Below are 57,861 nucleotides of genomic sequence, written 5' to 3'. Positions count from 1 at the left end.
GGGTTGGCTCTAAACAGGTCATCCACATAATGCAAAAGGAATCCTTTATCCAGATGTAACCCTCACAGCAGACACTTATGTTAGACACTTATTATAATATATAAGAATATAGAAGAGATTTTAGATACCTGACATGACGCAGTCTGGAAGTACTGGATGTATTATTTTCATATTGAAGTCTTGTCACTCAAAAGCAAACCATAATTAGAATTTTTTAATGGAATGCAAACAATTCATCTCTTCAATGTAGTGCTTTGAACCACCATAGTTACCTGGCCCTGCAATTAGCAGAGTGTATGAATTAGAACCTGTGGGCTGAATATTATAAACAATGTTAGTTTTATCAACAAGACCCTTATTGCACAAATTAGTATTCATCAGTGTGAGGTTTTGTTTTTGTTTTGAACTAGCAGGGCTTGAGTGTTGCAGCAAAGCCAATTCCATCCTGTTAAAGAATTTGTCTACAAGAGGCTGGATCCCTATCAGCACTTCTGTTAAGGGGGTACTGTTTCTTCCAGGGCAGGTGACCTCCTCCTTAAACAGCATTGTATTGGTGATGACATTGATCCTCCTCCTCATTGTCCCTTTGGCCCACACAGCCTTACTCACTTTTTATCTGAACTCCAGAAGAGCTGGCTGTTTCCTTTCCTGGATGGCAAGAGCAGAGACTGAATCAGTGCATATTCTGGTGGCACTTGCAAGTGGAGTTATGACTTATTTGGGTGATGAGTTCACCTGAGAACTTAATTTACACAGCAGATCTCAACCAGGAGCTGCAATGGACAACCTGACATGTACAAAAGCTCTGCCTTACTCTTCATTTCCCTGGTAGCATTCTAGGAGTTGGAGCATAGGGTCTGGTTGAGACTGATTGGTCCTGTTATGCTCGAATTCGGGACCCCCAAAGACCACCAGAGACCGACCCAAGATCGATGTAAGCAGCAAAGAGGTGTTTATTGCGAGCTAGTTCGGTCCTCCACTCACACACAGCAACTGGTGACACTGAGAGGCCCTGAGCCCAGGGTTTGCAGCAGTTTTATACATTCTTTGGAGAGGGCAGGGACTTCACATACATCATAGCAAATCATCACACACCACGGGAAAATCAAATAACAACTCTAAAACATGATTAGCACATTCACTGGCGGGAACAAGTTGGGTAGGGGTGATTGGTCAGTAAAAAAGGGGTATTCATTTGAACTGATTGGTTTAAGCCAAGAGGGGTGTACGTGCTGAACTACATGGTTTCCCAACATGTTATCAACCACCATAAACTACTGGGAGGGTCATCTGGCATCCCAGGTATTTCCCTGTCTCATGCTGATTGGTGGCTGCTAGGGGGCTGCTATGGATCCCCACCTAGCCTGACTGAGTGGGGACACCTGGCGCAGCAGATCTCTCCTGTTATTTGTAGATGAACAACTTAGCAGGGTGGGAATGTGCTTAGGAGTGCTCTGTGGGTTTTTCTAAGGACAAAGGTGATGTCCCTTCCTTGGACAGGCTTTGCTCTGAGATAGAGGCTGGTTTTTCATTCCCTGTTATTATCATAATGTCATCAACTTCAGAAGAGTCCCCACTGTCAATTGTACCCTGCTGGGCCTATTCTTACTGTGGGCATGTTTTAAATGGAGGGAGGCCCTGCCTATGCTGTCTTTAGGTTCCCTTGATGACCTCTTTGTGGGGGCGGCCAACACAACACAAGCTGGGTTTAGTGTCTGTTCTTCCAGGCATTATCTTAAAGACACTATCAATTGGCTTTGAGGGGTTTATGTCAGTTTGCCCCCTCCACCCTTCAAAGCTTTTTCTCTATGTCCAATGAAGATCACACTGACCATACAGAATTGTTTATGTTTTTGGTCAATGGACCTTTATTTAATTTATTTACATACATTGCTGAGAATAAAGCCCAGCCCAGTGCCTCACACATGCTAGGCTAGCTCTCCACCACTGAGGCACGACCACAGCCTCAAGATTTTTTTTTTTTAATACCAGGGATCGAGCCCATGGTCCCTTAACCACTTAACCATTTTTAAGTTTTATTTTTGACACAGAGTCTCCCTATGTTTAAAGCCTCAATAAACTGCTTAGGGTCTTTCTTGTTAATCTGGCTGAGACTGCCCTCAAACTTTCAATCCTCTTGCTTCGCCCTCCTAAGTCCCTGGGATTACAAGTGTGCACAACCAAACCTAGTCCATACAGAGATGTTTAGAAGCCTCTTTTTGCAGAAAACAGGAGGGCCTGGGATGTAGGATATCTGGACCCCAATCCTGTAACATGATTCAATGAGGTCCACGATGAGAATCACAAGTTTATTACATATTTTTTGGTAATGTTTTTTGTTAATTTCTGTTTGAAATCCCACTTAAAAGTAATCTAGACCATATTATTTATCCTTTCATTATTGATACATATTCGAATGGTTTCCAGATTGTACATAATGTTGCTTGAACATTCTTTCACATGGTGAACACAGGTCAGCATTTCCACTGGGTGTATGTCTTAGAGCAGGATCTCTGAGCATCAGCTACAGTCTACTTCCATCTCAAGAGAGGCCACCTCGGAAGTTTTGGAAGTGGTTGTACCCATTTGCATGCACAGCAGCGTGCAAGATTCCAGTTGCTCTATATTCTTACAACTCTCATCAGTGGTTTTAAGCCATTGCATATTTGTATCATAATGTGGTCTTTCTTTTAAATGAGCTAAACCTCCAGCCCTGTATTGCAGTTTTAATTTAATATAATTATTAATGGTGTGGAGCAGCTTCTCATATACATGGGGGTAATTTTGTGTTGTTCTGTGAAATGGCTGATCAGATACTTGTCAGATACTTGATCAGATACTTGTCCATTCCCCCAACCCTCAATCATCTCTTCTTATTCACAGCAGGAGGAGTCTGGATGTGGGGTAAATGCATAGGGATTGCCCTAAGGCCAAGACCTTTGTGCTTGTGCAAAAGTGTATGGTGCTGTAAGAAACCTGGGTATTCCAAAACTCACGTCCATCAAGCAAAAGCCATGTGAGAAGGCTGGTAAACCTGCACGTGCCTGCCTGGCCCAAGTTGGCACATCAAGCAGTATTTATGGAGCCCAAAACTATGTCCTCATTCAGTATGTAGATATGCTGGTTCACTTCAAACCCCTCATTGTATTAACAGAAACTGAGGCCCAGACATGAAAAGGGACTGGTCTAGAAACAGGGCAACAGCTTTCGGTAGGGTGCTGTTCCCTCCCATAATGTTTATTTTGGAATGATATCACCTGTCATCCTGGAAATATATTCCTCATGTTGTGTTGACCTTGTTTTTTCATTGAGAATACACTGTACTTCTTCACATGAGCAATTTTCCACTCTTTACTCACCTATGAGTAAGGAGTGTGTACACACATACACACATGTGCATGTACACATATGTGTGTGTACATAACACATGTACAACTTCTAAGGTTGGCACCCTGATGTTGGGGACAGAGAGGGAGAAGACAATAAGGGATTAACTAGTGGGAAAATTCAGCTTGTAGGTATGCCATCCATGGGGCAGTGACATCTAAAAGATTTTTAGGGATCTAAGGAAGACAGGGTAGGATTTTATATTCTTTCTATCTAAAACTAAGATAAGTCCATCTACCCTGTGTAAAAAAGAACAAGAGAAGATAGAGCTTCGGTTTCTTCCCATATGAGCTGGGTGTTTTAACTGGATGATTTTTTCTTAGAATGTGTTGACCTTGTTTTTTCATTGAGAATACACTGCACTCTGATTTTTTAAAAATATTTATTTTTTAGCCCCTGCACTCTGATTTTATGGGGAAATCAAGACTAAGTTCCCTGTAAGTCCTTCAGAGTAATGTGAGTTTCTTGAAAGAGAAATATTTATTACTGGACCCCCTCCATGTTGAGAGTAAATTGATGTTGTTCTTAAGCTACGCAGCCTAGGGGACTGTGTTGCAGTGAACTGTATTTTCTGGTAGAGAAGCAGCATCCCTTCGATTCTATTGCACATTATTGTTAAGAATCGAGTCACTAACTGCCTAGTGCTGGGACCCACTGTGTGTGCTGGGCCACACATCCATCTAATTCTAAACATAGCAAGATAACAGGGCAGGGTTTATTGTCAGAAGATAATTGAATGTGAGCTTCATTTGATTTCAACAAGTATCTTGCTGATGCAGAATGCAGTGAGTCCCAGAGGAGGAGGACCTGCACAAGATCAGCTAGAACTCAGACCTCTAGAGGTTAGTCTCTGGTGTTTCTCACTTGTCATGAGCCATCCATGAGCTGCATGTGGACTTTGTTGGCATTGCAGCTGAGTGGATAGGAACATCTGGTGTCTGGGAACGTCCAGTGGACATTTCCTCTGTGTAGGACTGCCTAGAGACATTGTGCAGTTCCTATTCCACTCTGCCATATCCCACACAGCACCGGAGATGGGTGTGACCTGACAAGATGCCAATCAACCTGCTGATTGCAAGACATCATGAAGCAAGACTTTACCTTGGCAACTTTATCCCTGCCTCTGATTCACCCCCTTAAATAAACCTCTGGGAGCCATTTTCTTTGTCTAGCTCCAGCACCTGTGTGAACTAAAGCTATCAGCAGTTCCACTTTTGAAAATAGTCTTTTGTTCTTTACTAATTGTTCTAGACTTTAATTTCTCAGGTGGATTACAACCTCCTCAGCTGGAAGAAGAACCCCCAACAAGATACTGGCCATCACCTCATATTCACCCATTGTGATTCTCACCTCTCCAAGTTTCAGGATTTTCTATGGTTGACACCAAATTGTGAATTGAAAGGGTTTATTTTATTTATGCTTTGTGATCTCCCCAGGAAGTAGATGCCAATGTGATCCCCATTGTGTGTTGGGGGAAAGCCTGAAAAATCATGATCACTTCTCTAGGATCACAGGAATGATTGTAAATAAAATGTAAATTCTGAAGCCAAATCTGTCCACTAAGGCCCTTGGCTGCATTTATGACTGCCCAAAGGGGTTGAAAGGCCATCTGTGTTTGCATACTTTTATACAGTTGAGAAGATTAAAAAGTCAGTACCCCAAAGAGTACTTGGGGAGTCCTAATTATTGGAAGAGGTTGACTGAACTAAATTGTGAAGAAGTGACCTCAAGCTTTTGGCATTAGAACCCAACAGAACTTAGAACTCTTTTAACTAGACACACATTCTAGACACAGTCCCTTATCCAGCTCCCATGAAGGAAGATGCTCAAGAGAGCAAGCTGTTTTCTTCATGTGTCCAAAACTTCCAAGGTTGTAGCCACAAAAATGTCCAGAATGGGAGCATTTGTAGATGTTGACAAGGCCAAACATCAGACCCTATGGCCATCGATCAGGAAGCACCCACAGATAAAAGAGGGTGGGCCAGAGAGACCAATCCAGAAAAACCCCTTCTGTGGTTACACCTGAGAAGTCCTTGTCCTTCCCCTTGTGTGTGTGTGTGTGTGTGTGTGTGTGTGTGTGTGTGTGTGTGTGTGTGTATGTGTGGGGGAGAGGGGAATTGCAGGGGACCTGCAATGACAGGAGGAGATTACCAGATGCTGGAACTCTAGTGGTCTTTCATATTACTACCACTGGGCATGGCTGGCCAGGGTGGATATTTAGGCATTGGATAGTAATTTTTCTACTCAGGTATTTATACAGGGTTCTTATTCTGGTGTTACCCCTAGATGGAGGTCTATATGTATATTTGTAAATTCCTGATCTGGGAATAGAATTTTTCAATGGAAGTGTTTCCTCTGGGGCCAGCCAGAGTCATCAGTGTTATATGTTGTACTGAATGTCAGGTGATCTGTTTGCACAGTGCCACGCAGATCATCAGGGAGCCATTTTTAACTGTGTCTACTTGAGAAAAGATCAAGTGCACCACATAACCAACAATAATAACTTTGGACTGAGGTTAGATGACCCCTCTGGAGAAGGGTTTCCACAGGGAGGTACTTGGAGATGGCCAGGATAGGGCAAGTTACAATACTCAGGTATGAGGACTTCTCTATATTCTGTTTGAGCACTTTACCACTTAAATGACCTGCATTTTCATTCCAAAACGAATCTGGACTGTATTTACTACCCCTGGCAGTAGAGTAGGTAAAAATTTCCAGATCATACACTTGTAGAAATAACAAAGAAAGCATTTGGCATCATTTTCAATTTGTACTGGGCATTGGGTATTTTTTAAATTTTATTTTACTGTTACTAGTTTTTGCTTCAGTTTCTGGCCCCAGGTAGCTCATGTAGCGGATGACTCCACTATGCTTCTAGTCCTTCTATAAGACCTAAAAGCTAGTAACCTTACCAGGAAAGTGTTTCCACGAGGAGGACTGAGGGTTACACCAACAAAGGGGGTCAAACTCTGCTGCATGGTTTTTGGAACTGTGATGTATCACAAATCACATTACTATGTTCCCACCAGGTAAGGAGCTGATTCTTCACCTGCCTTCAGAATACTCCAGTAAGAAAAGCCATTTCTTGCAGCAGTTCAGCCTTTCATTGCTTGAGGAAGGTGATGTGATCCATTTGCATCTTCAGTCAGCCGTGCTGCAGGGACAGTATGTGTGTCCTAGTGGGCTGCCTCCATTTCATAAGGCTGCCATAAGACACTGCCACAATGGTGGGTTTAAGGACAGTAATTACTTTGGTCTTAATTCCAGAGGCTACTCATCAATGTGCTTGCTGGAATGATTTTCTTTTTTTTAATATTAATTTTTTTTAGTTGTAGTTGGACACAATACTTTTATTACTTATTTATTTATTTGAAAAAATTATTTTGTTTATTTATTTTTATGTGGTGCTGAGGGTCGAACCCAGGACCTCGCACAGCTAGGCGAGCACTCTACCGCTGAGCCACAACCCCAGCCCCTACTTTTATTTTTTATCTGCTGCTTAAAGTCGAACCAAGGCCTTGAATATGCTAGGCGAGCACTCTACTACTGAGCTACAACCCCAGACCTGGAATAATTTCTTTTGAGACCCACTCTGACATATATCACCATCTTCTGTCTCTACATTTGCACAACATTATTTCTATGCTCCTTTGTGTCCTTATTGTCACTTCTTATAAGTGGGACAAATGGATTTAATTAGATTAGGCCCCACACCAAATAACTAGATAAACATTGATTATGTCTTTAAGAATCATATGTGCAAACAGTCACAGTCTGAGGCACTGGGTGGTTAGAACATCAACATGAGATTTAGGGAGGGGACACAATTCACCTGAAAACGTAAACTGGTTTCCTAATGAGGGTAGAATCTGAAGAAAGGGAATACTGAGTGAAAGAATATGCACATGTAACATTGCAGTTACAGGCAGAGCTATAGGCAGAGCATGGTCCCATTGAAGCTGCAGCTCTTACATTGCCACCAGAAATCTCTGACTGTACCTGCTTCTCTGCAGGCAGAAATCCCTGGGCTTTGGCCTCCTTTTTACTTTTGGCCAATCTCTTGTCCATGTGGCAAATAAAATCACACTGTTCCATTCATTTCCAATTTCCCAGCTGATCAGCTTGAGTCATCTTTCAGTTAATTCTCAGTCATTTAGGTTTGTTCTTCCCCGAGTCAGATTCTGGACCCTGTAATGTACTCTGTTGCACCTGTAGTCTCCAAGCATCTGCTGCTAGGAGGAACCTGGGGTGACAGCTCTGTCTCTGAAGACCTCCCATAACATAAAAGGACAAGCAACTGTGCCTCTTAAGACAAAGGTTCTCCTGGAATGTTTTCTCTAGGTGCTCCTAAATATGGAGGAGAGAGGTTTTCTCCCTACAGGAGCAGGTTTGAAGGAATTTCATACAGTCCTGTCTGGGCAGTTCCCAATTGGGATGCATACTGCCAAGAAGCCATTTGACATGTAGAAGCCTACGTTTTTCCCTGTATTGGGGATGTTTTTGGAGGACTCAGTCGGATGAAGATCCTCATGGAGGCTATAAAACACATATGTGCTGTGGCTCCACGGACAAAACCCTGGAAGACACCTTGCAGATAATAATTGTTTCACCACTATCTGCCACTCATACTAGTTTTCTTTTGCAAGTTTACTATAACCTTTTCTTCATAGGGACTAATGCCATCCACACACCCAAATACAACATGTTGAATCTTCCTGGTCTGAACTCCAGATTCCTATATCAGATGATTCATGGCACTGCCAATAATCACAGGTCCCCTTGCCCTCCTCTGATTCTATGCCTACAATAAAGAAGTTTTTTTTTCTCCTGCATTTCTGTATAGCCCATGTCCATCTGTGTTTGAAATCATAGGACTTGGTAGTCTTTTACATCCCTCTAGAGCAGCCTGTTCCATAATTCATAAACCTACCACATTTTCAAAATCAGCCTATATTTTTATTTGCAAAGGGGAGTTGAGATTAATTCTAGCTGGTATTTGCCCTTGATGTAAACTGAACCAAGGTTCCCTGGATCCTGGAATTGGAGTCTCATGATGACTCAGTATATAAGAAGGTTCCATTTGTGCTATAATGTGTAACACATAGTACTGTGTTCCATATACATATAATCACAAGTGCTGTTTTTTTTTTTTTAAATATTTGTTACTTTCCAAGTTTTTTGAGAATAAGCAATGTTGCATGTGTCCTTTGGTCTGGTGGAGGGGTTTTGGCTTTGGAATAAGGTACAGCTCATGCTAAGTCCCAGTCCAGCTGCTAATTAGCCATGGCGCTTTGGCCACAGCATGAAACAGACATCATAGCCTGGCCATTAGGTCTAGGGCCAAATTGTCAAATAAGAAGTATTCATTTCATGTTTGAAACAATAGAGTCAAGTCTGTGAACAGATCTGAAGACATGTGTCCCCCACCTCCTAGGACCCCATTTTCCTTTGTTTGCTTTCTGATAGCTGCAATAGGAATGGACCTGTGGCCACCTTCCAGTGGGAGAGAGTGACCTACTATGGACACTTCCCTGTCCTCACTCAGGGCACTGTCTCCTGGTAGGTTGGGTCAGAGGAGAATTATTAATAAGAAACTGTGTCCCTCATCTCTGTCATAAAAAACAGGTAACCAGGCTCTTCACATTTCAGAGGACAGGGCACCTATAGCTGTCAAATCTTGAATGTGTTTGCTACAAAATGAGATATGCTGGAGGCTTTAAGTCCAATGAGTTTGGGGATATACTTCCTAAACTACATATGCTTCATTGATGATTTCATATGGGTCACACTGATGCAGGACAGATGAGGTCTGAGTCTCAAGGAATTTGCACAACGCAGATTGATTAGCTTTAGTGGTCCAGAGGAACTAAGGCTGGATAATCTCTGATCCAGGGTTGATAAATCCTTTGAGATTCATCTTCAGTGAGTGTTTACATAACAGTGGGTGGTTACATAGCAGAGTCTTTGTCCCAAATTTTTGGGACAGACAGGTTTTTCCAAGGAAAACAAATAATAACGTTTTTACAGCAAGCTCTCTTGAGACAGAGCCTGTTACAACAGTCTGCAAACCTGGCATTTACAAGAAAGATGAAGCTTCAAACCATAGTGAGCTCTCTGAAAGAAAAAAAAAGAAGACGAAATCCTGCTACCATTCTTTTGGGGTTACATTAGCACAACGATAATAATCTGGATAATATTCAGGATATATTGGTTTATGTCATTACAATCAATTTCACCTGTTTTAATTTTTTAATGTGAATATTAGGAAAATTTAAATGACCCTTGTGATTCACATAGGATTTTCATTGGCCATTGCTGCCTTAGGGGATTGCTTCCCAGGCTAATCTGCAGACTCACAGGGTGAGAGAGCAGGAAAGTTAAGTGAAATTGCAAAGTGATTGTCATCATATTATTATATTATTTCCAGTGAATACAATGCAGACATATAATTCATAAGGTGAAGTCACCTTGTATGCGAGGTTCATCGCACACGTCCTCTGGCGCTGCTAGATCACTCTTTTTTTTTTGTTTGTTTATTTGAGGAAATGTTTGAGAGGTGGGAGGGAAAGGGAGAGAGAAGGGAAATAGATCACTCTTTTAAGAGGAAACTTTGCCTTCGATTAGCTGTAGTCTGAGGCCCTCTTGTTCAATTCACAGACCTCAGGAGGAAAGTAAAAGCTGCCGCCGGGAACCTGTCATTCTGGCCTCACTGATTCCTAGGTTGGATGTCATCTACTGTCACTCAGAAAGAAGGCTCTCTGGGCTCAGCCTGCGGGGCGGGTCTGCAGCCCTGTGCAGTGGAGAGAGCACTCGGGGAGAACCGTCCAATCCCGGCACAGCCAGGGCTGCTTCCGCGTCTGGCCGTGCCCTTTCCTTCTGAGCCGCCCTTCTCGCGATTTCGGCTTCCGTCGTCAGCCCTGGGGTCCCGCTGGCTTTGCCCTGCAGGTGCTGAAGATCCCTGTTGGCCGCCTGGCTCCCGAGCGCCTGGAAATGGTGAGTGGGGCGGGGCCTCTTGAGGCCGGGGAGGGAGGTCGTTGGAACCGCGGGACTGGCTGTGGTTGGGCCAGGAGCTGCTGGGGACTCCGGGGTCCGCGGCCTGAGCCCTCCTCCTGGCAGCGCCCCCTCAGTCCCCCTGGTCAGCTAGGTCGGGAGCTTATCGGCAGCGGAGCTCCTTCCCAGCCTGCTGCACCCCTCAGCTAGCCCTAGAGCGCCAGCAGCCCAGTCTTCCCAGGTGGGTGGTAATTGACAGGTGGATGGCGGTCGGAGAAGTCTCTCCAAGTGGGATTTTCCTGCAGGAGAGGAGCAGTGGCTCTGGGCCTCGCTGCCGCCGTCCTCCTGAGCTAGCTGGCTTTCTTGCCTTTTCTCCCTCCTCCCCAACCTTCCTTCCGCAGGGTGCTTTACCAGGAGCTCCATCCCTGGTTCTGATGTAGGGCGGAGGGCGCGGCACCTGAGGAATTCGCGGGCAGCAGGTTTACTGAAGTCGCAGCCGTCCAGAGGGAGCAATGCGGGGACCCTGGTAGGGAACTTCTCTGAGATTTATAGTCAGTGCGTGGTTACAGGGCAGCTACACCTCGTCCCATATTTGTAGGTGACACAGGTTGTTACCAAGGGAAACAAAAGCGAAGCTTCTGTTGAGCAAGCTCCCTGAGACAGTCTGTGACATCTGTCTGCAAACTTGGCTTTTACAAGAAAGAGCAAGCTCAACCCACAGTGAGCGCTCTGGAGGAAAAATACTGCTGACATTCTTTGTAACAATCTTGCTGACAAGAAGAGAAGCTTAATTTTGCTAGTGGTTGTTTTGGGGCTACATGAGTACTTTTTATTTTTTATTTTGAGACAGGGTGTAGCTAAGTTGCTGAGAATGGCCTAGATATGGTCGGATTTATACAGACCTTTCTATTGGATTTAAGAGTAAAAGTTTCAGCTGTGAAAGGACACTTGCAATATCCAGGCAAAGTCCAAACACCAGGCCACACCCCGGAATCCCAAGCCAGAGCTTTATTGTCAGTAGCTGGAGGCAAAGCCTCAGCCCTCCCAGGGCAGGATTTAGCTGGAGGAGGAGTTCTCTAAGCCGTTTAGGGGTTGGGTCATAGCCAGGGTGGGGTTGGATCCTTCAGAGCTCACATGTTCTTGTGGGAAGCTAAGCAGAGTTGCCTCAAAATGGAAATTTAAAACCCTCTAGATAAAATGGTTCCTGACCTAAAATGGTGAATATGATCCCAATATTGATCTGATGCCAATAAACTGGACTCGGTGACGCACACCTGTGATCCCAGAGGCCGTGAAGGCTGAGGCAGGAGGATTGGGAGTTCAAAGCCAGCATCAAAAACTTATCAAGACTCTGAGCAACTCAGTGAGACCACATCTCTACATAAAATTTCAGAAAAAATGGGATGAAGCTTGGTGGTTAAGCACCCCTGGGTTTAATCCCTGGTATCAAATAAACAAACAACAAGACAAAAACAATTATATGGATTCATCTGTGGATTTTTTTTTATACTGTGAATCCTTGATTATTATGGTAGTGTTATAGTTTCATGATATACACTATCTAGTAATGATAGCTATAAGAAAACTACAAAATAAAATTATCAAGAGTAAAAACATATTTAGTTCATGTAATAGCTACCTTGAATTTTGGCAGAGTTATACATTATATCCCCTGTTTGAGATCCAAGCAATCTTGACAAAAACCAACTTTTGGACACAACTTTAAACGTACTGAAATCTGGCCTACTTCCTTCGTAGTCATTTTTACAGTTGTGAGATGGGACACAGAGCCTTATCTCAGGTAAGGCAGGGCTCTTCATAAATCTTAAGTACTGTAGTTCTGCAGCTAAAATTTGCTTTTAGACAACATTTTACAAAGTCTACATAAATTGTTGCTCAAGTTCACATGAATATTACCTAACACAATATAATATCACATCTAAAACATGAATTAAAGAAAGGCTTAAAGTTTTTAACTTTTTGTAGAAAAGTAGCAAGTACTTTTGTGTTTTACAATATCAACCTTCACACAGATTAGGTTCTCATTAACTTAAAAATACATTTAAATTGTATCTCAGTGTACAAAGTAACATAGAACTTTACATATCTTATTGATAACAAGTCCAGTTATAGAACACAAATGATATAAATAAATCTCCAACATGTTTTTCTTTTAAGCCTAAAATTACCATACAACTTTAGAACACCAGCTTGATATAATGTTCTTTTAAAGCTTCTACCTTACAGACTTGTATACCTGCAAGATATGAACACATTAATAGCACCACAATTACATTGATGATTTTATATTAACCAAGTTTAGCTTTTAAGGAAATAACATATTACAATATTGAGAAATAACAGTTGTTGTTTAACCAAAGTTGTATAATTTTTAATTTCTTTAAGATTACTTGCTCAAAAAAAACTTACACATTTAACCAATTTACAGAGACCTTCTTTATCGCTTACTTAAACCATCTTATTTACTTAATCACATAGACTCTCTTATCCAGAAACACATTTTCCCCCTATTAAATCCATACCTAAAACCTTTTAATTTCTCTTTTCCATCTGTTAACCTCTTTTTCTGTTCACATTTTTAAATAATCCTTGTAAATTTCTGAATTTTGGCAGATTATTTTATAGGCATCAACATTTATTAGTTTTTTGAACATCTAGAAAAACTTATAGTCATACATGCTGTTGGGGTTCATTTGCTGTAATTATTCAAGCATGAGTTTAATTTGCTCCATTTTAGTGGTACTTCCCCCTTTCTCTCTCCTCCTTGCTCACCATTCCCCCTCCTCTCCTGGTCTTCCTTCTATTTATTTATAGTTTTAAACTACTGCTTTATAGATAAACTTAGCGGTGAAATTCACTGTGATATTTTCATATATGTGCAGAGCAGTTTTGATGGGATAATGTAGATAAGTATGGGGGAAATGGTCATTGCTGTAATGTCGCGACCCCTTGCCCGTAAGGAAGACGCAACTCGGGAATCTTCTTTCAGCAGTTTATTCAGGCCTTTAATTATGTGTCTCTGGAAGCTTCTTTTTACTACTAGTACTACTCCTACTCCTACTCCTACTCCTACTACTACCTCTACCACTTCACCCGAGTGCCCCAGCCTTGATAAAGCACATCAAGCCCCAATGCACAACTGCCACGTGGACCTTTCTCATAGGGTGTTTTATAGCTACGTGCCAACTCTCCCAAAACAAGGAGTTGTTTATCACAGGCCACGGCGCTTATCAGCGCCATCTTGTAATGGCGACCACGGTCCACTGACACGGCTCACCACACTGTAATGATGATTTTTTTTACTGGTGCATGGGATGTGTAATGGAGTCTTTTATGGACTTCTATATATTTTAGTTTCTCATAAATCCTACACATTTCTCTTAACAAATATGTTCCCATGTAAGATATAACACTTATGTGAATCTGTATGAAACTCATGTGTTGGTCTTGGTGGCCCCGAGTCTGTTACAACAGTCTGTAATCCCAGTGGCTCAGGAGGCTGAGGCAGGAGCATCCTGAGATCCATCAACCTCAGCAACTTAGCAAGGCCATAAACAACTCAGTGAGACCGTGTCTAAATAAAATATAAAAAAGGGCTGGGATATGGCTCAGGGGTTGAGTGCCCCTCGGTTTAATCCCCAGCACCAAAACAAAACAAAACCAAAAAAACCTCAGGTGGTGTAAACTTGCATGTGTCCCTCCTCACCTTGTCAACATGACTTTCCCCCATGTAGACTTTATGTCACTGAGTTCTTATTATGCCCTGGACCCATGTTTCAGAACTGCCTGATGCGAGGGTCCCACAGGTGTCTAAGTTCTCTTGGAGTGTCTCATCATCAGTACCTGGGTACATTTCTTTTTTTTCTTTTCTTTTCTTTCTTTCTTTCTTTCTTTCTTTCTTTCTTTCTTTCTTTCTTTCTTTCTTTCTTTCTTGTTGTAGATAGACACAATATTTTTATTTTATTTGTATGTTTATGTGATGTTGAAGATCAAACCCAGTGTGCCCACTGCATACGAGGCAAGCGCTCAACCACTGAGCCATAAACCCAGCCCTAAATACATTTCTTGATGTGGTTGGATGTGTAGGCCCTTCTGTTGCACTTAACAATACAAATGGTTTTGATATACATATTGATGTATCTATGGAATGTTCTGTGTTGTAATTCTTGGGTCCTTATTATTGTAATAATATAGTTCACTCATATACATTAGAGTCAGGAAATGATAGCTGCTGCTTTTGCTATTGTAGTTCAGAAATTTCTTGGCTGATTGGACACATAGTTATCCTTCCAGAAGAATGACAGAACTTTTTGCTGTGATCCCTTCTTTTATTAAAATAAAGCATGATGAAATTTTGATGGAATATTCTAGATTAATTTGGGGGAAATGGTCATCTTGATACTGAAGAGTTTGGTCATCTATGCATGGAGTGTGTAATTGAGTCTTTTATGTTCTTCTGTGTATTTTATTTTCTCATAAATTCTACACATTTCTTTAAAAATATGCTTATGTGTTAAAAACAACATTTGTGTGACATTTATTGAAAACTGACATGTTGTATACTATTTTAATAATTGTATGTACTATGACATAAATGTGTCTGGCTCCCAGAAACCATTATTCCCCACAGTTTGTTGTTCCTCTTTCTGAGTGTGCAGTCTCCTTAGGCACACCCCTGGGCCTCAGGCCTTTGAGCAATACAGCTGTGTCCTTCTATGTCATTAGGGTTCACGTGTTTCTGGTGGGGGAGTATCATGTATCTTTAGTGGCAAAATAGTTTCCACAGATAGATAATGACAACTTAAACTCTACCTTCACTTCATGAGCATTCATTTACTTCATATGTTCTTCAATACTATTTACTTTTGTGTGTATGATGTGATTTTATTTTACGTTTCTCTAATTTCCTAAGAGGTTGAGTCTGTTATGATTATTGAACACTTAGATGTCTCCTATAAAAAGTGATTTTTCAAGTCTCTTGCCTGCTTTTCTTTTGGGGTGTCTCTCTAAACCTTTCTTCCTGTGTTTGATTATATGCGAGGAAATGAGTTTCTTTGACTCTGTCACTTCTCTTTGCATCCTTTAATGACATCATTTTATTAATAGGATTTTCATTTTAATATTGTGTAATATGAAATTTTAAAAAATATTGTTTTGTGTAACTTTGCAGAGAAATAGGTCTCTTTTTATTTGTTGTTATTCTTTTCCCCTTCTACTGTGATACTGGGGATTAGAGCCAGGGTGTTCTATCACTGAATTGCATTCTTAGCCCTTTGAAAAGTTTTACTTTGCCTTCAGGGTGTTGCTGAATTGCTGAGCTGGCCTCACAATTGTGATCCTCTGGCCTTAGCCTCTAGAGCAACTGATATTGCAGGCATGCACCATGATATACACCCTAGCCCACCCTTTCTTACATTGACTTTCCAATGCTTTATATTTTATTTTTATTTCAGAACTTATTGCATCTGAAATGAGTTCTTATGTGGTAGGGGTGAAAGGTACAATAGCATTTTTATTTCACACAGGTGTCCCATTATTCATGTATTACTTTCTTTGGAAAGAATGCCATTTTTTTCCTTCCTTGCACTGCAGTCTCTATCATTTATTATTGTCTAATAGCAAGAGATGTATAAAGGGTTTTATTTTTAATTCCACAGCCTAATAATCCCTTTCATTACAAGGTCTACCACTGAACACTGTAGCTCTGTAACATACATGGGTAACCTACATGGTGTTTGGGTTAGGGATAGACTTCAGGTGTACTGGCTGTAGCATATAGCCTATGCACACAGTGGTTCATACCATCTAGGGCTCGTCATTACTCTCTATGATGACAGAATCATCCCACAATGAATGTTCTAGAATGTGTCTTCATCATTAAGTGAAACATCATTGCATATGTACATATATGTGCATATATATATATATAATTATATATATTATATAATTATATATATTATATAATTATATATATTATATAATTATATAATATATATTTAGCACAAATTTTCTTGTCAAATTTACCAGAGCTCTGTCAATTTCAATTGTTTTTTAAAAACACCAACATTTGACATTAGTGATCCTCTGTGTAGGTTCATTTTTCAATACCTTCAAATTTTGCTCTTTTGCTTAGGATTTTCTTTACTCTTATTTTCATAAAGTTTGTTTTTTCTAAACTATTGAGCCTCATTACTTGCTAATAAATTCTTAGTCCTTTTATAGTTAACTGGTTAAAGACTGTATATTTTCCTTTTTAACCTCAGCTTTAGATGCATTCCACTTTTTTACAGCCTTATGGAGGTTTGATGGACATATGTTAACCTACATACATCAAAGGTTTATGTTTTTATGTTTAGGCATGTATACACACATGCTCAAAAGAGTTCAATCCTGACAATAACCCCACCAGGGAAACTTTATTACCCCCATATTTACAGAGGAGGAAGCAGATCCTAAGCGAATAAATAACTACCCAAGTTCACACAGCCCAGAGTTATGAAGTGGCCTTGTGGGAAATCATGCTCAAGACTTCTGGCTAGGAAGCCTCTCTTCCCACCACATCTGAGTCCATTTAGATTCACCACACTTAAGAAATAAGTGGATTGCAATCAACAAAATTATCATATCCATTACTAAAAGTGTCCTCTAGTGCCCATTTAAATCCCTCCTTTATGCTCTTACCCAAACTTTTATGTAATAAATTTGATCTTATTGAGCAAGAAGAGGGCAAACTTCAAAATGATAAAGATCCCTGAATTACCATGGAGGGAGCACTTCCTGTCTCTGCTGCCTCCAACAAGACACAGAGCATTGATTATCCCTAACAACCCTCCCTGCCCTCTTCCTCTTACCACCCTCCCTTCTCCCCAGTGGTTAGTGCTGCTTTCCTTTTTCATGTAGTTCTAGAGAAGTGTTAGTTAAAGGCAAAGCAAGCAAACGGTAAAAGAGAAGTGTGACTCCCTCTTCACTCAGTCACAGAAAAAGGGGAGGAGAAGGGGGCAACAGTGGGCTGGGCTGCAGCACTGACCCCAGCCCAGCCTAGTGCTCTCTGATAGGAGGAATGTGAGGTGAATCCTAGGATGAAAGAGAGGCTGGGCAGGACATGAGGCTGTGGTGGCTAGGAGAGGCTGGCAGACTGCAAGCTGTAGGAGTGGGGAAAGGAGCAGGGAAGCGGGGGTGGGGCAACTGGAGACCAGCTGGAGGCTCAGATGCAGCAGGCTGGAAGGTGTAACTGTGACCCAGGGAGGGGGAGTGCCAGCACCTGGGGAGGTAGAGTTGAGAAGGCTGGTGTGAACACAGAGACATGGGATCAAGGGCTGTGATGAAGGGAGACTAGGTAGTTCAAAGTATGAGGAAGAGGACTCAAAATCCATGCTGAAGAACAGGGTCCCTGAGGTTTCATTGTAGAGTTTCCCCATAGAAGATATGAGTATAAACATTGCAGTGGATATATTGTTTAAAAAATGCTTCTGGATAGGACTTGGTCAAAGGTGAAGTAATTAGAAAGTATAAATTTGCAGAAAGATTATAAATCGTTCATCTCCTATCACCCAGCTGTTTTATTTCATTGTTTGTAGAAGTTTTCAGTGTAATAGAATCCACTGAAGACTCCCAAATTTGTTTATTGAGTGACAGATTCAAAGAGAGTGAGCATATTGTCGTCTAATTTATCATCAAATTCAATGTAAAAGAGGGACATGAATTTTTTTATGCTCTAGATTACTTTTCTTAAAAATTAATTTTTTTTTAGTTTTAGTTGGACACAATATGTTTATTTTTTATGTGGTACTGAGAATCAAACCCAGTGCCTCACTCATGCTAGGCAAGTGCTCTACTGCTCAGCCACAACCCCAACCCCTGTATTTCTTCTTTTCAGTTGGATAAAATCAGGCCAAGGAGCAAGTTTCCTAGTTTATTCTTTGTTTCTTTTGTTATATAAATTCATGTTGTTTAATAGTATGTTTAGCAATAAATATAAAGAGAAAAATTAGTTATACAGGTAACCAATTTAACATATGCACCAGAAAGTATGTTGTGTATTCACAATGGTGTATTATTATCCATCCATAGACAAAGATGGGATCCTGTCATATCCAACAAAATAGATGGAACTGAATACTGTAATGCTAACTCATGAACGACAGGCACAGAAAGAGGTATCACATGCTATCTATTAGACATGGCAGCTAAAATAAAACTGATATAAACATAGAGTGTTGACTCTGGCAGGAGAGGGCTCTGGGTCATTAGGAGTGGAAGAAGGGTGGTTGGACATGGTCAGAACATGTGCATGTGTATATGAAAATATGAAAACATTACACCAAATCTCATTAATAAATACAGTGGATACGTGTTAATAAAATTTATCATCTCCCATAATTACTTTATTCTGTAGTAACAACATCTAAACTTTTACTCTTTGGAAGTTCTGGTATATGATACACCATTATTAATGATAAACCTCTAGTAACCACAGTTCTCTGTGCATTCAAAATTTTCCCCCAGATTTCACATACAGAGTGTGCAAAATGTTTCTTTCTTTGTCTGGATCATTTCACTTACCATGATGTTCTTCAGCTTCATCTATGTTATTTTAAGTGGCAGCATATTTGTTTCTTTTGTTACTGTTTGGCCACTGAGTGGCCACTGAGATGTATCCACAGCCTTTTTTTTTTTTTTTTTTTTTTTGTACTAGAATTTGAACGCAGCATATTTCACCACTGAGCCACATCCCTAGCCCCTATTTTGTATTTTATTTAGAGACAAGGTCTCACTGAGCACCTCACTTTTGCTGAGGCTGGCTTTGAACTCATGATCCTCTTGGCTCAGCCTCCTGAGCTGCTAGGTTCAGTGTGTGCCACTGAACCTGGCCCCGGTTAATTTTATTTTTTATTTTTAAGATAGCATCTTGCAAAGTTGCTGAGGCTGACCTTGAAATTTTGCCACTGCTTCCAACTATAATATACTTTAGTATAAACGCTGAATGATAAGCCAGGTGTGGTGACACATGCCTGTAACACCAGGTATTCAAGAAGCTGAGGCACAAGGACCACAAATTTGCAGCTAATGTCAGCATCATAGTGAGATCCTCTGCATCTTTAATAGACCCTGTCTCAAAATGATCTTAAAAAGTGAACAATTTTATGTAGGTATGAATTTTTATATATTTGACAGGAAAGCTAAGAATAACCATTGGATACTCAGATTTTTGAAAAATATTGGAGTTTGGGATGTGGCTCAAGTGGTAGTGCACTCGCCTGGCATGCTTGCAGCCTGGGTTCGATCCTCAGCACCACATACAACAAAGATGTTGTGTCTGCTGAAAACTAAATATATATATAAATTCTCTTTCTCTCAAAAGAATATTATTAGTTGTAGATGGACACAATATCTTGATTTTATTTTTATGTGGTGCTGAGAATGGAACCCAGTGCCTTACACGTGCTAGGCAACTGCTCTATCATTGAGCCACACCCCCAGCCCCAGGACATTCAGTTGTTAAATATCTTTGTACCTCTTCTCAATTTATCCTCCCTAGGCACAGTTACCATATTACAATGCCATTTGGTTGTGTCTCCCCTTAGGAGACTTGACAGGATAAAATGTCCTCAGTCACTGAAATATCTCTTCCTCATCCTCATTTAAGACCTGCAGGAGACTAACACAGGCACCCACAGGTTCTTTGTCCCTTACAGTTTCTAGGGACACATCAGCCTCTCTGTTCTCTCCTACAGAGCAGCTTGAGTTCTGGAGATGGAGGCTCTTGTGGGAGCAGCTGGACATGCTGGAGATTACAGGAATATTATGGCCTAGGTTTCCTAAGGAGGTCATGGATTGGGGCTTAGGGTTGTCTACCTCCAATGCTAATTTCAGTTCTTTGGAGACACATTGTTCTTCAGTCACTTAGCTTCTCATGTTGAAGAGAAAAGCAGGGTTTCTCCTTATTCTTGGGTTCTCAGAGTTGGGAAAGGAGATAAACAATTCTAAAGAAGTAGACAGATTATCCCAGTGAATATTCCAGGTGCTTGGAAAGAAGGGCCCAGCACAGTGCCTCATGGTGGGGAATGTCATCCAATACTTGGATGAGCAGGATACTTGTGGAAGAATTTCCCATTTGACAGGATGACCTGGACCCTGAGCCAGACATATTTGTATTCCAGTCCGCAGTGCCCATCTCTGGGTTTGTCAAGGCTCAGCTTGAAATGTCTGTTGTTCCTTGAAAGGAGTCAATCCAACTATCCACCAGCCATTGTCCATGAACTTGTTTCTATCAGTGAAGAGGCCTAGTCTGGCTCAATGATAGCCAACTGAAGCAAATCTCACTTGCTGAAGAGTCCCCAAGCTCTCTGAGAGATCATGCTGTTTGGCCCATTACCTTCTGCTGGTAATAGGGTTGCTTGATTTAAGGTGGGCATGGTTCTCTTGAGGGTGACATTTGGATTGTCTAATAGGATAGCCTGGAGTCTTCCTACCTTCCCAGCAGTCCATTGATACCCACCCTGTTTGAGCGGCACGAGGACTCGATGAGGAACATGCAGAGTACTGGTTTATCCTAGAGTGGGTTTCTCAACCTCTTGTAGTAAATCACAAAGGCAGGGGACCTTTCCTTTCTTGTATGGTCAAATTGTTTCCACAGGTAGGCTACTGGTTGCAGTGTCTCCAGTGTCCATGGGAGAACTCCAAAGGCTGTACCTTCTTCCACATTCATATATGGTAGTTTTAAAATTTGTTCTAATTAGTTATACATGACAGCAGAATGTATTTTGATTCATTGTACACAAATGTAGCACAACTTTTCATTTCTCTGGTTGTACATGATGTACAGTCATACCATATGTGCAGTAATACATGCACCTAGGATAATAATGTCTATCTCATTTCAACATCTTTCCTTCCCCCATGATCCCTCCCCTCCCTCCATTTTTCCAATCAAAATTCCTCCATTCTTTCCACACCCACCCCCATTATGGACTAGCATCCACTTATCAGAGAGAACATTTGGCCTTTTTTTAACAGGGGATTTGGCTTACTTCACTTAGCATGATATTCTCCAATTCCATCCATTTTCCTACAAATGCCATAATTTTGTTCTCTTTTAATGCTGAGTAATATTTCATTGTGTATATACCATAGTTTCTTTATCTATTCATCTATTGAAGGGCATCTAGGTTGTTCCACAATTCAGCTATTGTAAATGATGCTGCTATAAATAGTGATGTGGCTGCATCATTGTAGTATAAGTTCTTTAGGTATAAACCAAGGTGTGGGATAGCTGGGTCAAATGGTGTCTTAATTCCAAGTTTTCTAAGGACTCTCCATAGTGCTTTCCAAAATGGTTGCACCTATTTGCAGTCCCACAAACAATGTATAAGTGTACCTTTTCCCTCACATCCTCACCAACACTTATTATTATTTGTATTCTTAATAGGTGCCATTCTGACTGGAGTGAGATAAAATCTTAGAGTAGTTTTGATTTGCATTTCTCTAATTTCTAGAGAAGTTGAACATTTTTTCATATATTTAATGAGAGATTGTATATCTTTTTCTGAGAAGTGTCTCTTCAGTTCCTTAACCAATTTATTGATTGTGTTATTTTTGTTTTTGGTGTTAGGTTTTTTGAGTTCTTTATATATCCTGTAAATTAGTGCTGCATATGATATGTGTAGTATAGATGTTCTTCCACTCTGTAGGCTCTCTCTTCCTGTTATTTATTTTTAGTTTAGCTGAGAAGAAGATTTTTAGGTTAAATCTATCCCATTTTTTGATTCTTGATTTTATTTCTTGCACTTCATGAGTCTGGCTAAGGGAGTTGGAGACTAATCTGAAGATTTGGGCCTCAGTTTTTCTTCTGGTAGGTGCAGGGTCTCTGGTCTAATTCTTAGGTCCTTGATGCATTTTGAGTTGAGTTTTGTACATGACGAGAGATAATGGTTTAACTTCATTTTGCTGCATAAAATACTTGGAAATCAATCTAATAAAAGAGGTAAAAGATCTATACAATGAAAACTACAAAACACTAAAGAAAGATATTGAAGACCTTAGAAGATTGAAAGATCTCCTTTGTTCTTGGATAGGGAAAATTAATATTGTCAAAATGGCCATACTATCAAAAGCATTATGCAGATTTAATGCAATTCCAATCAAAATCCCAACAACATTTCTCATAGAAATAGAAAATGCAACCATGAAATCATTTGGAAAAATAAGAGACCTAGAATAGCCAAAGCAATCCTTAGCAAGAAGAGTAAAGCAGGAGGCATCACAATACCAGACCTTAAACTATAATACAGAGCTATAGTCCCCCAAACAGCATGATATTGGCACCAAAATAGATATGTAGACGAATAGTACAGAAGAGAAGACACAAAGACAAACCCACATAAATACAGTTATCTTTTATTTGACAAAGGTAAAATATAGTGTCTTCAACAGATGGTGCTGGGAAATTCATATATATTTTTTAGTCAGGCAGGCCTCAGGCCAGGGCTATTATGAGGGTTTGTTTTAACTTCTCAAAGGCAGCTTGGCATTCTGGTGTTGAAGTCAAATGTTAGATTTCTATTCCTTTTAGGGCTTAATACAGATATTTATCTATTGCTAAAATTAAGGAAAAAACTATGGCAGAAGCAAGACTATTTCAGGAACAAATGTAACTGTCTCTGGTCCCTGATGTTTTAATATAGCTTCCTTTCAATCTGACACACAAACTCAGGCTCATTGGCTAATCTGCAATTCCAGATAAGTGACTTTTTTACAAACTGAGCTTCTGGGGCAGTGTAGTACAGAGAGGTGCTGTTTTGGGTTGTAGTTTCTAAGCAGGTTATCTATAAGTCGTGGCATGATACAGATAAATCACTAGGTAAGTCTTGAAGCAGGACCTGGGACTTTATTCATCTTCAGGTCAGAAAATCAGGAAACAAGTCACCCCTGCAACCTTCAATTCCTTGCAGAAGAAAGGGTGCACTCTTCTAGAAAAAAGCTGCAAGCCACAAGTAAGTCAAAACTGTAGCAACATAGGGAGTGGGTCGGAATGACCCAGTACAGTCAGGGTACATTGCCAAGGAAAGATGGGAACCAAAAAGAGAAAAATTTTACATTATATAAGAAGAACAGACAGATTTTTCAAAGCTGTGTGTTTCTAAACAGGGTGGACTGAGTAGCATCAGGATTACAGAGGCAGAGTTTCCTCACAGGAGAAGTACTTCTTATATGAAATGGAGTCTCAGGGTAAAACTGAGTTTGTCTGGTCAAGGCATTTATATGCTGGCCCATATCACACATATTGCAAAAGAAGTCCTTTATTTACCCTCACAGCTAACTCTTTTGTTTGATACCCATTAAACAAAACAGATATATTTTAAATTACTGAGGTAAAACATTCTGGAAATACTGAATAATTTGCATTTGTATTGAAGTCCTGTCACTCAAAAACAAATAATAATTACTAATACCTTTTCAGTGGGATGCAAAAGGATTCATCTTTTAATTGTACCAGTTTCAACCAGCCATAGTGACCTGGCATTGCAATTAGCAGTGTGTATGAATTAAGTCCTATGAATTGAATATCATAAGCAATGTCAGTTATAGCTCTTAGGTCCTTTGCACAAATTAATGTGTATTAGTGTGAGGTTTGTTTTGTTGTTGTTTGTTTTAAAACAAGCAGGGATGGAATATTGCAGGGTATTTGGCAAAGCCAATTCTATCCCTGTTTTATGAATTTGTCCATAAGAGCCTGGATCACTATCAGTACTTCTCTTACTGGAGTACTGTTTCTTCCTGGGCAGGTTACCTCCTCCTTCAACAACATCATGTTTGTGATGACATTGATCATCTTCCTCATTGTCCCTTTGACCTACACAGCCTTACTCACATTTTAGCTGACCTCCAGCAGAGCAGGCTGTCTCCTTTTCTGGATGGCAAGTGGAGACTGGATCAGGACATGTTCTGATGGCACTTGCAAGTGGAGTCATGGCTTTTTGGGTGAGCAGATCTCATCCAGGAGCTGCATTGGACAACCTGGCATGTTCAAAACTCTGCCTTAGTCTTCATTTCCCAGGTTGCATTCTAGAGGTTGGAGCACAGAATATGGTTGAGCCTGACATGTCACTTTACCTTTATCACAATGTCTTCACCTTCAGGTGAGGCCCCAGTGTCAGTTGTACCCAGCGTCTCCTGCTGGGCCTGTTCTTACTGTGGCATATTTTTAATGTAGGGAGGCCTTTCCTGTGCTTTCTTAAGGCTTCATTGATGACCTCTTTGTTGGGGCTGCCAATAAAAGAACTGGCTTTACACATCTGTAATCCCAGAGGCTCAGGAGACTGAGGCAGGAGGATCCCAAGTTCAAAGCCAGCTTGAGGAAATGTGAGGTACTAAGCAACTCAGTGAGACCCTGTCTAAATAAAATACAAAACAGGCTGGGGATGTGGCTTAGTGGTTGATTGCCCCTGAATTCAATCCCTTATACAAAAAGCAGGGGGTTGTGGAGCTAGCTTTAGTTTCTGTTCTTTGCAAGCATTTCCTTAAAGACAGAATCAGTTAGTTGTGAGAGGTTTATGTTAGTTTCCTTTTCCACGCATTGTTCAGAGTACTCTGTCTGATGAAGGTCACATTGACCATACAGAGATTTTTTTTTTTTTTTTTAAACCAGAGATTGAACCCAGGGTCTCTTATACACTGAGCCATATTCCCAGCCTTTGTTTTATTTTCAAACAGGTTTCTCCGAGGTTGTTCAGAGCCTTCTAAGTTGCTTAGAATCTTGCTAAATTACTGAAACTGGCCTCAAATATGCAATCCATCTGCCTGAGCCTCCCAAGTCATTGGAATTATAAGCATGCACAATCACATATGTCGCATTCCTCATGACTAAATCACTCAGGGTCACTCCAGGGGAACTGGGCTGCATAAAATAACCACACAAGAGACAGAGATACATTTTTCTTTGGGGGTTCTGTGACACCCCTCTGACCTTAAGGGGAGAGAGAGAGAGAGAGAGAGAGAGAGAGAGAGAGAGAGAGAGAGAGAGAGAGAGAGAGAGAAAGAGAAAGAAAGAGAAAGAGCACTCCTGTTGACCCCTTTTATTGTGGAAAAGCCATTCAAACGAGGCAAGGGGTCAGGTTTCAGGGGGCTGAGTCTAGCTTTGTGATGCCTGCTGTCTGCAGGTTGACTTACATCTAGGAAGGCCACACCAAAGGCAGAGCAAGAGAAGGGAGCACACAAAGGATATTTCCTTGGAATTTTCTATCCAAAACAGGGCACAGGGGTAATATCACAAAGGAATAGGTGAATGTAGCTCAATCCATGGGTGACACTTCTACATCTGCAGATGCATCATCAAACTTCCAGGACTGGGGCAATGTCCAGGTCACCATGAGATGTAGTGATGGTCAGAGCCTCTCCACTCTAGGATGAAGATGCAAATCATTCAGAGTGGCCTCTCACATATTTTCCCTTTCTTAATTTAAAAAAAAAAAACCAACAACAACAACTGGGGAATTATATCTTTCAGTCACTAGATTCTTGATCCAAGGTCATCATGATCTACTATTGAAACACAAAAGGAATTAGCAGAAAACATACCATTTCAATAACACCATCAACTTGGAAGATCCAGGTTATTATTATTATCATTATGACAAACACTCATCAGAAGATTCTTAATCTTTTCCCAATTTTATTGGGAGACATTGTATATGGCCATAGTAACAGACATTTTTATTGGCATGGCATTTAAGCCTCTCCATAAACCTCAGAGCAAAGGGCTCATTCCCATTATTCATTACATTGTTTTCTAGAGCATTGTAACTTAGTTCTCATCCTCCATCAGCTCTTATCTGACCATGAATCTTGGAAGTAATTTAAGTCAAATATAAAGAAAAAAATCTGTATGTTGAAGTTTTAAGATGTAACCACAAAGGCTGTAATTGAAGAAGCAAGAATAATATTTAAAGTAGTCACTTCAAGGATCATGAGACTAGCAGCTTGCCTGGATCTGGTAAATTGACATGCACCTGTCTCAAAGCCTGAACATTAATTTTAGCAAATTATAACTCTGAAATATTAGCTGGCAATAACTAGTGATACAATAAATTGTATTCTTACAGGCTGCAGGATATTTATTATCTTTTCTCTTAATTTTCACATTTAAGTAGTCTATTAGGTCTGTCAGTAATGTGAATACTCTGAAGGCAGAAGTCAAACATCAAACATCCTTTTGGATGCCATCTCACCGAGAGTTAAAGTTTCTAGGAGTCATAGCATCCTCATGTGATTGTTCTTGTCCATTCTAGGAGACCAGCCTAAAATATATCCACTATTTCTAGATACCTTGTATTGTACTGACAAGACATGTACAATCCATACACTTAGAAAAGGTATTAACTTCTATTGTAGAATGATTAGGGCAATAATTCACTGCTGGATATTTTATGTAAATAACTGGCCTGTATAGGAAAAATCTATTTTAATAATCTTTCTATTTTGACAATTGTCCAGATAAGTAGTCTTAATTACTAAGGACCAGCATAATTGGCTGGTTTAGTTTTCTCATAGCTGTCTTTTTCTCAAAAGATACTCGTAGACAGCCTGTTTACCATAGGAGCAGCATGTAGGTTTAACTGACTGTTACAGTCAGTGTGATTAATCTAGTTTCATGGGTGGATTTTTCAGTCTACACTGCAAGGCACATTAAAGGTGGACCTGTGAAGTGTGTCTATAGAAGGCTCTTTATAATTTTCACTTACCTGACAAGCTCATGAAACTACATAGCTATAAACTCTGTAGCTGGAAATTTACCTTCCTGTGCCAGGTTTCTCAGTCATTTTCATGATGACAGGTTTAAACTCTCCTTTGAAATCTGATTTAATTTACTGAACTGTGTTCAGTAACATTAAGGTTCTCAATATTACAATGTAAGAAAATTTTGAAATATTTTGCAAGACCTAGTATGTGCCTCTGGGGTTCTATTTCCCCCTTTTCTTTATTTAATAAAATTGAGTAAAGGCTTTGCATAAGCCATAGTATCATCAGCTTAAGTTGTAGATAATAGTACAAATATTTAAATGATAAGAATTGATTTACCTTTTATTGATTATTGTAATTTCCCAATATAGACTAGTTGATCCATCCTAACTATTTAGAACTCTCAATCTCTTTTTGAGAGAATATCTCTATATTTTAGAATATTATCCTTTAAATAGGTGTCTCTTAATTGTCTTGGGATTTACGGGAGTGGTTGGGAGGCCACTCTGAGGCCAAGGCCTAGAGCACTGGATGGGCACAGGGGCGGTGATCTTGTGCAGGAGCGAAATATTTGGATAAACAAATATTGCCGATTTGTTTTCTTGTTGTCTCTTTCATAAAATCTTGGTGTCATACATTCCAGTTTATCCACATACTTGAAATTTTTATTTTTTGATATAGGTTTAAAATTTTTAATCATGGTTTAAAAATAGGAGTGAATTAGGTGAAATGCCCTAAAGAAGCCAAGGTAATTCTTTCCCTAAAGCAATGCTGTGTTTCAATAATGAGAACCTAAACACCCCTGGGGTCCTCATTAAATAAACACATGGGCTTTGGCATTTCTGGTGTGTCTCATGGACCTCCTCTTCCTTCTGCACACAGAGATAATGACAGTCCTGTGACTATTTAGTCACTGCTCATAATTTTACCATGTATTTCTCAAAATCATTTTTTTTGTTTTGCTTGCTTGATTGTACTACTTTTGAGTTTTGCATAACTTACTTTTCTCACTGCTATTCCATTAGGATTATATTCAGAATTTCTTTCTTTTTTCCCCCATTTTCAACCATTTCTTTGCCTGTGTCTCTTGAACACACACTGCGGTGCTGCTGTCTGGGGCTCTGTTCTTCTTAATTGATTCCTTAGTTGCACTGCCTGTGGATCTTGAATTGTTTCAAATTTGTTTTTTTGATCATGTTGACAGTGTTTTTTTTTTTTAACTTTTCCCCACATATTAATGATTCATGAATATTTTAATCCTTGAGAAAAACAGTGGATTGTGTATTATGCATAAATTCAGATCTACTGGTAGATGTCAGTGAAATGTGCCAATCATCTGGGCATGCATGCTTGTGTGTTTGTTCCTCATGAACACTTACCCTTACTTATTTTTTTTAAAGAGAGAGAGAGAGAGAGAGACAGAGAGAGAGAGAGAGAGAGAGAGAGAGAGAGAGAGAGAGAGAGAGAGAGAGAGAGAATTTATTAACATTAATTTTTTAGTTCTTGGCAGACACAACATCTTTGTATGTGGTGCTGAGGATCGAACCCGGGCCGCACACATACCAGGCAAGCGCGCTACCGCTTGAGCCACATCCCCAGCCCACCCTTACTTATTTTGATGTCGTTTTACATTGCTTTTATTCATAATCTGACATTGAGCACTTTTCTTATATGGTTTTTAATTTAAACACAATTTCCATCATTTTATTACATTTAATTAATTTGTATGTTTATTACTTCTTCCTGTTTTACATATTTTACTGACAATACATTTTTACCTATATTCCTTTCATATAAATAACTTCTTATGAAGCAGGGTCTCTTTTCACTTCATGCTACATTTTTCACTTCTTTTCACTTCTCTACATTTTAATGGAGTTGAATTGATCAATCTGTTTTTTGGATTTGCTTAATTTTCTTATATAAATTTCTTGGAGAACAGAAGGAGGTGTTGAGCTCCCAGAGTTAAATCCTTAGTTTCCAAGCCTCAGCTTCAGAGACTGATTCATTCTGGGGATACATATCACCCATCCATCTGTCTCCAGAGCTTGTGAGTTCTTTGTACAAGTTTATTCCTCGGCAAAAAGATTTTCTTTTTGAAATCTAGGTCAAACAGACTACTTACATGAGCTAGCCAAAATATTTGTTTTCTTGCTTTTAACTCTTTAAAAAAATATTATTGCTGTACAACTCCAATTTTTATGTGTTAATTATTGTATTCTTTTTGGGATCTTTATTTGCTGTGGTGAAATAGACCAAGAGAGAAAGTGTCAGAAGCCTTGGTCATGCAGGCACGAGCCTCACCTAGCTCCCTCCTTCCTGATGTAGCCAGGGTTGGCTTTTGCTGTTCTCCTGTGCTGAGGCCAGAGTTGGCTTGCTGCATCAACTGAGTTGTAATATGACATCATCACACTGGGAGAAGCTGACTTGGTGGATGTGGTCTTTGTGTAGGAGGTGCTTTGTTGAGAGCAGACATCAGATTTTCCTTTCTTCCCAGGGTTATTTATTTTCTTTGATTCTTTCACAATATGAGAGGCAGGATCTCAAAATTAGATCTTCTTCCCTCTATAGCTGCTCACAGGGCTGACAACAAATCCTTTATTTTTGAGTTTCCTCCACAGATTCCAAAATATCAATTTTCTCTTTGCAGATCACAGGATTATTAACAGTTTTTACCCATGCAATATTTGAAGCCAACACAGTATTTTAATTGTCATATACCCCTCAGTAATGGATGATGGTTTTGAAAAAGTTTGTTTTCAGGAGGTTAATGTTGCACATGATTTGAGGGCAGAGAATAATCTCCAGACTCTGCTTTTAAAAATCTTTGTGCCTTCTTTTTTCTTCCTTAGGCACAGTCATCACCATATTTTTAACAAGTATTCTGGTTTATATCTGGGATGTCTCCAAAATCTCACATATTGAAACATGGCCCCCAGTTGTGGCAAGATGGAGAGATGGGCTTTTAGACCATGATTAGATCTTGGGGGCTCTGACTTCTGTGGACTAGTCCAGTAACAACTGAATGGATGATTGGAAGGGAACTAGTTGGAGGATGTGGGTCACTGGAGCAGCCCTGAACAGGATCATCTTCCTCCTTCTCTGCTGCCTGGCTGCCATGAGCTGAAGAGCTTTTCATGCTCTTCTTCCCTGATGTTTCTGTTTTGGAGTGAGACTACCATGGCCTGAGTGCTCTGAAACTGTGAGCTGAAATAAATGTTTCCTCTTCTAAGTTGTGATTTTTAGCTATTTATGTCAGAAATGAAATGCTCACTACAACAGAAAACCTACTAGTTGGAATGTCCTTATCCAGTGTCCTATTTTTTCCCTGGTGCTGAATTTAAGAACTTCCTGGTGATGACACTTGGTACCCACAGGGATATTTCACTAAGATTGTCTGTAGACCATCAGCCTCCTGGTCATCTCTTCCTAGAGGACAGGCTGAGGATTGGGGTGGAGACTTGGGGGGAAAACTGGCTGGTCTGGGGCTTAGAGGCATCTCCTTTATCCATTTTTATTTACATCATAACCCCTTGGAACATGAATATTTTTTCCTGTAACCTCCATTACATGCAGATTTTTGTTGGCCTACAAATTGGATCATGGTGTTGAGGGGGAAAAACAGAATTCCTTCTCCTCTCTGCATTTTCTCTGAGTTGTGAATTCAACAAGAGTATCCCAAAGTTCAAGGAAAACCCACACCCTTCAAGTGTACAAGAATCCACACTGTACTTCAGTAAGAATGGGGTGGGAAAAGGTCCAAGGTGTCAGGATGCCTTGACTTTAACCTTGGGTCTGACCTGTCTGTTTTACAGTCCGCTCTGCTCTTCCTGGGCTTGTCACCTTGAAAAGATTTCTTTACTTACTTCAGCTTCAACTTTTCCCTAACTGTAAAATGTGTTTTACTAGTAAAGCTTCAAACATAAGAAAATATATCCAAAGCTACAGTATACAGTTGTACTTTAGGAAAGGAAGTCAGTCTTATGTTATGTTACTTTATTAAAATGTTTTATTTGCCTTTCTTCTTCACAGTGTTTTTCATGGGATTTTCTTGTGCTCTGTGTTTGGGAGGTGATTTCAAATGGAATTCCCAGGCTTAGCTTTGGAAATTTTACCAGAAATAATAAATAGGGAAAATCTATTTCCCATTTTGGCAGCATAAAAATGAATGTAGTTTAAAAAAACTGATTGGTAGCTGCCTGGGTAAATCCCATATACCAAGTCATCATCTCCTCATCTATGAAACCATGTGATAGTCAATATGTGGTAGATCTTATCATATGGATATTGGAGTTTAATACTAAAACATGTGAGATAAGGTTTGGCAGATCTTAGAATTATTCACATGATTTGTCTTTAGTAAATGATTTGTTATCATGGAAATAGTAACCAAATATTACATTTGTTTTCTGAAAAAGGTGGATGCTTTTCCATTTCAGGTATGAATGTAAGTCCTTTATACTTTTCTTGCCTCCCATGGACTGAGTTTGGCCAGGCATTGTGGGTGATGCATGCCTGGGATGCCAGCTACTCAGGAGGCCAATGCAGGAGGATTCCATGGTTTACATCAGCCTTGAATGCTTAGGGTCACCATGTCTCAAAAAGTAAAAAAGGACTGCAGATGTTGCTAGTGGTAAACCTGAAAACAGTCCTTAGATTCAATCCCAATCAGAAAACAAAATCCCACTGAGTGTGAATACTTTTACCTATTAAGTAGTGATACTTTCTCATCTAAAACTAAATGAATAAAATTGGGAAGCAGAGAGGTTTGAGTTAATAATCTTAAGCTTACAAAGGAAGGTCCTTGGGACCCATTTTTTTTTCATGAGTCCCTTATTTTCCAGATATGGATTTGAATGGTAGGTAATCATTCCTAAGAAGGAAGTCTAGAGAAGTAGGAGGAAGATGTAGTTGTTTTCCAGGAGTTTCCCAGGTCAGGGGCAGCATTGAATTTTCCTCCCAAACTACTATGGAACATGCAGACTGTTACTTCTCCACTGTTCCAGTATTGTGTTTAACATGTTTAAATCCACTTTGCTTCACTTTTATCACAACAGTCAACTTGAACTCTGTTTAAAACATATGGTGCACATATCCCCCCTATATCAGGAGCCCTCTGTTCTTTCACTTCATCAAAGCCAGGCCAGGCATACATGACCTGCAGGATTCAAAAGGTTTTCTTTTTGGTAAATGGACATTGGATTGTCTTGGTATCTTAGATTCCCATTGAGGATGTTTCTGGGTCATTAGAAGAAGTGAACCCTGCTTTGTTTTCATTCCATCTGGATGCTCCACTATCCATAAATACACAAAGGTTAATAAAATGCACATTCATTGCCCCAAAGAGCGAAGTAAGTCTAAAAGGACAGAATGATTAGAAGAGACTCAATCTCTACAATGCCATGGAAAGTCTGCTGAAATACTTACTATGTCATTTAGTTTTGATTTGGCTACAGACATCACAGCAGTGATGATGTGTCCTTTTATATTGATTGATACTTTTTACCAACTTGTTCTATTTGTTCTTCAACTCTTTTAACCTTATTTGCTTGGTATAAATGCTGTCTGCCACATTTCCCCTATAATGTTATATGTCTTTGTCTTTAAGTGTTTTGGTAGGATTTTCTAAATAATCTACATAAACCATCATATTTGATACAAAAACTCTTCTTTCTTAATAATTTTTCTTCATGGCCTGCTTTGGGTAAAGCAGCCTCTGCCTGTCTTTTGCTTAATAGAGACACTGGCTTTATTAACAGAGCTCCTGAAGCAGACCACAATCCCATAGGCTTTCATTTTATTCTACCTGCAGCTCACAATCATAGTCTCATAACATCTTGCATTTTCCATGAAAGAAATAAGAATTATATCTTTCCAAGTGTGTGAAAATTATAATGTCTTCTTCAAAATAAATTTTTAGTAACAGGGACAACATGAAGAGTGTAAAAGATTCAGTAACTGTGGCTCTTATTTTATTCCCTATCCTTAAAGGTGTCTATCTCAATGCCTTTTTAAGACAGCATTCATCCAAAATTGATTTATGTTTTAGAACCAGGAATATATGTCATATTTACATTCACATGAAAATTTGTTTTTTCAATGTATAAAGATGATATATCTACTTATGTATACATGAAACATAAATAAATATCATTTGATCAATCTGATCCTGTTTCTATTTAACATTTTTTCAATTAGTCCTCTCATTATTAATCACTGTCCTGCTCTGAAAATTCTAACGCTAACACTTTATGTTGACTTTAAAGCTCCCTGTGCTTTTTTTTTGAATTACAGGTCAAATAGACTTGGGTAAAAATCGAGCTCTACCATTTACTTGGTGTTTGACAAATTGTCATAAAAGATGAATACCAGTACTACTATCACATTCTTTTGGTTTTCTTCATTAAAACCTGAAAAACTCTTAGTGAGAAGTATATATTTGCAATGATCTATGAATGATCAAATGGTCAGTGTGCTATTAATTGACCTATTCTTATTTCAGATTGGAATTACTAGATTGGAATTATTGCTACATTTTCAGAAAACCAGGTCATATTTTAGTGAATCTCTGATTCATGGCTGTGCATTTGAAAATTTAGAATTACCCTTCTTACTCACCAGAACATTCTCCTTTGAGAAATAATTGATCTTATGATATATAAAATCACAATTAAAATGTATTTTCTTGTGTTGATGCCTTAATTTTACATTTTATTTTATAAAGTTGGAGTATATAAACTTTTTGTGGACTTATAATACTTTTTCCTCAGAATTAGAGAATATCACTGTTACAAAGTATTTTCTTGAGTAATTAAAGTCACTTACCTACTTGAGAACCAGTTCTACTAACTCTCATATCATCTTCAGTCAACTTAGAAGCTCTGTGAATGGTCAATTGGGCAGTGTGCTATTAATTGACCTATTCTTGTTTTAGGAACTGTTGACATTCAGGGATGTGGCCATTGATTTCTCTCAAGAGGAATGGGAATGCCTGGAGCCTGCTCAGAGGAATTTATACAGAGATGTGATGCTAGAGACCTACAGAAACCTGGTCTTCCTGGGTAAGCAGAGCTTCCTTTCAGTGATATGGAATGATGTGACCTACATGTCAAAATCCAATTTCTTCCCTTTATGGTACCAGAATAGAAGCATCAATACTCTCAGTGATAATTCCAACAAATAGTCAGTTCATTTTGCAATGAACACATTGCCTCTAAGCTGTATTTGAACACCCTCCCCTGGTGCAAAGGAAAGAGCCCTGAGCTATGTACCCAGCTGGGCAGAAATTCATGAAACAGAGGACACAATTGAGAGGTCTAAGGCAAGGAGGAAGCCAAATTCAAATGTTGGTGGAAAAGTTATTATGCCATAGAAATGGTTTTCCAGGAGCTTAGGTTTATTTCTCATGCTGTCCTAGAAGGACACATACTGCCCTGTGTTGAACATGGTTTCCTTTTTAGTCTCCTCCTTCTCCTCCATGGATGTCTGTGTTGAGTCAAATTAACAGCCCAAGCACTCCCCTTTGCTTGTGAGGTCAGCATGATCTGATGGCATTTTCATCATTTGATGTGTCTGTCAGAAATCTATGCACAGTTCTGGAGACCTATAGGTGAATCCATTTTAATATAAATGTTTATAATTGCAAATTGTATCATACAGCAGTGTATCTGATATCACTTAAGTATTTATTAATTAAAATTCCCATATCAAAACTCATTATTATGAATACTTAAAGAATATTCTGTGGAATTTTTCTGCCATAGAGTGAATGTCAGGAATTCACAGTGGCTGTTCATTTTGGTTATATGGTCACAGGGAATAACTACAATTATATAAAAGGGTTTGCAAAATAATCCATCCATGATTATTCAGAATTTTGTTGGTTAAATTTTTTTTCTTTTTTTCTTTGCTATAGTTCATTTTATAGGTTAGATTTCAAGTTATAGTATAGGTTTCCTCACATCAGTTAATGTTTCCATTTTTTAAACCTACATTTTATAGTTCTATGGCCATCTCCAATATTTCACAAATTAGGGCAGTGTAAGATGAAATTAAGTTATGCCTGATTCTTGTTTCCATTGTCAATACAATTATATTTGCTTCTGTTATTTTATTTTATTTTTGTTTCTATTGCCAGTAAAATTACATTTGAGATAAAATATATTGTATCTCAAAAGTTTTTGTTTTAAAGTATGTTACACATATGATAATTATTTCTGGTCACTTTTGTGTGTACTATTCATATACACCTTTGCCTTCACATTGCATCTTTAGATTTAGTCTCTGGTAATCTGCATACAGTTGTCATTTTTTAAATAAGTTTCTTCTGCTTCTTTTAATTCTTTCCCCTTCTTTTTAAATTGGGTTATCTTGTGGTTCATGAATTGTTATCATGACATTATTTGATTCCTCTTTCACTTCCCTTAATTCTATGAGTATTTTGTCATTTGCTTTGATATTTTACAAAAATAATTTTAAGCTTACAGTAGGTTTTTAACTGGCAACAAATTAACTTCAATTTCATAACAAAATTCAATATATTTATGTATCCTTTGAAAATTATGTTATTGATGGCACAGTTATTTTTATATTCCATACATATTTAGAATTTATGATGATTTTTATGTTTTTATATTTCAAACTCTATTGAAAAAGTGTTTTATGACCCATCATTCCCATAAAATTAAATTCTATATTGGTATATGAATTTTGTAGTACCTACCATGAAAGCTTTAAAATTTCATATGACTTGTGTTGCTGTGCACATTTATTTTATTGTTCAAATGGGATGATTCACTTTAGTATTTTTTGAAGGAGAGTTCAAGTAGTTATAAATGGCTGCATTTACACATATTTAAATCTTTATTTTTACTCACATGAAAATATAGTATTTCTTTTTTAAAATATTTTATCTTGTAGTTATAGTTGGATACAATACCTTATTTTGTTTATTTATTTTTATGTGGTACTCAAGACCAAACCCAGGGCCTCATACGTGCTAGGTGAGCACTCTACCACTGAGCCACAACCCCAGCCCAACATGAAAATATAGTATTTCTGATTATAGTATTATCAGTTGGTAATTTTGTTGTTTTCCCTTTTGATGCTATTCCTCAGTTCCTTTCTGTATTGCAAGGTTTCCATTTCATCTCACTCCAGTCAGAATGGCAGCTATTAAGAATACAAACAACAGTAAGTGCTGGTGAGGATGTAGGGGAAAAGGCACACTCATACACTGCTGGTGGGACTGCAAAATGGTGCATCCAATACGGAAAGCAGTGTGGAGATTCCTTGGAAAACTGGGAATGGAACCACCTTTTGACCCAGCTATCTCATTCCTTGGTCTAGATCCAAAGGACTTAAAAACAGCATACTACACAATTCACAATAGCTAAACTGTGGAAGCAACTTAGATGCCCTTCAGTAGATGAATGGATAAAGAAAATGTGATAAATATACACAATAGTATATTAATCAGCAATAAAAGAGAATAAAATCATGGCATTTGCAGGTAAATGGATGGAGTTGAAGAATATACTGCTATGTGAAATTAGCCAATCCCAAAAAACAAATGCCAAATGTTTTCTCTGATATAAGACACTGATTCATAGTGAGGTTGGGAGGGGGGACATGGGAAGATTAGAAAAACCATAGGACAAACAGGAGGGAGAGGAAGGGAGGGGACAAGGGTGTAGGAAAGATGTTGAAATGAGATGGACATCTTTACTCTAAGTACATGTACAAAGACATGGATGGTGTGAATATACTTTGTATATAACCAGAAATATGAAAAATTGTGCTTTATGTGCCGCAGTCTGGCTGGGCACAAATCACGAGCCACTCAAGCAGGAACAAACTTTATTTCCGAACTCTTGCGAAAGCCACCCAGGTGGCCTTCTCCAGGACACACCACACACAAACTGGAACTCCCTCCACTGGAACTTCACCAACCAACGCGAACTCTCCAGGAATCCCCGAGAGAGCTCAATGGGAACTCAATGGGAACTCCATGAGAACTCAAAAGTACTGGCAAAATGCTAGGCGCCATCCCAACTCAGCTGTGGCTCTCAACATTTATGTGTAATATGAACTATAATGCATTCTGTTTTCATATATAACAAATTAGAATAAAAAATTTAAAAAAAGAAATTGACTAATGACTATAATGAAATTATATTCAAGTACCCTTTTTAGTTACACAGTTTTCTTTTGGTTCTCTCAAGATTCTCTCTTTGTGAATGTTGAAAAATTAAGTGCAATGCACTTTGAGTCTTTTTGGTTTTTTTCTACTTAGGAATAATTGAACTTCTTTGATATTGATTTATTTTTTTGCTCATATTTATCATTGCTCAGGCTGTTAAAATTGATACTGGAGATTGAATTCAGTTGCTTTTTCACTGCCCTTTGCCTTTTTCATTTTTAATTTCTGACAGTCTCACTAAGTTGCTGAGGCTGGCCTCAAACTTGTGATCTTTCTGCCTCAGCCTCCCAAGTTTCTAGGATTACAGTTGTGTACAAACCCTCCCCCACCACTCTCTCAGACACTATTTCTTAAGAAAGTCTTCAAGTACACTAGTTTTGCTTGTTTGTAGTAATAATTTTTGTCTGGATTTTATTCAGTTTTCTGTGTTCTGGTTTAGTTCACTAGACTTATAAACTATATGCCAAATCATGGCATTTGCAGGTAAATGGATGGAGTTGAAGAATATACTGTATTTGAACTTGGGATCTCTTTTATTGCTGAGTAATATACTATTGTGTATTTTTAGCACATTTTCTTTATCCATTCATCTAATGAAGGGCATTTAGGTTGGTTCCACAGTTTAGCTATTGTGAATTGTGTAGTATGCTGTAGTATAAGTAATATAAGTCTAGTGAACTAAAGATTATTTAGGTTCCTTGTGTAATTCATAATTCCTACATTCCCAATGTTCAATTCCTATGTTTCATTTTACCCCTGATTAATCAAGTGTCCGTTTTTCTTTGCATACCATATTATTTTTGATCTGTCCATATAAAAGCCAGCCTATAGTAGATTAATAGTCATTTTGGAAAATAATATGGATGTTAGTAAAGAACTGAAAAACAGGAAGCACTGTGACACATGCTTGAAATTCCAGGTAATTGGGAGGACTTGCAAGAGGCGTGTCACACCATGTCTCAAAATAAACAATTTTAAAGGGGTTTGTGTTGTAAGTCAGTGCTGTAACACTCTTGGGCTTAATCTTAAGCACCACATATAAAAAGTTAGGAGTAGAATGCCCCTGTGATCCAGAAAAGCAAGTTCTAAACAGGTAACTAGAAGAGATTAAGTCAGCATGTTGCAGAGAGAGCTCCACTACTGCTTCAGTGTAGACACTGTTCACAGTACTCAAGACATGGATTCCACCTATGTGCCCATCTGGGGTTGGATGGGTAAAAAATATGATATTTATACACAATGAATTAATAATAGAAAAGAGATATCTTGTCAAGTGAAGTGACATGGGATAAATATGCAGGGCTTTGCATTACATGAAATAAGGAAGTCACAGAAAATAATTTGCAGCCTCTTCTGACTCACATGTGGAACTCACAAATGCAGAGAGTAAAATGGTTACTAGCTCCTGTGTATTAGGAGTGTTGGTCAAAGACTAAAATATATTATTTTAAAGGACATAAGAAATATTGATCCCAGAAACACTTAAATATTGAGCCACATCCCAAGCCCTTTTAAATTATTTTTTATTTTGTTACAGGGTCTCACTAAGTTACTTACAGCCTCAGTAATTTGCTGAGGCTGTATTTGAACTTGGATCCTCCTGCCTCAGTCTCCTGAGTTGTGAGGATTCACACTTGTACCACCACACTGGCTAATGTACTGTATTCTTGATGAATGCTAAGAGAATGAATGCAATGTTTTCTAAGTAGTAAAATGATGATTATATAAAATAACAAAATGTTTTTTAGCTAGATTTAGTCATTTCACCATGTATTTATATTTTCAAATACCATGAAATACTTGGTAAATACATGCCATTTTATTTGTCAATGAAATGAATCCATGAATAACCAAAATTGTAAAACTTAAAAAGCAAGTCATTTGTCTTGGTCTCCATGTGTTATCCAGATAATACTGACACAGGGTGTGTTGTGTGTGTGTGTGTTTATCATTAAAAAGATTAGCCCATTTTTCTCCTTAGACAACATAGGTTCTTTGTCCCTGTAGGATATCTGTGTTATGGTCATTCAAAATCTGTTATAGACAGGTCTTTCTCATGGTAGACCGACAGTGGTTTTCAGACAATCCCCAAGAAAACCAGAAATGTTCACATTTTACATTTTCCTTTTCCTATTGAGAGAGAAGAAGGGAGTTGGTAGCTTTTCCGTAATTGTACAATGGTGCATTCTAGAGGAGGAAGGCCAGGAGTGGATAAAAATAACATACTTTCCTTTCCTTTGTTATATTACTCTTTAACTATATGCTCCTCTTAGACACTGTGAATTCTCAGATGATTTGGATAATTCTCACAAAGTAAATTTGTCTGTCCATTGTTATTTAGCTCATATATTTATGGAGTAATTATGGTCTTTGATGTACTATTCTGCCACTACATTGATGTCCTGACAGCTATAATTTCATGTTATATTTTTAAAGTATATTCTCAGTCTAATATGTAAAATAATTATTATTTTCATTTTTTTAGGCATGACTTCTCATCATACCCAGGAAATTTTACCAGAACCCATCAGGGAACATTTATTTAAAAAAGTGATAAAGAGAAGATATGGAAATTGTGACCTTGACTATTTACAACAAAAGAAAATACAGAACAGTGTAGATAACAGTGAAGGTCAGAAATCATATTATGAAGGACAAGACCAATTAATAGTGACTGTCCTTAATACCATCGATAGTCCTCAAGAACATTTAATAGCTCAGAAGAGTATTCAATTTATAACTGAAGGGCAAGTTTCTCAAAGTGTTGATTTTGAAAATTTCTTTACAAACTGTCCATTATTCTGCAGTGAACAAAGAATTCCTTCTTGGGCCCAAACATACACTTTTAATGATGGTGGAAAGGCCCCTATATACTCCATACTTCTTAACCAAAATTCAGATTTAGATTTCGGCAAAGTGTGCAACACATGTAATGAAACAAGCAACACTTTCAGCCAGGTCTCTACACTAAGCAATTACCAGTGTCCTTATGTTGGAGAAAAAAAGTATGAATGTAGCAAAACACAGAAGAACTCTAGCTTTGGTAGCAATAAAAGAGAACATCAGTGTGGCCATTGTGCACAGAACCTTTACAGAGATGACAAATGTGGGAACATCCTTCTTCAGTGCTCAAAGCACCATGGGAGTACTCAGAGCCAAGAGGCACCTTGCAAATGTGAGGAATGTGAGAGAGCTTCTCACTCAACCGCAAGCCTTCCTCAATACAGTGGAGCTCATCCTGGAAAGGAGCCCCCCAAATTTAAGGAATGTATTCAAGCAGGGAGTTCCACACCACTTTCTAAACATCACAAGTACCATAGTGATCAACACTACAAATGTGTAGAATGTGGCAAATCCTTTAATAATTGCTCAACCATTTCTAAACACCTGAGATGGCATAGCAGTGAGAAACCCTACAAATGTCAAGAATGTGAAAAAAAATTTAAGAATTTTTCAACTCTTACTCAACAACAAAGGATTCATATGGGAGAAAAGCCCCACATATGTGAAGAATGTGGTAAAGGTTTTACTAAAAGAAGACAACTTACTCAACACCAGAGAATTCATAGTGGAGAGAAGCCCTATAAATGTGAAATTTGTGGCAAGGCTTTTAATAAAAGATCACATGTTACTCAACACCAGAGTACTCATACTGGAGAGAAACCCTACAAATGTGAAGAATGTGGGAAAGGATTTACTCAAAGAGCATATTTTACTCTACACTACAGTATTCATACTGGAGAGAAGCCCTACAAATGTAAAGAATGTGGGAAAGGATATACTCAAAGAGCAGGTCTTACTCAACACCAAAGAATTCATAGTGGAGAGAAGCCCTACAAATGTGAAGAATGTGGGAAAGGATTTACTCAAAGACCAAGCCTTATTCGACACCAGAGTATTCATACTGTAGAGAAGCCCTACAAATGTCATAAATGTGGGAAAGAATTTACTCAAAGAGTACATCTTACTCTACACCACAGTATTCATACTGGAGAGAAACCCTACAAATGTATGGAATGTAGCAAAGCTTTTAGGTGTAATTCATTGCTTACACGACACCAGATAATTCATACTGGAGAGAAGCCCTACAAATGTAAAGAATGTGGGAGAGGATATACTCAAAGAGCACACCTTACTCAACATCAGAGAATTCATACCGGAGAGAAACCCTACAAATGTGAAGAATGTGGGAAAGGATTTACTCAAAGACCAAGCCTGACTCTACACCAGAGTACTCATATGGTAGAGAAGCCCTATAAATGTGAAGAATGTGGGAAAGGATTTACTCAAAGAGCCAACCTCACTCTACACCAGCGTATTCATACTATAGAGAAGCCCTACAAATGTAAGGAATGTGGCAAAGCTTTTAGGTGTAATTCATTGCTTTCTCGACACCAGAAAATTCATACTGGAGAGAAGCCCTACAAATGTAAAGAATGTGGGAAGGGTTTTATTCAAAGTTCACACCTTACTCAACACCAGAAAATTCACACTGGAGAGAAGCCTTACAAATGTGAAGAATGTGGGAAAGGATTTATTCGAAGAGCAGATGTTACTCGACACCAGAGTATTCATACTGTAGTGAAGCCCTACAAATGTAATAAATGTGGGAAAGCTTTTAGGTATAAATCAAGCCTTACCCAGCACCAGAGAATTCATAATGCAGAGATTCAATGTTAAAAATGTGGGAAAGTTTTTAATCAAAGAGTATGGCTTATTCTTCACCAGACTAATCATAACAGGGAGAGGTAATGCAAGTGTAAAAACTGTTGCATACCTTTGAGCAATTGCTCAGGCTTATCACTGGAGAATTCATAGTGTATAGAAACCCTAACAATGTAAATACTGTGCCCAAGTCTTTACTCAAATTTCAAATTTTCCTTAACATCAGAAACCTGATACCTACAGGGGATGTGGAAAGACATTTGCCTGAAATATATGCCTTAAAAATAGCAAAATATCAACACTGAAGAAAACACCTTAAGGAATATAAAAAATATAGCAAAGCTCTTATCTGTACCTTGATTCTTGATGTATGTGAGAGGGAAATGAGGAATTGCCTTTAACTTTTGCTTAAAATTTGTTAAGCATCCTTACCTGCTGGGGTAGAAATAAAGAAATTCTCACAAGTATCATAAAATAGTGTAGAACTCTTGTCTCTGGAAGGAGGTAAATTTATTGTAAATCAAAGATTTCTCAATATTTTCACTTTTGAAAACTGGAGGAAACAATTGTAACTTAGATTCATTTATCAGACGATAACTTGTTCCTGAGAGTTGTCAATCTATAATTTCAACTATTTACAGTGGATTTTGAAATACTTTATTCACATTATTATGAATTTTGTCACAAAATAAAAGTAAAATTTGTTAATGTATTAGTATTGTTAGGTATTTACTTGTGGTAGTATGTCACAGGTATTACAGTGGTCTTCTTTACTAAAAGTTCTGTGCAACAGATAGTAAAAACATATGTTATAGCTAAAGCTTCATCCCGGGGTTTCATAAACTGACTTCCAGACCACTCACGTATAGTCAGATCAAGCCTTTATTGAAGCACACTGGTGGCCGCTGACCAGAACTTAAAGCTATTCCCCTGATCAGCCGAACAATTGCAAGGGCACTCCTTATAAGCCTGAAAACCGCAAAAGGGATGTTTAGGGGTCTAGCCAAGGCAAGCAAGCCAGGTTACAGAGGCGGGAGAGTACAGTCAAGTGGCTGGAAACCTAACCAATCTCAGTTAGCCCAGTCACCCCAGTTACAGAAACAGAGCCCCATTACCCTAGTTACAGAACAATGTTCCATTAGGTAGCTCCCTTTTCTTAAAGGTTTCTATAGTAAAAGGAAAAAGAACATTTTGCCCTGGTTATGACCCTTCTACTTGGCATGGTTGTTTTACAGGATGAAGTCATAAAACAAAATGGAGTCACATTTGCTTCTACTATCATGCATACTAAAAAGTGTCCATTAATCTTTTTAGAAACATCAACTCATTTGGAGAATAGTATTCCCCCAAATCAGAATACTAATTATATATTATGGTGATCTTAAGACAGTTATAGATATAAGAATAGGAAAATAAACCCAAAATTTCTCTATCTTGAATTAGTACTTTCAAATTTTACGCTACAGGGGCTGGGAACGGCGGCACATACCTTTAATCCCAGCAACTGAAGAGGCTTCTGCAGGAACATCCCAAGTTTAAAGCCAGCCTCAGCAACTTAGTGAGACCCCCAAGCAACTTAGTGAGACCCTGTCTCAAAATTAAAAACCAAAAAGACCTAGGAATGTGGCTCAGTCTTTAAGCATCCCTGGATTCAATCCCTGGTACCAAAATAATAATAATTTTTTTAACCTTATAGAATAAGAGTAGTCCTAAGGGCTCTGCAATTTTGGAGAGCAACACAGCTTTCCAATATAGGGATTTTAAATACCCCAGAAATTAGGAGCCACCAGTGAGTATTTTGTAAAAAGAAGGGCCATTGGAAGAAATATTCCTAATGGTTGCCCAGGAGGCCATGTGGACAGCTAGACACTGGCCCATCCTGGCTCCTGGTATGTTGGTAGAAAACAACTAAAATACTGAGGAAGCCAAGGAGTTCCTCAGGAAGACCCCTCTGAGGGTCTCGACTCACATCGAAAAATTTAGAAAACTATTTTTGCCCCTTATTAAACTATAACCAGAAACAAGTACCCAATAATGGGGGCGGGGGAGAAAAAGAGCCATACTAACAGAGCATCTAAACTCCCACATGATTATATATCATTTCACTTTGGCTACTTTTTATTTGACTCTAAAATTTATCGTAGTAATTATACATTGGGGATCAAAGGATAGAGAGTACATGGCACAGGCTGACACTGAGTCCTGATGAAGTATCCAGATTACACCTGTCCCTTTTAAGGTCTTACAGGAACAGGAGCACATGGCACATGTCATTACAGAGAAGTAAACAAAGGTCTTGTTTAGATGAGCAACTGGAGTATATAAAAGTCATGTTCAAAAGCTAATCACAGGGCTGGGGATGTGGCTCAAGCAGTAGCGTGCTCGCCGCCGGGCATGCTTGCGCCCGGGTTAGATCCTCAGCACCACTTACAAACAAAGATGTTGTGTCCGCCGAAAACTAAAAAATAAATATTAAAATTCTCTCTCTCTCTCTTAAAAACAACAACAACAACAACAACAAAAACACAGCCTGGAATGGTGGCACATGCCTGTAATCCCAGCAGCTCAAGAGGCTAAGGCAGGAAGATCTCAAGTTTGCCCCAGCAATTTAACGAGGCCCTAAGCAAATCAGTGAGATCCTGTCTCTAAATAAAATACAAAAATGGGCTGGGGATGTGGCTCAGTAGTTAAGCAACCTTGGGTTCAGTCCTTGATACCAAAAACCAAAATAAAACAAAAAACTAAACACAAAATAAAACATATTACCTTACATTTTTTCTTTGTGTTAGCCCTTTGGGTCAATGGAACAGCAGGGAGTTTGGGGATATACTTCCCAAACTACATATGCTTCATTGGTGATTTCATATAGGTCACACTGATATAGGACAGATGAGGCCTGAGTCCCAAGGAATTTGCAAGATGCAGGTTGTTGATTAGCTTTAGTGGTACAGAGGAACTAAGGCTGGAAAATCTCTGATCCAGGGTTGACAAATCCTTTGAGATTCAATGGGTGTTTACATGACAGTGGGTGGTTACATAGCAGTAAGTCTTTGTCCCATATTTTCGGGACAGACAGGTTTCACAGGTTTTTCCAAGGAAAACATTATTTGTTTGTATAGCAAGCTTTCTTGAGACAGGGTCTGTTACAACATTCCTCTGCAAACCTGGCATTTACAAGAAAGATGAAGCTTTTGGGGTTACATTAGCACTTTGATAATAATCTGGATAATATTCAGGATATATTGGTTTATGTCGTTACAATCAATTTCACCTGTTTTAATTTTTTAATGTGAATATTAGGAAATTTTAAGTGACCCATGTGCTTCACATAGGATTTTCATTGGCCATTGCTGCCTTAGGGGGTTGCTTCCCAGGCCAAGCTGCAGACTCACACGACGGGAGAGCAGGAAAGTTAAATGAACTTGCACAGTAACTGTCATGATATTATTTCCACTCGTGAATATTATGCAGACATATAATTCATCAGGTGAAGTCACCTTGTATGCGAGGTTCATCGCACATGTCCTCTGGCGCTGCTAGATCACTCTTCTAAGAGGAAACGTTGCCTTTGATTAGCTGTAGCCTGAGGCCCTCTTGTCCAATTCGCAGATCTCGGGAGGAAAAGTAAAAGCTATCACCAGGAACCTGTCATTCTGGCCTCACTGATTCCTAGGGCTCTCTGGGCTCAGCCTGCGGGGCAGGTCTGCAGCGTTGTGCAGCGGAGAGCACTCAGGGAGAACCGTCCAATCTCGGCACAGCCAGCGAGGACAGGGAGGCTTCCGCGATCTGGCCTGGCCCTTTCCTTCAGAGCCGCCCTTCTAGCGATCTGGCTCTAGGCTTCTGTCGCCAGCCCTGGGGTCTCACTGGCTTTGCCCTCCAGGTGCTGAAGATCCCTGGTGGCCGCCTGGCTCCCGGGCGCCAGGAAATGGTGAGTGGGGCGGGGCCTCTTGAGCCCGGGGAGGGAGGTTGTTGGAACCGCGAGACTGGCTGCGGTGACACCAGGAGCTGCTGGAGGCTCCGGGGTCCGTGGCCTGAGCTCTCCTCCTGGCAGTGTCCCCTCAGTCCCCCTGGCCAGCAGGTGGGGAGCGTGCCGGCAGCGGAGCTCCTGCCCAGCCTGCTGCACCCCCTCAGCTGGCCCTAGAGAGTCAGCAGCCCAGTCTTCCCAGGTGGGTGGTGATTGACAGGTGGACGGCGGTCTGAGAAGTCTCTCCACGTGGGATTTTCCTGCAGGAGAGAAGCAGTGGCTCTGGGCCTCGCTGCCGCCGTCCTCCTGAGCTAGCTGGCTTTCTTGCTTTTTCTCCCTCCTCCCCAACCTTCCTTCCGCAGGGTGCTTTACCAGGAGCTCCATCCCTGGTTCTGATGTAGGGCGGAGGGGGCGGCACCTGAGGAATTCGCGGGCAGCAGGTTTACTTAAGTCGCAGCGGTCCAGAGGGAGCAATGCGGGGACCCTGGTAGGGAACTTCTCTGAGATTTATAGTCAGTGCGTGGTTACAGGGCAGCTACTCCTTATCCCATATTTGTAGGTGACACAGGTTGATACCAAGGGAAACAAAAGCGAAGCTTCTGTTCAGCAAGCTTCCTGAGACAGTCTGTGACATCTGTCTGCAAACTTGGCTTTTTCAAGAAAGAGCAAGCTCAACCCACAGTGAGCGCTCTGGAGGAAAAATACTGCTGACATTCTTTGTAACAATCTTGCTGACAAGAAGAGAAGCTTAATTTTGCTAGTGGTTGTTTTGGGGCTACATGAGTACTTTTTATTTTTTATTTTGAGACAGGGTGTAGCTAAGTTGCTGAGAATGGCCTAGGTATGGTCGAATTTATACAGACATTTCTATTGAACTTAAGAATACAAATTTCAGCGAGGTGCTGTGGGGTGGTGCATACCTACAATCCCAGGGGCCTGGGAGGCTGAGACTGGAGGATTGGGAGTTCAAAGCCAGCTTCAGAAACTTAGGGAGGCCCTAAGCAACTCAGTGAGACCCTATCTTTAAATAGAATAATAATAATAATAAAGGCTGGAGATGTGGCTCAGTGGTTAATCGCCCCTGCGTTTAATCATATATATATTCATCTGTATATTTTGTTTATACTCTGATTCTTTGATCATTATGGTAATATTATAGTTTCATAATATACACTACCTAGTAATGATAGCTACTTCTTTTGCTCTTATAATTAAAAGGTTTCTTGGCTAAGTTAACATATATTAAACCTTGTGGATAAATTTTATAGACTAATTCTTGGTTCCTTATTCCATTAAAAATAAATCATTCTGGGGCTGGGGTTGTGGAACAAGTGGTAGTGTGCTCACCTAGCACGTGTGAGGCACTGGGTTTGATTCTCAGCACCACGTAAAAATAAAATAAAGATATTCTGTCCTAAAACTAAACAATAAATATAAAAAATAAATAATTCTGAATTTTTATTAGTACATTATAGACATATATCGTGTTGGGATTCATTAGTCATAATCATACAAGCATGAGTATAATTTGCTTCATTTCAGTGGTATTTCCCCTTTCCCTTTCCTCCTAGCTTCCCATTCCCCCTCCTCTCCTGGTCTTCCTTCTATTTATTTATAGTTTTAAACTACTGCTTTATAGATAAACAAAGAGGTGAAATTCATTGTGATATATTTATATATGAACATAGCAGTTTTGATGAGATAATATTATAGACTAATTTGGGGGAGATGGTTATTCTTGTAATGATGACTTTTGCCATCTGTACATTGGGGTGTGTAATTGAGCCTTTCTTTAAAATATTTTTTTCAGTTGTTGATAGACCTTTATTTTATTTATATGTGGTACTGGCAATCGAACCCAGTGCCTCACACATGTCAGGTAGTCACATTACCACTGAGCCCCTGCCCCAGCCTTATAATTGAGTCTTTTATGGACTACTGTATATTTTAGTTTCTCATGAATCCTACACATTTCTCTTAACGAACATGTTCCCATGTGAAATACAACATACGTGTAAATCTGTTTGAAACTCATGTGGTGCAGGGCTCAGTGGCCCTGAGTCTGTTACAACAGTTTGTAATCCCAGTGGCTCAGGAGGCTGAGGCAGGAGCATCCTGAGATCCATCAACCTCAGCAAATTAGCAAGGCCCTAAGCAACTCAGTGAGACCCTGTGTCTAAATAAAATACAAAAAAAAGTTGGGGATGTGGCTCAGGGGTTGAGTGCCCCTGGGTTTAATCCCTGGGTTTAATCCCTGAAGACAATCTCACATGGTGTAAACTTGTGTGTGTCCGTCCTAACCTTGTCAAAATGACTTTCCCCCTATGTAGACTTTATGACACTGGGTTCTCATTATCCCCTCTGATATTTTCCTGATCCCATGTTTCAGAACTGCTTGATGTGAGGATCCCACAGCTGGCCTAAGTTCTCTTGGAGTGTCTCATGAACATCAGCACCTGGGTCTTAACCTATTAGAAAGCTGTCTGAATTTAGGGGTGTAGTCTCTCAGGAGTAGCTGAGTGTCCTGCAGGCAGGAGGAATCTCCTGGTGCACCCTTTATCCAAAAGACACTTTTTTCCTTACTTTGGCTACTGTGTATACTGCCAAGTGAAGATGAGTATGAAGTCTTTTATTAACAGAGGGATTCCAGTTCCTTTGGCTGTGTACCCAGTATTATTATCACTGTATCATATAGTAGTTCTACATTTAGATTTTAAATAGCCTTCATGCTACTGGTCACAATGTCTTCAGTCTCTATGTGACAATTCCTAGGGCTGTACCTTGCTTCTAATTCATATAGAGTCTTAACACCTTTTTTGGTCAGGCAGGCCCAGGGCAAGGGGCTGTCATGAGACTTTGTTTTAACCTCCCAAAGGCAGCCTTGTCTTTCTGGTGTACAATCATATTTAATTTCTGTTCCTTTTTGTTCTTCATACAGACGTTTAGCTATTTACCTAAAATTAGGGACCCAAACATGGCAGAACTATGACATTCTCAGGAATTATACCTGTCTCTTGTTCCTGACTTCATAATATAGCCTGCTTTCAACCTGACATCAAACTCAGGTTCATTTGCTAATTTAATATTTCAGATAGGTGACTTTTTTACAAAACTGAGCCTCAGTAGTGGACACCTCATTTCCACATGAGGTGAGGTTGTTTAGTGTAGCAGTAATGTTTCAGAGGATGTGTTCTTGGTTGTGGTTGGCTCTAAGCAGGTCATCCATATTTTGTGGCATGTTAGAAATAAATCACTTGGTCAGTCTTGAAGTAGGACATGGGACTTTATTTGTTGGTGGGTCAGAATTGCAGAAGGCAAGTCACCTCTGCAACCTTTGACATCTTGCAGAGGTAGTGTGCACTCTTATAGCAAGAAACTGTAAGCCACCAGTAAGTCAAAACCATAGGGAGTAGGTCAGAATGACCCGGTACAGTCAGGTACATTGCCCCCAAAAAAGGAGAGCAATTTTACATTGTAAAAGAAGAAAAGAGACATTTTCTTTTTTTAAAAAAATATTTATAATTGTAGTTGGACACAATACCTTTATTTCACTTATTTATTTTTATGTGGTGCTGAGGATGGAACCCAGGGTCTCGCATGTGTGAGGCAAGTACTCTACTGCTGAGCCACAACCCCAGCCCTAAAAGAAACATTTTCTAAGGCTGTGTGTTTCTAAGCAGGGTGTGCTAAGCCGAATCATGTTCGAAGAGGCAGAGTTTTCTCATGGGAGAAGCATTTCCTATATGAAATGGAGTCTCAGGGTAAAATGGAGTTTGTCTGGTGAAGGCATGTATATACTGGCCCATGACACACACATTTCCAAAGGAGTCCTTTATTCAGCCTTAACCCTAACAGCTAACACTTTTGTTAGACACTCATTCAACAAAATAGAAGAGATTTTAAATCCCTGAGGTAAGACACTCTGGTGATACTGGATATGTTAATTGTATTGAAGTTCTCTCAGTCAAAAGCAAACTGTAATTAGGAATTCCTTTTGAGGGGGATACAAAAGAATTCATCTTTTCACTGTAGTGTTTTGAACCAGTCATAGTTACCTGGCATTGCAATTAGCAGGGTGTATGAATTAGGTCATGTGGGCTGAATATCCCAAACAATGTTAGTTTTAGCTCTTAAGCCCTTTGAACAAATTAGTGTGCATTAGTGTGAGGTATTGTTGTTGTTGTTTATTTTAATCAAGCAGGGCTGGAGTACTACAAGATATTTGACAAAGCCAATTCCATGCCTGTTTTAAGAATTTGTCCACAAGAGGCTGGATCCCTATCAGCACTTCTCTTAAGGGGGTATTGTTTCTTCCTGGGCAGGGGACCTCCTTAAACAGCATTGTGTTTGTGATGACATTGTTCACCTCCTCAGTGTCCCTTTGGCCCTCACAGACTTACTCTCATTTTAGCTGACCTTCAGCCCAGCAGTCTGTCTCCTTTCCTGGATGGATGGCAATGGAGACTGGATCAGGACATGTTCTGGTGTCACTTGCAAGTGGAGTTACGGCTTTTTTTTTTTTTTGGATGAGAAGTTTATCTTTTTATGGTGAAATAGCAGTAAATCACTGGGTCAGTCCTGAAGCAGGTCCTAAGATGTTTATTCACCAACTGGCAGTCCGGATTCACCAGCTGGCGGGACAGAAGGCAGACTGCAAGCCTACATTCTCTGGCTCTTCCAGAAGTTAGAGCAAACCTTTTATACCACAAATAAAGTATGTCAGTATATTAATTTTAAGTGGCTGTTGCTATGATTCAAGATAATAAATAAAAGTCATGAGATGTAAAATCATAAGCAGAAGGGGAAGTCATTTTGATTAAAAATGGTTACTAATGTCTACACAAACATTAACATTCTATGTGGTTAGGGTACATTGACCCCTCCCCCCAATGGAAACCAAAAAGAGAACAATTTCACATTGTATAAGAATTGCCATTTTGTGTTGCCAAACATGTTATGCTAAGCAACAATTGATGGGCACAGAGGTGGAGTGTTCCCATGGGAGAGGCATTTCTTACATGATATCAAGTCTCAGGGTAAAATGGAACCCATTTGGTCATTGCCAATATGGCCAGGCCCATTACAATTTGAGCAGATCTCATCCAGGAGCTGTGTTGGACAACCTGGCATGTACAAATCTCTGCCTTTGTCTTCATTTCCCTGGTGGCATTCTAGGGGTTGGAGCACAGGGTCTGGTTGAGACTGACTGGTCCCTGTTATCATTATCACAATGTCATCAACTTCAGGTGAGTCCCCACTGTCAGTTGCACCCATGGGCTCCTGCTGGGCCTGTTCTCAGTGTGGGCATGTTTTCCATGGAGGCAGGCCCTTCCCATGCTGTCTTTTGGCTCCCTTGATGACCTCTTTGTGGAGGCTGCCAACACAAACCTGAGGTGGCTTTAGTTTCTGTTCTTTGCAGGCCTTACCTTAAAGACAATGTCAGTTAGCTGTGGGTGGTTTAGGTCAGTTTGCCCCCTCCACTCACTACATTTTTTTCTCAATGTCCAGGCTACTTTGTCCAGTGAAGGTCACATTAAGCACAGAGACATTTTTGTTGTTGTTATTATTTATTTATTTATTTATTTATTTAACCAGGGATTGAACCCAGGTCCTTTAACCAATGAGCCACATCCCCAGCCCTTTTTATTGTTTTATTCTCAGACAGGGTCTCATGAGTTGTTCAGAACCTTGCTAAGTTCCTCAGGGCCTTGCTAAATTACTGAGGCCGGCCTCAAATGTGCAATCCTTCTCCACCATCCTCCCAGGTCACTGGGATTACAAGTGTTCAAAACCACAGCTAGTCTATACAGAGATTTTTTAAAAAATAATTTTAGTTGTTGATGGACACACAATGTCTATATTTTTATGTAGTGCTGAGGATCAAACCCAGTGCCTCACACATGTAAGGCAAGCACTTTCCCACTGAGCTACACCCCCAGCCCCATACAGAGATGTTTTAGGGTTCAAGAAGCAGGTGACTGCGTACAGGGGTAAATAGCTCAGGGACTCAGGACACAAGGTGGGGAGCTTGCACTGGAGGCCTTGCCTCTCCTCAGCTGCTCTGGCCTCAGGTGACAGTGCCCGGGATGTTGGACCTTGGCTCTGAGGCCAGCAGGCTGGTTTTGATTTATTGCCACATGGTCCTGGGCCCTGTGCTTGTGGTATGGCTGAGGTGCAGCCTGGAGAGCCCTGGCCTTTGGCCTTTTTGTTAGAACTTAGCTGGTTCTTCTTTTGTCCAGAGCCCATGAGGTTGCAGATCTCTCTCTACTGTAGCCATCTGCTTTCATCCACAGCTGCTTTTCCTTTCTGCAGTTATTTATCCCCTCCATCTTCCTGTACATTTAGGCGGATGGGATACTATCTTAGGAACAATTGCTCTGCCTCTGTGCTGAGTGTCCCTTGAGCAAACGGAGTGTCCTGTAAATCTTAAACAGGAGATCATCCCTGTCCCCAAGTCATAATCTAGTGGTTCTAACATCATTGCCATTGTCCTTTTATGTCTCTTTCCCCAGCTTGGGCAAAAGAGGTAGAAGACACTTACTTTTCTAAACCCCAGCAGCTTTTCTGGGATTTACTTCTGACATAGGGCTGGTTTTCCTGACCCACAGTGGGATGATCTGCAGCTGCCTGGGACTGGGCTGAGAAACAGGGCTGGGCACACTTCTGTTTTCTGGTGCCTTGCTATCCTTGCACACCATGAACTTTGTCTTTTTACACCATGAACTTCGTCTCAGACCAGTCAGACTCCTTATGCAACTGCGTGGATACCTGGCCAGATAGGATTTCTTCCACTCACCTACCTCTGACAGACCAATTCTAGTAGCAAGATTATATAACAATTCAGATAGTGAGTCCCTGGCATGTCTCTACTCTAGGGCAGCAGCCTATTTTCTGTTCACCCTCTCTTCCACCTAAGTGTGTGCTACCACCCCGTGGAAGATTTGGTGGATATGGACATGAGCCCCTGAGACCCCAGAACTATCTTGTTGACTACTACCATTCTGAGGAGTTTTTAAGAGCCTCAAATCTTAATTGTAAAACTTTGTGCCTGACTTTGAAGTTGTGAGCTGAAGGCTAACAAGAAGTGATTCAGTGGATCGATACAGTAAAACATCAGCTTTTTCTTAAACATATCTTTTTAAGGACCTGTTAGCCAGGATTGTTCCCAAGAGATAAATATAGGATTGCCCATGTGTTAAGGGGCCAGCGATATTTAATAAAAAACCCAGAGACAACCAGAGTGAATCCCTCAAACCAGGGCCAACAGAAGAAATCCTTTAAAACAGACCAGTTGGGGAAACACCTCTTACGTCCCCTGCTGCCATGTAAGCACAACTCTGACACCAGTGGTGCCACAGATGTCCAGACAGAGGTACCTGATGCTCCCCTGTAGAGGACCTGATGTGTGGAATCAAGGGTCTCAATGTGCACACAGGAGGAACTTGCCAGATGTCCATGTTGGCATGACTTCATTGCATTCAGTTTCCTTTTTCCCAGAGTAGGCCCATGGTGGAGCCCCACACCATTCAGGGAGAGCAAGAGGCCCCTGAAGCCAAGGGGCCTTGGAAGCTCCTGGGAAGGCCCCTCAGACTCTCCCTTTACTTACTGGAACAGCTCCTCCAGGACAACCTGAGGCAATTCACCTGTCTCCTAATTCTCCAGGCTCAGCTGTCAGTGAGCTCATTAGCCAGCTTGTTCCTCAGTGTGGAAGTGGGGTTGCTCAGAGTGCCAGACCTGCCCAGTTTTCTCCCTGGTGACCAAATTTGATCCTGAAAGTTTGATCCTTGACCCCAGTAGTGATCTAATAATAATAACATGGTGTTGAGAAAAAGGAAAATTAAGTTTTATTGCTTTGCTATCAAAAGAGAAACACAGGGGACTCCTGTCTCAGAAGCTGTAATTTAAATTGCTAGTGAAGAGAGGTCCTTTAAAATGGTGACTCAAAGACTACCCTCCAGCTGTGCCCTGTCCAGAGGCATAATTCCCTTGTAGCCTCAAGAGAGCTCTTTCTAAAAACTTCTTGTGCAAACTCTAACGTCTGGATTTCTTGGTTCCTGTGGTGCATGAGCTGAAGGACATGTAACCTGGCTTAAGTCCTGATTTAATATAGGAAGAAGTTAATCTAATTTTGCCCATGGTTAGAGAGGCATAGAGGGAAAGGTAAAGGATAAAACAAGTCAGTTTTAAGACAAGCCACAGTGGTAGAGCAGCAAGAAGTATGTTCAAAGCATGAAGTGGACCCTGTTACATTTCTAGGGAGACGCAAATAGAACACCTGGCAGATGGGAATGGGTAGGATTGATGAAGAATAGAAAATTCAGATCCAGCTGGGCATCATGATGGATGCCAGTAATCCCAGAGACTCAGACAGAGGCAAAAAGGTCACAAGTTTAAGGTCAGCCTGGGCAACTTAGTGAAACTAGGAAAGATCAAAACTACAGAAAGAACTGTGGATATAGCTAAGCTGTGAAGTACCTCTGGGTTCAGTCTCCAGGACTATGAAAAAAAAAAGTCAGAGGTAAGATGGAAGAATCCTTTACCATGCAGCCAGCATGTACTTAGGAGAGGACAGGAAAAGCGTATGTGTTGGCTGAGGCTGAGGTGCGTCAGACTCCATGGAGCTTTAGGCAGGAGGGAAATTTAGGTCAATTTTTAGTTAGCAAATATTTTGTGTGGGCCACTAAAAGCAAACTGTTCAGTTCATTCTTTATGAATGTTTGGATTGTTATAGTTAGTTCAGGAGGACCATCAAAGTCATAATGAGAAGGGTGACTTTTTTCTTTTTTCTTTTCCCTTTGGATACCAGGGATTGAGCCCAGTTGTGCTTAAACACTGAACCACACCTCTGGCTTTTAAAACATAGTTTATTTAGAGTCAGGGTCTCAATGAACTGCTTAGGGCCTTGCTAATTTGCTGGGCCTAGATTTGAATTCATGATCCTGCTGCCTCAGCCTCCCAACCTGCTGGGAATTTCAGGTGTGTGCCATTATGCCCAGCTTGGGAAGGGTGACTCTTTAGTAAGCTGCTATAGAAGAACACTAAGGATGGGACCATATTTTCACTCAGCTCTTCCCTAGGATTACCTGCCTGCTGCATCTTTTTCTGCCACATTCCATACTCTGTCCATCTTTTCTGTGTTAACTTCCTGAGTTATGAGATGCTGGTATGCATAGTCAGTGTTTTCCTTTATTCTAAGTAGTTATGTCAAATTATTCAACAACTAGGGAGTACCAAGGTTCCTCAACTTATAGGAAATTGATAAGAACTATAGATAATATCCTGGGGCCTGTAACTGGATTCCCAGTAAGGTGAAATACTGCAGGTTTGAACCCCAAGTAAAAATGACACCATCAACATCATCAAAACATAAACTTGAAACAATCCAAGATCCATGAAGCAGAGCAATGAGGGAACCACTTGGGTAGAACAAAGCCCTGGACAGCAGCACAGCAGCCTGTGTTGACAGGCAAATAAAGTTAAAAAAGGAAAAAATACTTTTAACATAATCCTAATGGAATAGTAATGGTAACAATAAGTTACAGAAAACTCAAAAGTAATATAACCAAGGAAAACAATGATTCCTACTCCATGATCTTTCTATCTTGGAGTGAGACTACCATGGACAGAGTCCTCAGAAACTGTGAGCTAAAGTAAATGTTTCTATTTCTAAGTTGTGACTTTTAGCTATTTAGTTCCCAGAAATGAAATGCTCACTACAACAGAAAACTTACTAGTTGGAATGACCTCTTCCAGTGTCCTATTTTTTCCCTGGTGCTGGATTTCAGGACTGCCATGGTGGGTGATGACACTTGGTACGCACAAGGGTATTTCTTATAGAATGTCTGTAGACCATCAGCCTCCTGGTCATCTCTTCCTAGAGGACAGACTGAGGATTGGGGTGGAGACTTGGGGTAAAAATGGTTGTCCTGGGGCTTAAAGGCGTCTCCTTTTTTTCCACTTCACTGACAATTATAACCCCTTGGAAGATGAATATTTTTCTTGTAACCTCCATTTCATGAAGATTATTGGTGACCTAAAAATTGGATCATGGTGTCAAGGGAGAAATACAGAATTTATTCTCCTCTCTGCATTTTCTCTGAGTTGTGAATAAAAGGAGAAAATCCAAAAGTTCAAGGAAAACCCACACCCTTCAGGTGTATAAGAATCCACACAGTGAGTAAGAATGAGGTGGGAGAAGGCCCAAGGTGTCAGGATGCCTTTTAACCTTGGGTCTGACCTGTCTGTTTTACAGTAAGCTCTGCTCTTCCTGGGCTTTCACCTTGAAAAGATTTCTTTACTTACTTCAGCTTCAACTTTTCCCTAACTGTAAAATGTATTTTACTAGTAAAGCTTCAAACATAAGAAAATATATCCAAAGCTACAGGATACAGTTGAATTTTAGAAAAGGAAGTCAGCATTATGTTACTTTATTTAAATGTTTTATTTGCCTTTCTTCTTCTCTGGAATGTTCTCTATGGGATTCTCATATGCTCTGTATTTTTATGAGTGATTTCAAGTGGAATTCCAGGGCTTAGCTTTGGAAATTCTATCAGAAACAATAAACAGGGAAAATCTATCTTCCATTATAGCTGAAGAAAAATGAATGCAGTTTTTAAAAATTGAGTGATAGCTGCCTAGGTGAATTTCAGATTTACCAAATTATCACCTCCTCATCCATGAAGACCTGTGACAGTCAATAAATCATATATCTTATCATCTGGGTATTGGAGGTTAATGCTAAATCATGTGATATAAGTTTGGCAAATCCTAGAATTATTCACATGATATATGTTTTAGCAAATGATTTGTTATCATGGAGATAGCAACCAAATATTACTTTTATTTTTTAAAAAAGATGGATGCTTTTGTTTTTCCTCTTGAGGTATGAATGTAAGTGCTTTACACATTTGTTGCCTCCTGTGGACATAAACACTGAGTTTGGCCAGGCATGGTGGGTGATGTGTGCCTGGGATGCCAGCTACTCAGGAGGATAGTGCAGGAGGATTGAAAGTTTGAGATCTGTATTGGCAGTCTGGAGAGACCAAAAGGGCTATGGATGTTGCTCAGAGGTAATTCTGCAAACAGATCCTGGATCTAGTCCCTACTACAAAACAAAATCCTACTGAATGAGAATACTTTTACCCAATAAGTTATGGGTCCTTTCTCATTTAAAACTGAATGAATGAAATTGGGAAGCAGAGAGGTTTTTGCTTAGTTAATCTTGAGCCTACAATAGAAGGTCCTTTTGCTTCTTGAGACCTGTGTTTTCCAGGAATGGGTTTGAATTGCACGCACTCACTCCAAAAGGAAGCCTAGTGGAGGAGGAGGTGGAGGTGGTTTCCAGGTGTGTGGCCCTGGCAGCATTGAATTTTCCTCTCAAATTGCCTTCTATTGGAACATTCAGGTTCGTGCTTAACATGGGAGCACTTTGCTTCCTTTTCTTCTCATAACCATAAAATTGAACTCTTTAAACATGTGTGCACGTGTATTCCCCCTATCTCAGGAGCCTTCTCTGTTTACACTTTCATCTAACCAGGCCAGGCATACGTGACCTGCAGGATTGAAAATATTTTCTTTATGATAAATGGGCATTGGAATGTCTTGGTATCCTTGATTCCCATTGGAGATGTTTTGGGGTCATTGGATGTTGCTGAAGAAGTGATCCATGCTTTGTTGACTTTCACCTGGATGCTCCATCATCTATAAATACACAAGAGTCAATAAGATGCACATTTGTTGCCCCTAAGAACTTAGTCCTGAAAGAACATAATGATTAGAAGAGACTCAATCTCTAGCATGCCAAGTAAATTCTACTGAAACACCTATTAAGTCATTTGGTTTTGATTTGGCCAGTGTTATCACAGCACTGATTATATGTTCTTTCACGTTGATTGAC

The 57,861-nt window shown here is 39.8% G+C and overlaps 1 protein-coding gene across 4 annotated transcripts; it reads left to right on the top strand.

Annotated features, from left to right (window-relative positions):
- The first annotated feature begins 10,008 nt into the window (after positions 1–10,008).
- On the top strand, positions 10,009–50,702 carry LOC101976678 (uncharacterized). Of its 4 annotated transcripts, none has more exons than XM_078027910.1 (5): positions 10,009–10,380; positions 10,779–10,903; positions 34,070–34,196; positions 39,822–45,929; positions 50,377–50,702. In XM_078027910.1, the coding sequence occupies exons 1-4, from the start codon at positions 10,113–10,115 to the stop codon at positions 42,014–42,016; spliced, it is 2,715 nt and encodes a 904-aa protein (XP_077884036.1). In that variant the 5' UTR covers positions 10,009–10,112; the 3' UTR covers positions 42,017–45,929; positions 50,377–50,702. The 4 variants fall into 4 exon arrangements, with proteins under 4 accessions (XP_077884036.1, XP_077884037.1, XP_077884038.1 ...); XM_078027912.1 differs by lacking the exon at positions 10,009–10,380 and adding an exon at positions 10,422–10,618; XM_078027911.1 differs by lacking the exon at positions 10,779–10,903 and having other exon boundaries at positions 10,249–10,380.
- Positions 50,703–57,861: the final 7,159 nt, after the last annotated feature.

The sequence above is a fragment of the Ictidomys tridecemlineatus genome, chromosome 12 (genome assembly GCF_052094955.1).
Source record: "Ictidomys tridecemlineatus isolate mIctTri1 chromosome 12, mIctTri1.hap1, whole genome shotgun sequence".
Taxonomy (NCBI): domain Eukaryota; kingdom Metazoa; phylum Chordata; class Mammalia; order Rodentia; family Sciuridae; genus Ictidomys; species Ictidomys tridecemlineatus.
The sequence above is the reverse complement of the archived record's forward strand: the minus strand, read 5'-3'. Positions and strand labels throughout refer to the sequence as shown.

Excerpts from the sequence above, each read along its gene's own strand:
- LOC101976678 (XM_078027910.1), top strand. The coding sequence starts at position 10,113 with ATGTCATCTACTGTCACTCAGAAAGAAGGCTCTCTGGGCTCAGCCTGC. Across the intron at positions 10,381-10,778 it reads CTCCCGAGCGCCTGGAAATG|GGTGCTTTACCAGGAGCTCC; the intron begins GTGAGTGGGGCG and ends TTCCTTCCGCAG. Across the intron at positions 10,904-34,069 it reads GGAGCAATGCGGGGACCCTG|GAACTGTTGACATTCAGGGA; the intron begins GTAGGGAACTTC and ends TTCTTGTTTTAG.